The sequence below is a fragment of the Diadema setosum genome, chromosome 12 (assembly GCF_964275005.1).
Source record: "Diadema setosum chromosome 12, eeDiaSeto1, whole genome shotgun sequence".
In the NCBI taxonomy this organism is placed as follows: domain Eukaryota; kingdom Metazoa; phylum Echinodermata; class Echinoidea; order Diadematoida; family Diadematidae; genus Diadema; species Diadema setosum.
This window is the reverse complement of record NC_092696.1, coordinates 18338870-18410958: the sequence shown is the minus strand read 5'-3', so window position 1 is coordinate 18410958 and position 72089 is coordinate 18338870. Positions and strand designations below refer to the sequence as shown.

General features: G+C 37.0%; 4 protein-coding genes across 4 annotated transcripts in view; 3 read left to right on the top strand and 1 right to left on the bottom strand.

Annotated features, from left to right (window-relative positions):
- LOC140235774 (G-protein coupled receptor GRL101-like) overlaps window positions 1–589 on the top strand; it is a 16439-nt gene extending 15850 nt beyond the window's left edge. The window contains exon 4 of the mRNA XM_072315783.1: window positions 401–589. Coding sequence (XP_072171884.1) covers window positions 401–589 — 189 coding nt within the window. The remainder of the gene's footprint in view (window positions 1–400) is intronic.
- A 16014-nt stretch (window positions 590–16603) lies between these two features.
- Window positions 16604–20312, bottom strand: LOC140235990 (uncharacterized). The gene is made up of 2 exons (XM_072315976.1): window positions 19755–20312; window positions 16604–18980 (listed from the first exon to the last, which is right to left on the bottom strand). The coding sequence occupies exons 1-2, from the start codon at window positions 19926–19928 to the stop codon at window positions 17943–17945; spliced, it is 1212 nt and encodes a 403-aa protein (XP_072172077.1). The 5' UTR covers window positions 19929–20312; the 3' UTR covers window positions 16604–17942.
- A 14300-nt stretch (window positions 20313–34612) lies between these two features.
- Window positions 34613–36596, top strand: LOC140236154 (uncharacterized). Its single transcript, XM_072316122.1, has 2 exons — window positions 34613–34783; window positions 35430–36596. The coding sequence occupies exons 1-2, from the start codon at window positions 34613–34615 to the stop codon at window positions 36594–36596; spliced, it is 1338 nt and encodes a 445-aa protein (XP_072172223.1).
- Window positions 36597–45680: 9084 nt separating this feature from the next.
- On the top strand, window positions 45681–63899 carry LOC140236057 (L-threonine dehydratase catabolic TdcB-like). The gene is made up of 7 exons (XM_072316031.1): window positions 45681–45866; window positions 47978–48186; window positions 49258–49454; window positions 58817–58947; window positions 59765–59913; window positions 61043–61135; window positions 63369–63899. The coding sequence occupies exons 2-7, from the start codon at window positions 47985–47987 to the stop codon at window positions 63614–63616; spliced, it is 1020 nt and encodes a 339-aa protein (XP_072172132.1). The 5' UTR covers window positions 45681–45866; window positions 47978–47984; the 3' UTR covers window positions 63617–63899.
- The last annotated feature ends 8190 nt before the right edge of the window (window positions 63900–72089 follow it).

Genomic DNA, 72089 nt, shown 5'->3' with positions numbered 1-72089 from the left:
TCAACACATTCTGTCCATGATTATTGCTAACTTTCAAAGCAGAAGCATTATCCATACAAAAGTTATTAGACTTAGCGTGCAAACGATTTCAAGAAATGAAAAAGGGCCTCTACAATACAATACACCTAATCATTATACTCTCCAAAAAAAAAAGGTTGTAGAAAAACTGCTGAAAACACACTTTCCCATTCATGTTATGATCCCAAGGACTAAAGAATAATGTAGAAGAAGGGTATAGCTTCTTCAGAAATATATGAAAAACTCAACATTGACTCAGTTGACCCATTCCATCTTTTTTGAGTCCTCACGTGAAATCAAGGGTTGCGACTTTTTGTTTGTTTTGTGATGCACGGTCACATATAAATGCATCATAAATCCGCACCTTTTCATTGCTTTTCAGGACGAAAACGGAGATATCCGAAAGGCTCTATACGTTGTCTCAAACCCTGCTGAGGTCAAGAAGCTTTTTGGTATCGGTATTGACGGATTGCAACACAAGCTGGACTCACTCTTGGAACAGGTCAAAGCAGGCGAAAACAGCGCCCTCGCAGAGACGGCTACTAATAGCGTTCCCGACGAGTGCATGTAAATTTTACCAAGTTGGCAAACCACTGCGCTGAACAATAGGAAAGAAATACGCGATGTGCAAATGATGTCCTGTATCCTTCTGTATAGGCCCATTCTCATTGCCTAACTTCTCGTAAAAAATCTGACCGACGTATAATAAGCACATTTACGCCATTATCACACCCGATGATATGCAGCTATACGATTGGTGGTCTTATGTGTGTGTGCGTGTGTATGTCTGTGATGTGTATGTGTGCAGGAAAGACCATGTTCAAAAGGCATATGCCTGCTATTGAAAGCACATAATCATAACCATGTTCTGCAACACACCCCAGATGTTTCGAAGTCTGTGTGAGTGGTCACCTTTGACCTACTGTATTTATTTATTTTTTTTTAAATCAAGCTTATGATATCGATCAGCATATTGTACACTTACGTGAAAACGTTTCACCTGCGCATAATAGTTCTTGTTGTAATCATGAAATAATGTGGTTTCGACTTGATGTTTGTTCTGTCAGTACTTTCCTTTATAGATGGAACCATAATGCATAATTTTATTATGTGTACTATACTCATTATTATATAGAATATTGTCCTGCAAGTCACAAAACACTTATCGCTTGTAAATATTGATTGTTAGATATCACTGCTAATGATAAGAAAATGATTTGTGAAAGTTATTATGAGATACAATTCTATGTCATAATTATATTCAACAAAGTTTAAATTTATTATAATGCTGTTTGCACGTTTTTGCAAATCAAAATTGTCTTTGTGCCATCATTTGTTTTTTTATTGTCAAAAGCATTTTGTTATTTTTGATGTAGGGAAATTTGTCAATCAGTTGCAACATTTTGTTGTTGTTGTTGTTGTTGTTATTTTATTAGCATAGTCAAACAATTCCACTTATAGGTAGGACGTTTTGGTACATCACAGTTGTGTGCTATTGTACAACGTTATTTTTGGAAAGATTTAAGATACAAGAAAAAAATATTGTTCATAAACAGGTTAATGGAGCATTCTGAAAAAAAAAAAACACGAAACCTCGTTGTCGTTTATATATAGAAAAAAAAAACATTTTGCTCTATATGCGGTACCCTCAATTGAAATCAAAATTTGACTAGTTGTCCCCGCCGAACGAGTTCGAGCAGGGGACTATGAAACGGGCTCCGTACGTGTGTGTGTCTGTGTGTCCGTGTGTCCGTCCGTGCGTCCGTCCGTGCGTCCGTCCATGCGTCCGTGTGTGATCAAAATGTTCAAAATGCTACTCCTTCGCCATTTCTAACCCGATTTTGATTCTGTTTGCTTTATATGATAGCACTACATGAGAGCTTTGAAACTTCTATACAGAATTTCAGTTGTGACCTTTGACCTTGACCTTTGACCTATATTGTACATTTTGCTTCAAAATGCTACTCCTTCGCCATTTCTAACCCGATTTTGATTCCGTTTGCTTTATATGATGGCACTAGGTGAGGGCTTCAAAACTTCTACACAGAATTTTGACCTTTGACTTCTTTGACCTTTGACCTTGATTTTTGACCTATATTGTACATTGCCTACAAAATGCTACTCCTTCGCCATTTCTAACCCGATTTCGATTCCGTTTGCTTTATGTGATGGCACTAGGTGAGGGCTTCAAAACTTCTACACAGAATTTTGGCCTTTGACTTCTTTGACCTTTGACCTTGATTTTTGACCTATATTGTACATTTTGCTACAAAATGCTACTCCTTCGCCATTTGTAACCCGATTTCAATTCCGTTTGCTTTAAGTGATGGCACTAAGTGAGGGCTTCAAAACTTCTACACAGAATTTTGACCTTTGACTTCTTTGACCTTTGACCTTGATTTTTGACCTGTATTGTACATATTACTACCAAATGCTACTCCTTCGCCATTTCTAACCCGATTTCGATTCCGTTTGCTTTATGTGATGGCACTAGGTGAGGGCTTCAAAACTTCTACACAGAATTATGACCTTTGACTTCTTTGACCTTGAGTTTTTACCTACATTGTACATTGGCTACAAAATGCTACTCCTTCCCCATTTCTAACCCGATTTCGATTCCGTTTGCCTTATGTGATGGCACTAGGTGAGGGCTTCAAAATTTTGACCTTTGACTTCTTTGACCTTTGACCTTGATCTTTTTACCTATATTGTACATTGTGCTACTAAATGCTACTTCCGGCGGGGACATATATTACGCACCGCGTAATTTCTACTTTTCCTTGTTTTAGTGTGAAATAGAAAAATATTATATTTCATATTATTCATATTATTACGGAAGGATGCGATAAAATAGTTTACAGACTTGTTTTCAGATCTCATACTGTAATGTCATCAAAATGTCTAAAATGTGCCGTTTTTCACTTACCAATTACCAATATTTTGCAGTAGGTTTATTGACTTTGCAAAGAAAAAAAAAGATTGTTGCGTTTACCGTGCTTTTCATTTTTATATTGGACGTAACTGATCTTCTATACCTAGCTTGATTTTTCAGGGGGGTGTTTCATCAACGCTTGTCAGCGCCGACAACTGTCGGCGCTGACAAATTTCAGCGAAATCCTTGGTTTTGATTGGCTGAGATGCTCTGGTCACTGACTGTTACTATGGTGATTCAAGTTGTCAGCGCCGACAAACGTTGATGAAACACCCCCCCCCCCCCCAGGTATGTTCGTGTTTGGTAAAATAGTATGTCGTATATTACTGAAAAAACAAATGTTGTAAATAAATAGTTAACTGTGGATAAAGTTTACTTTTAGATGATCTTTATTTTCGGTGGAAACCATCCAGACCATCATAGGATTTATTCTGCCTAATACCAATGATGTTGTCAAAAGAGAACCAAGAGGTTTCCGGTGTGTCGACAAATTATTGAATTGGGGGCGCTGTGGCATTATGGATGAGACTCCCGACTCCTTTTCGGAGAACCCGGGTTCGATTCCCGCCCAGTCTGTGTCCGTAGACGAGATGATTTTAACTATCATGTCCCTCTCGACCCAGGTGTAAATGGGTACCTGATAGCTATATTAGGGTAATAACAATGACAGGCCAGGGCTCTCTGGTAGAGCAGTGGCAACATAAGCCAGTTCGTAGTTCTACTTTGCGCATGAGCAGAAAAAGGTCAATGGTACCAGAACTTATGATGGTTTTTTTAATTCACGGAGATAAGCATGTTCTGTGATATAATGATTTTTCATGCAATCCTTGTACATGATACTTGCCATTACATCCACGTGACTGCACACCTGATATTTGGCAATACGAATGTAAACATGCTTCAATGCATTCAATACAAAACAAAGAAATGGATGCTACCCCCAAGATTTGTTTGACGGACCATTCTGGTCAGCTGGTCTCGCTATGCAAGATCATTTTTTGTTGAACACGAATTCCATAAATTGTTACACCGGGCAAACTTACCACTACGCATTATGTTGCTTTGAATATGAATGAAGTGCCTAACCAACTACGAACTTCAAGATAGAAAGGTCATTTGTACCAACGTGCACATGAGCTAACTACGAACTGGCTTATTGAAGAGGCTACTCTGGATAAAGAAGACCTTATCATTCTCACCAATATCATCATTAGACAAAACAACACAAGGATTGATGAAAGTTAAAATTAATGAAGCAAAAAGGGTTTCATATTGATAATGGTTCTATTATCGCCGCCTCTTTTCTTACTAGTCTCTTCGGGATATGATAGTGAAAAAGTACAGAATGAAAATGTTCATTGAATTTCAAACTTCAGGTCAAACGTTAACCTTTTGATTGTGTTGAGAGTTCCGATAGGAACAGAGATAGTATTGTACACATTGACCAAAGTCCCTGGCGCAGAAAGGCTATATAAATTGTAATCAACATGTAGTTCTTTTGTACGCAAGCCTGCTCTTACGTATGGGCAGTGACTGGCATATGGTTTGCCCATTTTATGTCCACGTTTTCATCAAATGCATTGGGTCTTTCGATTGAATATAGTCCGATAAATTAGATCAATTAAAAGTGTAGGCAGTTCAATGTGGATGTCGTGACTCGGTGAGAAGTGTGTATATAATGAAAGAAGCAGACCCACTTATCACACTGTATAATACTGCCCCCGATAGTTGGTGGTATATAGTAACACATTGTTAGTGTTTTTTCATGTGGTTCACCGATGTTCAATCAATTCAAGGAGATGCAAGTTAATAACATTTTATATATACGTTTTCCCGGTCAATTTCTTGATTAAAACTGTCATAGCATGCGTTTTCACTTTCAAAATTCATATGCCTGCAGCTGTGGAGGGACTTTAGTCAAACTATATCATATTCAGTGCTTTCAAATTCGTATATGTAGGCACCTTAATCAGTGATGAGGATTTTAAGATTCAGATGTACGCATTCAATTTCGTCTTTGAAGATGAATTTCTAAGCGTGTGCATTCATAATATTATTGCGGTGGTCAGGTTTGACACTTCGGAGTACTTTCAGTTTCTTTCTCACAACTGAGAATTCTATTTCATAATACGCGTATATATATATATATATATATATATATATACATATAAAGCTAGAGTGTTTTAATCTTCCAACGTGACATAGTTTTATATCTGTAATTTCGTCGTCATAATCATTATTTTTTAATCTGTCAAATCTTAATTTTGCTCAGCATGTTATGTGAGCTGTGTATAAATCTTTCTTGATAGGTCGTCATGAGACTATTGTTTTTTCCCCTTTTTAATGGACACCTAACAAATTTAATGTGGCTGCTCCTATTCGAACGTATTTGGTTATTGTATGCAAATATGAATATTTGGAATGAACTGGCGAAAGGTTGAGACGAAGGAAAATAATCATTGCCGAAAATGTATGCGGATTCCATGAATTATCATTCTCTTACAATCATCATGAAATCCAGTCTCCTTGTGTCTACGATGCCGCGTGTTGTAGTTTCATTTGTATTTTCTTGTTTTCTTTTTTTTTTCTTCCTAGGTTGATTTCATGTCAGTTGACATTGAATTCTTTGATTTTTTTTTTCATATATCTTTTTTTTTTAGTTTCCTTAAATCATTATCTATTTTCTTATGTATTTTCTGAGGGTCCCATACCGTACAAGCTTTGCGTTTTAGTGGAATCCTTCCATTTCATGTCAATCCTTATACTGTGCATTAAGTATATACCTTGAAAATGAATGTATGTTGTTAACTCGTGATCACTTGTATTTGTTAATTTACGGTTTTTTTTTTTATTATTACAAACATGTTCTGTTAATGCATTGTATATAAAATTCTTCCTGTTTATTTAATTCAAAGGAAAAAATGAATGTGATTGATTGATTAATTGATTGATTGATTGATTGAATTAGAAAGCGCTAATGCGAAATCTGAAAACCTCTTGTAATATCATATGGTGATCCATGCCTCACCGACATTTTCATGAAGCACTTATTCAATTTTTCAAAAGATCGTATGCACCATTATGGAAGTAAAGGACTTAAAATTGTTAGGAGTAAACATGACCTATGACACACGTAATGGATAACAATTATTCTCAGTTGCTTCAACATGTAATTAATTGCTAACTAGATATTTTGTTTTCTTTGTATGCAATAGAATATCTTATTGATAACTATCTAAGAATAGTACATTTTTGAGCAGTAAAAAAAAAAAAAAAAAAAAAAAAAACTTAAATGTCTTTGTCATGTTCGTGAACATTATACGTGATTCCGACGGGAAATTATGATCAATATATTTGTAAGTACTTGTTGCTTTTGTTAAGAGTTAGATTTCATGATGCGCATATATACATTAATCAAGAGTGATTCAATCTTTCAACGTGACATATACGTTTAACATATGTAATTTCGTCGTCATAATCATCATGTTTTAATCTGAAAATCTTGTTTTTTGCTCAGCAATTTATGTGAGCTGATTACAAATCTTTCTTGGTAATAAAGTAGTCATCATATTATTTTTTCCCTCATTTAATGGGTGCCATACAATGATTTATTTTCGGTTCTTCTATTTGAACGTGTTTGGTCATTTATGCAAATTTGAATATTTGAAATGTGCTGGCAAAAGGTTGAGACGAAGGACAATAATCATTGCCGAAATTGTATACGGATTTCATGAATTATGATATGATGACTCTTACATCATAAAATCAAGTCTACTTGTGTCCACAATGGCGCTTGTTGTAGTTTTTTTTTTTTTTTGCTTTTTTTCTTCTTTCACTTTTTTTTTCTTTCTTTTCCAAGTTGATTTCATGTCAGTTGACATTGAATTCTTTTATTTTGTTTCATATATCTGTTTGTAGTTTCATTAAGTCAATATTCATTTTCTTATGTATTTTCTGAGGGTCCCATGCCGTACAAGCTTTGCTTTTTAGTGGAACCCCCCTCCCCCCTTTCCATTTCAATCTTTGTATGATGCATTATGTATATACCTTTAAAAATGAATTTATTTTGTTACTCGGAATCACATGTATTTGTTAATTTACGTTTTTGAAATTATTACAAATATGTCCTGCATTGTATAAAATTTTCCTTGTTTGTTTAATGCTAAGGAAAAATAAAGTTCATTGATTGATTGATTGACTGAATTAGAAAGCGCAAATGCGAAATTTGAAAACTTCTTGTAATATCATATGGTGATCCATGCCTCACTCACCGACATTTTCATGAAGCACTTACTTAATTTTTCATAAGATCGTATGCACCATTATGGAAGTAAAGGACTTGAAATTATTAGGTGTAAACATGACCCATGACACACGTAATGGATAACAATTATTCTCAGTTGCTTCAACACGTAATTACTTGCTATATAATTAAATCTTTTGTTTTCTTTGTATGCAATAGAATATCTTATTGATAAGTATCTAAGAATAGCACATGTTTGAGCAGTAAAAAAAAAAAAAAAAAATCGTTAGACGTCTTTGTCATGTTAGTAACCATTATATGTGATTCCGACGGAAAGTTATGATCAATATATGTGTAAATACTTGTTGTTTTTGTTAAGAATTCGATTTCATGATACGCATATATACATTAACCAAGAGTGATTCAATCTTTAAACGTGACATATACGTTTATTATATGTTATTTCGTCGTCATATTCATCATGTTTTAATCTGAAAGTCTTGTTTTTTGCTCAGTATTTCATTAATGAGCTGAGTACAAATTCTCTTGGTAATAAAGTATAGGCATCACATTGTTTTTTCCCTATTTTAATGGGCACCATACAAATTTATTCTCGGTTCTTCTATTTGAACGTCTTTGGTCGTTTTATGCAAATTTGAATATTAGGAATGAGCTGGCAACAGGTTGAGACGAACGAAAATAATAATTGCCGAAAATGTTTGCGGATGTCATGAATCATCTTATGATTACTCTCACATCATGAAATCCAGTCTGCTTGTGTCCACGATGGCGCTTGTTGTAGTTTCTTTTTTTTTCGCTTTTTTTTTTTCTTTTTCCTTTTTTTCTTTCCTTCCTACATTGATTTCATGTTAGTTGACATTCAATTAATTTTTGATTTTGTTTCATATATCTTTTTGTTGTTTCATTAAGTCATTATTCGTTCTCTTATGTATTTTCTGAGGGTCCCATGCCGTGCAAGCTTTGCTTTCTAGTGGGACCCTCCATTTCCATTCTAATCCTTGTATTATGCATGTATATACCTTACATGAATTTATGTTGTTACTCGTGATTACATTATAATATTTTGTTAATTTCCGTTGTTGAATTATTACAAACATGTTCTGCTAATGCATTGTATACAATTTTCCCTGTTTATTTAATGGAAATGAAAAATAAAGTTGATTGATTGATTGATTGATTGATTGATTGATTAATTGAATTAATTGTAATATGTAAAAACCAGTTGTAATATCTTGTATGGTGATCTATGGCTCATTTACCGACATGAAGCACTTATCTATTTTTTTTTTTGTGCACCATTATGGAAGTGAAGGACATTTTTGTCAAAAAATCGCCAGTCTGCCTCTCATTGTACTTCTCCGTCAAGCATCTAATGTCCATCATACGTGTGATTTCGACGGGAAGTTATGATCAGTACAAATGTAACTTGTTGTCTTTGTTAGGAGTAAACGTTAATGACACACGTAATGGATAACAATATTATTATCAGTTGCTTCAGCACGTAATTAATTGCTAATTAACTTCTTTTTCCTTTATATGCAACAGAATATCTTATTGATAACTATCTAAGAATAGCACATTTAATCTAAGCAGTAAAAAAAAAAATCGTCAAGAGTCTTAGTGTCCATTATACGGGATTTTGACGAAAAGCAATAATACTTTTTGTTTTTGTTAAGAGTTCAAGTTCATGATACGCATATTTTATTATACTTAAGTATGTGACCCTGCATCATAAAACCAACAAAAAGTCGTCAGACATGGAATTTTAGTTAAGGGCAGATTCTTAAAGAGCAGACTCTAAGCTTTAAAAGTGACGTATACCTCAATTCAAATTGACTCCCCTATAAACTAAACTGAAGACTAAGAAGACAGCACACACTCTGAAAACGTGTGAACTGAAAAAAGAAAAAAAGAAAAAAAGAGGCTCTGAAGTACGGGGTCTATTCAAGCGCTTAATCTTTACCAAGCCGTGCTAGCTGTGCAGTGAAAGGGACAAAACACATGTTGTAAATAACCGGAGCAACAGCAATGAAGGAATTATCAGATTATACGCTGCAATTGAGCATGATCTACACAGCTCTCCCCCCCCCCCCCCCCCGTCACCCGGATGGTGGTGTAGTGGTGTAAACCGCCATGGAAACATTGTATTATAAGGAACGAGGAAAAGAAAAGTGACAACTAAAAAATTATTAAATGTACAATCTAGATTCTTAAGCAGTCCACTGGTCCTGTTTCGTAAATCTTTGTAAGTAAGTGTTGCAAACTTGGATAAGTATAGAAAACATGAATATAGAAGGCCAGGAAGGATTATTATATTCTTGTTGGAAGGAAGAGGTATCATACCGAGAACGTCGTGTTATAATTGAGTATCTGAATATAAGAACGACCCAAGTCCATGGAAGACCATTTCGAGTAAACTTAAAAAAACTTCATATCTTTTTTATTTGTCCAATAATATTCTATTTAACTGTGATGGGAAGGCAACATTGTATATGCAAATTTATTATGACAATTAACATTTACAGTAATTGTGGAGAGGCCATTTTGTGTGATGGACTTGGGTCGTTCTTTGAATCATATTATGGACTTGGGTCGTTCTTTGATTCATATACATGATATTCTGCTATAGAGATGAGAGAAGGACGAGAGAGGGCGCTATAATATGAATGTAAGAATGACCCAAGTCCTTCATTCTTACATTCATATAAGATTTAACTCATTTATTTCAGGCACTTCTGGGGGTAATTAGGATTTATCATTTATACACAATTTCCCATGTCAAACTGAATTTGGCCAAAAATTGGACTTGGGCCGTTCTTATATTCAATTGTAAGAACTGTTAGTTTTTGTTTGTTAATATAATCAAGTTCATAAATAGATGATAAATAGACGTCGATGTATCTGGTATACAATCAGCAACACATTGAATAAGCATAATTATTTACATAAATTATGTGACCGTGGATCACAAAACCAATAGAAAATCGCTCAGCTGCTTGCTTTTGCGTGAGGACTCCACAAAGGTGAAATGGGTCAAACAATATGCTGATTCAATATTGAGTTTGTCACATTTTCTGAAAAAGCTGTCCTTCTTTCATCATAAAATGAATGGGAAAGTGTTTTTCAGCAATTTTTCTACAACTTTTTTGGTAGAGCAGTGTGATCAGATATGTCTTACAGGCCCCTTGTTTATTTCTTGAAAATCCTTTGCACACTCTTCACTTTAAACTCTTATATCTTTTGAAAGGATAATGCTACTGCTTTGGAAGTTGGCGTTAAGCATGGACGGAATGTGTTAATAGAGCATGATTACTTTCAGCTTAATCTGATAATCCCTTCAATGGAGTCGCTACAGTGGTTTACATCCTGTTTTTGTCCCATTCATCGCACTGCAGCTATCACGGCTAGGTAAAGATTAAGTGCGTGAATAGACTCCAGAGCCTCTTTTCTCAGTTCACCCTTTTGTCGAGTGTGTGTTTCTTTCCAAATATTTAGATAGGTTAGAAGAATCCATTTGATTTTAATTATACATCATTCTGCGTTCTTTTGAATCTAAAATATTAGCTTCAATATACAGACAAGCGAATGAAACAAATCAGGCAACGAATTTTAACAAAGACTAATGACTGAAAAATGTGACAGATGAAGAGTTCAAGAGTAATTGGAATTAATCGAGTTTTTACTCGAACTTCTCACATTATGATGCCTTACAAAAACGTTATTTCGTAAAATAAAACTTGTACACAATTCAAAGGTTGTGATGTAAAACATATTTGATGGGACGTGCATGAGGTACAGCTACATCATTCTTGTCATTGTAGGTCAGGCATTGAATATTTGCTCATGAAGATTACGAACAACACATTCAAAGACGTAGTATAGTTACTGGCAAGAACTTACTGCTTCTAAGAAATCACCAGTAAATAGTGACTGCATTGGAAGACTATTCATTATGATGAATATTGGGATGAATATTGGGACATCAACATAACGGATCAAAATTAACACAATACAGTAAATGACGAGAATTATTTTCATCTCTATGACTACCGCGCAATGCATGAATAGCAATTTAATGTACACTACAACTAAATATTTATTGGAGTATGCATAGATAATGCTTGTTTACAATCAGAGTTACGAAATCGAGCGATGATGAAAATGGAAGCAAGCTGCTGGAGTGGCTCTGGCTGGTCAGACATGATAAATCGGTATTACGGAATCGTGAACATTTATAGCGCCATCTATAGCAATAGGCCTTATAGTGTTAATGGTACATGGCGTATGACTATACGTTCTCTGATAAAGTCATCTTGACCTTCAAAACCTCAACCCTATAAAGCCCCTGGCCAGCTATTTTGACACCTTCCAGGCCCAGGGGGAGGGGGGGGGGGGGGGAGGCACATTGCTCTCCCAATAGCTTGTTTACTATTTGATTTATCGCCGTCATATTTGGCACATGGGTAAAATGACCCAACATCTGATATATTTCTCAAGGCCACCTGTTACGGGCGGTTTTTACATGTACCAAAATATTAAAAAAAAAAAAAAAAATACATAGAAAACATGCTAAAATATTTTTTTTAAAATATATTTCTTTATTCCCAATGTATATTTTTTTCATCATTTTTATATTTGTCTCAAAGAAAAAGCAAGTCAACCTTCACTATGATGGTTAAAGACCAACACATTGGGGTGCTATTGTATATATATATATATTATTATGATGAATAGCCTGTAGTATCATGTCTTTATATCATCAGTCTGTAAACTCAAAATTCCAATATCATGGAAGTATAAAATGTGAAACCGCTCTCTCTCTCTCTCTCTCTCTCTCTCTCTATATATATATATATATATATATATATATATATGTATATATATATATATATATGAAGGGTTTGTTTGCAAAAACCGATAAGTCCATTTTTGAAGATTTTGAAGTGAGATCTCTCTCATAAAGTACAAAATAATACCTTTTAAATGATATATTGGTTACTACATATAAAGCTATATTTTTGAAGATATGGTCAAAAGAAGCAAAAATTTTCTTATTATTCTCTTTATTTTTCTTGACCTTTAATCGCAAATATCTCCATTTGGCAAATATGGACTTATCGGTTTTTGCAAACAAACTCTTCATATATATATATATATATATATATATATATATATAAATATAAATATATATGATAAAGATATGATACTACAGGTATAACTTGTGTAAAAATGAAACAAAATGAAAGGCTAGTCTTTGAAAATGCTGTGTTTTCATATCTATTGTTTGATGCCTATGTCATTATTATTACCTATTATACTTGTATATGTATAATATCATACATATTTGCATAACTGTATTGTGCATAAATTTACACTGTATATCAACATCAATAAAATTTATGGTAATCGGTAAAATGTATTGTGCCAATACCCAAAACTGTACACGGCTTCTACCATGTATACAAATTCATTAAAAGCTCAGCAGTATCCTTGCAATACACACACATGCGCGCGCGCACACACAAACACACACAAACACACAAGCGCTTATCCTTTCTATAATTCAGTGTCATGATCGGACGAAAATAATGTATTTTGAGTTGATCAAAGCAGAACATAGTACAGTGTATCTCTAGGGCCTACATGAATCAATACTGTGAACGTCTTGTGAACAATTAGGGAAATATCCTTTCGATACTGCTCTTTTTCTCCGATGAGACTGAGGCGTTGCCAGAAAATCGAGTTGCAATCGATTCCAAATTTGCAATCAATTGCAAGACTTGCGATTGATTACGTGCAAACCAATAGAGATACACACAAATATACCAAAATGAAATACATGAAAACTAGATAAGATCATATACCTGGTTTTACACCAAAATAATTTGATTCACTGTCCTGAATTGCTAATGTAATGGTGTTCTCAGTTTTTATTCTATAGCAATTGATGTTTATAAAATACATAGTACAGTGTAGGCCTAAATCACTGCAAGTGATCACATATGGAAGTACTTCTTTGGAAATTCTTTATCAAGAGAGTGATATATATGCATTATTATTGCGACAACTTCACACAATAATATACACAGCTCGAAAGGAAGGTATTCTCCAGGACTTTAAGTTTGATTTTGTGTTACAAAAATTTTAAAATTTAAGTATAAAGTGTGAAACTCAAAGTGTACCATACAATTACAGCATGGGCAGCGTGTGAATGAAATGTTTCAAACATGAGTTACAGTTATAATAAGATTATTTTTCATAAGATAAAACATTAAATAAAACGTAATTATTCATGAGTCCAACACTTCAATAGAACTGTCGTTCATGCCAACAAGAAATGTAATTTTGATTTGTTACTATAATCTGTCTTATGATGAATAAGACTAATTTGCAGTGTACATGTAGTTTTCATACGTGTACATTGTCATCCAGTGTATACTACAGCATTGCATCGCCATTATAACTAAAGCTATTTATGCCTACAGTGTACATTTTCCTCTCAAATACATTCAACATGCCAATTGAAGAAATGAAAGTTTCTATTATAATAAAATTGCATAAAATTCAGCCAATATGATCATTGCTTTGAGTCAATCAAATGCAAGTAGAATGACTGTACAATGTAAGCACTGTACAATTTAATCAACATTTTGTCAATAAGACAAAGGAGTGATGATACATGTATGTTCCACAATGATTACTGAAGTATGTATGCAGTACAGTGTAATCCAATTTCAAATGACCAGTGGTTTACATTGCGAGGGCCTTGAGATGTATTTGGGCAATTCCATGAGATTGGTGTCATGGGGTGAAAAAATAAATTGTTTCGTTGAAACTTGCCACCTATTTTATTTTGTTCAGTATACGTCTAGGCATGTGGAACAGCCATTTCTTACACTAATATACCTCCAGAATGGTAGATATTACACTTTAAAGTCAAATTACATTTTCATTGAGAATTACATTGAAAATGTACTTGAATGTTTGAGTTGAATCCATAGAATATAAAAGAATGGTATGTAATTGATTTGTTGATTTTTATGATGTATTGGGTATCAGTTACTAGTTGTCAGTGAGGAAAAAATGATCCGTATTCCCATGAATTGGTAGAATGCATACTGCCAAACTGCTAAAACTAATGTAACGTGAGTAACGAAAATACTCAAATAGTTTCATATCTTAATATTCCCTTGGATTTAAAAAGTGCCAATGGAAATTCTCTTCATACTGCCTTTACCTAATATGAAAAATGGTGAAAGAGTTGTGTCCATGCAGTTGTATTATAATGAGAGAGGTTCAAAAATTGTAACGTGAGTAACAATGTAACGTGAGTAACAAGGGTGTAACGTGAGTAACGACCAAAAAATCACGAAATACAAATATATTTCTACACCAATGACAGCAAAAATTTTTTGTGTGAATTGAGTAAGCTGAGGGAGCATAAAGAGAGTATGGTCTTGTGAATAACCTTACATGGCCTTGCTTGAATTGGTTGTTATCTAATAGGCTAAACAATTGCTATTCAAAGAAAATCTTGATTGGCAAACTAGACAAACCAGATGTGGCTAATAATCGTGGAAATTGTATTTTTTGGGTTAAGTTCTAAGCCTTACATTATATCTTTTCAGATATCAGCTATGGATAACTTTAAATCCCTTTTAGAGCCAGCTTGATCTTTTTTTAATGCTTAAGGTTGTAATTTGTACAATTTTGGGAATTGTTTAGTGGAGCAGTCATAAGACAATGGGAATTAATGTTGCATCTCGATGCAATTTACAAATGAATTGTAAGCATAATAGGTTTACATAACAAAAATCTGTATATATCTGATGTAACTTTGAGCAAGAGTTGGCATTGTCTCTTTTTACAATGCCATTTTTATTTATTTATTTTTTTTTTTGAGTTGGGGGGGGGGGGGGTTAACAATAATCATTTTCTGGCAGCTGGTAAATACACATACATGTGTGTTTAAGACATTTACAAGAATATTCGATGTTACAGCTTTTTATACATTATTCTCTGGGATTATCAACCCCATATAATGACAATTGCTTAACTACAGTAACTTACTCAAAGTTGGAATTCACCACTACCAGAAGATACAAGAATATTTTTGGGTTAAGAGGTAGATCAGTTAAGACTGTACATAGCAGGGCTGCCAAACTAGAGTGAAAATTTGGGGTGAAGTGTAAGCAAGCCACTAATCGAAGTGACAGTGGTGGGGAGGGGGTTGGGGATGGTGTGGAAGGGGGTTGTCTCCTCTCCCCCCTTTTCACTGGAGTGAACTTCATCAATTTTGCATTTTAACTGGTGGATTTGGTGCATACTCTAGTAAAGATTTCAACACATGCCATAGAGAAAATTTGCCTGTGGGAAAATCTGAAAAGTTTGGGCTTGGGCATAATTGCATGTTCAGATAATCAGGGATTTTAGGGACATCACTTTTTTTTTTCTTTTTACATGCTGTTTTGGGGGTTAAGTGTGAGAATTCTTTTATCAGAGATAGTTGATACATGTATTTGATGAATTGCGTGAGTTTAATGCTAATTGCGCAAGAGTTGGCAGCCCTGACATAGAGTGGAAAGTCCACACTTGGAACAGTAGTTGGATGTAATTTGTAGACATATGTACTGTACACATTTCTAAAGTAGTTTACAATTTATGAAATCAAATGTTTCACTCATGATTAAAATGACTTACATTTAAGTTCCTGTGAAAGGGAATAGAAGGATAATATTTTAATTCACTGCATAAACTAGTATCTACTACTTTATATTTTCTTGCATTCGGTTTATAGTGGTTACTCGGACTCTGAAAAGTAAAGTATGTGGAATATAGGACCGTATGATAGTGGGAAAAGTATGAAAGAGTGACAATATTGCTTTATTTTAGGGATAAAATATCTGTAGAGGTTAGATACATCAAAAGCATTTAGTTTCCAGCTAATTCTCGTGGTCAGTTATGTGGTAGTGATTATGAGCTAATATGTAACGTGAGTAACGTGTAACGTGAGTAACGACAATTTTGCTATCGCTGTCAAATATTTCCAATGCTCTCAAAATTTTGACCCCCTATATTTGAGTACCCCAACATGAGTTATATAAATCATACAACAGTTGTTTGAAATACTGCCCAGTATGAGGACACTTTTTGAATAAAGGCATGTTGGCTTTTTATGTCGTCCCAAAAAATGTAACGTGAGTAACGAAAGTATTTTGTCTTTATTTCTGGTATGGATGCGGTTAGTAAAATTCTATTAATATTGCATGGTAGACTAAGGACTTGTGCATCTATTGTGCAACAGAGAGTATGTCAAACCTTCCAGTATAAAAAATATGACAATTACAATATGCAGAAACGCCTAAAAAGTGTAACGTGAGTAACGTGGAATTGCCCATTTAGGTTTATTGCACTGTATCAAAACTGTCACACACATATATACAATGTAGCATCTCCTCACCCTCTTTCGAAACACTGTTTTTCTCTTCACTAAATGGCGCTGGACAAGAGCAGTAAAAACGTGCAAAATACAGTACGCTGTAATCAACTGTAATAATTGACAATATTGACAATACATAATAGTCATTTTTTTTTCCATACACATGCATATATAAACAATAATTATATACCAAATAAAGATGAGCTGATGAAGCATCCAGGCTCGGACATGAGGAAAGCATTTACAGAATTACACAGTAAGTCAAGATGCAGCTTGATTCAATTTTGGAGGAAAGTAGCTTAAACTTGCAATCTAGGTGGCTACGGAATTTATCAATTTTTGAGGAATAAATGAATTTCATATTTCTTCTGCAAAACACTGATCAATACAGTGGCGGATCCAGAGGGGGCACATCCCCCCTCTTTGTTATTGAAACAAAAGAAATAAAAAGATGAAACCCTGAAGCAGCACCAGAAATATTGTTTGCACCCCCCCCCCCTTAACGGAATTTCTGGATCCACCCCTATAATACATTAAAGGCTTTTTACATCATTGTAATCTTATGCAGTGCAATACACTTAAAAAGTTTATTATGGTGTACCGTAGTGTATCAACGTTTATTCTTGAAAGGAAATTGAAACATGGAAGTGAACTTCTGAACTTTGAGAATATCTTTCTCATTAAAATTACTAAATCTGGATTTAGGGGATGTCTGGGCATTTCCACTTTTTATTGTAAGTTTGAAAAAAAAAAAAAGAAGACCTGTACAAATGTACAACAGCAGCATGCAGTGTACAGTCTTTATTGTTTATGTACATATGTACTGTATGTCTAGAAAACTCTGAGCTTGTCATCATATTGACGAAAGACATAAAGTCTATACATAATCTCTACATTGTACAAAGTAGAACACACGCACTCTCTGAGCAATACTCATAATGATGAAAATGATTACTATAAAAGTACAAATATGTATTCATATTCAAAGACATGTAAGCATTTTGATATTTTGATTGGCACTTCAGGTGAACATATAATAAATATTGATACTTTTTTTTGGGGGGGGGAAATAATTAATAATTTGCAGTTTTGAGCATCACAGCAGATATTCACTCGAAAAGTGTTTTCATTTATTCAGTTACTTTTTGTGTGTGAATTCAGACTCATTAACCATAAATTAATATAATCCTTTATAAGAGCTTTAATACATATTTGCTACAAATTACAACTTGTACACATTACAGTGTATCTTGGCAGTAACTCTCAACAAGGCATCACCTACTGTACTGTCAAAGAAACCATCTGCGGAAGCTTCGAGTTTGCAGTGCCAGGAAGAACCGAGATGCCACTGTGGGTGTTCGTTCTGATCTAGTCCTGAGACCAGTACACGCAGGGTCTTTGGCAGTTCTGTGCTGACAGACTGTGCAGCCAATAATTGGGTACCTATAGTCAACAGTAGTACATTGTTCACAAAACTTTCCCACATTCACAGTACAGTAGCTATCAGTCCCATAAATTATGTTGCTCCAGCTTACATAGCAATCACTGGTGGCTCCGCCACTGTTCCTCATGTTGGTCTCCTCCACAAATGTGCACTTATCGAAGATTCGTTCGAGATCTTCATCACTGACCACATCATCATCTGTTCTGTCTATGAGTTCACTTTCCTTATGTGTCTTTTCTGTTTCTTCTTCGTCATGCTCATTCCTACATTCATAATTGGTTATTTCTCTGCATTTTTCCAGCTGCTCATTCATGCTCTCTTCAGTTGCCACGGAAATGCCTTTATCCTCTGCTTCTCTCGTCTCCTCCCTCTCAACTTGTGAGACATGTTCTGTCACATTTAATGCCATCTGTTCCTCCTTCGCTTCATCTTCATCCTCCTTGTCCTTGTTTTCTCCTGCATCTTCCTTTTTCTCTTCTTCCTTTTTCTGTTCTTCTTCTTCCCCTTCGTTTTCATCTCTTTCAATATGACATCTCTCAGGATGAAGCCTTGCATATTTTGGATTGGGGTAAAAATAGGGATAACCATCGATGTCCTTCCCCGCGAGTGACCTGGCAACATTCTCTTCAAATTCCTCCGGCTCTATGTCGGGAGTGATGATGGAGCACAGAGGATCCTCGATGTTGGGATTGTACAGAAGGAACAGAAGGCCCAGAATAACATCCTCAAGGGTGCTTTCCGGGGTCCACAGTTCATCTAGGAGGTTCAGACACACGTCGCCATCTGACTGTGCAATTGTGTCGATGTTGGGGTGGTAGATACCCGTTTTGCATGTGATCTTTGGTGCAGTTTCCGGGTAGTCGCCATCGTTCAGAGTGTCAATCTGCATAAAAACACAACAGGAAAGTATTCAAAGGTCTTGCTTAAATGGTACCTGCATGGATTGCAGAACAAGTGCAGTGCTGATAGAACAAACTCCTCCTGCCCTATTCTGCATCATGTCTTTGTAAAAAAATGATCACTGCATTATAGTATTCATGATAAAATATGTGAAATGTTATTCTTTCCTAATTAAATCAATTTCCACTGTAAGTATTCCTGCTTATTGGATTGAAGCTCTTACATAAAGTTTTGTATGCTTTCATTTAAAGTTGTCATGCAATACACATTTTGTGATGCAGGGCAAGTCTTGTTTGCCTATTGACCGAAAGATCGGTCTGTATCTGGTCATCGGGATACATGTGCATCCGTACATTGTATGTTCTACGGAGACTGCGTCTGGCTTCATGGATCCCCTCCTATATGGAGGAGAGCAATAACGTCAAAAAAATAAAAGACTCCTCCGGACAGACGGATCTTTCTGTCTAGTTTGCCTACGGTACACTTTTGTATGCTAGCTTGCCTGTCATGCATCTCAGCAAAACTTCCCTTGTCTGCCTAACATTTCTTAAAGAGACATTTTGAATTTACCGGACTCTGACCAGTGCTGACCATGTTCATACTTATCATACTGTAGTATTTCTACACATTAATACATATTTGCAAGATTCCACCCTTATTGTCATAATAAAAAATATTTTAAAAATGTGCAATGTAGTTTTATGAAATGTTTATGGAGAGAAATGCATCATGAATCAGTGTGAATTGCCCGGCTTACCTCAAATTCAAATTCTGCATCCTTGTAGTAACCGTCATTGGGTTCAATCAGGACACGAAACCAGCTGAGTGATTCTTCGTCCCACTCTGTTACAGTTGCCTGTCCATCAGAAAATTTCTTGATGTGTTTCATCAAGGAATGGAACTCCTTGGCAAGAGAATTTCCCCCCGCCATCTTGGCTTGCGAACAGGTAGCTAATTTGTGAGTGCTTTTCAAGCTACAGCTAAGAAGGTGAAGTCCTCATTCCCGAGCAACAAGACGTGTTTTATTCCACTGTCAGCACCTTGGATGATTGTACATTTAGTTTGTCGCCTGGTTCTCGAATTCTCTCAAGTCAGTCTATGTTATGTACTTGTAGTACTGTACTGTCTGTACAGTGTAGCTCATGTCATCGTGATCATGCGATGTTCCCAGTGATGCCAGTCAGGATCCGCACTGCTGCTTCCGTCATCGTGCTGCTGTTACATCCATGGATAGGCAAAGGATCTGATGGTTGGTGTCCACAAATCGCTCGTTTTTAACTGTTTCTGAAGCTAACAGCCTGGCTTGCACTATGTGTCATCATCCGTTTTCGTTCACTGTAAGTAGACCCTGCATGATGCACGAGACATGTCACTAACTACGTCCACCAACTGCATGCCTCGGCAGGCTGTAAACATATTGCACAATCACATCGCAAGCGTCTACACTGTGCAGCTGCAGCATATTATGCAGAGCCTGTGTGTATAATCGTAGTCTAATTACATACAACAGTTGATAATTATTGAAGGCCGTTCTTCTTGACTTTATCACGTACAAAGTTTCATTAAACTAATGAGGAGTATGGAGATTCTATATGTCCAGAATCATACGAAGCTACTTTGAAATAATAAAATGTTGACATATTTTACAACAAAGTACGTGATTAAAAGAAGTATTTATAGTAAATGATCTTCATAGCACCTTGGTGATAGGCTAAGCCTTGTTCCTTTTCGCGAGATTGCATCACACGTGTTGTTATTCCATGTAGTTGTTGTTGCTTTTCCCTTTCTCTCAAATTTCTCGTTTTCTCTGCAGGAAAGAAAAGAATAGGCAGGGAGGTGGTCCCACCTCCCTGGTGTAGGTGTACTCTAACAATAATCACCAATCCACAAACCAGAGTCTTTACTTTCCATCAAGTCAACAGGTATTATTGTTGTCATTAGGCCCAAGTTTGCTTTACCCCGAGATAGATCTTACGGCAAAATGAGTCGCTGTCGCTAATATTGTAAATTGTTATATTTAAAATGTTGTCGACATTATTCAGCACAGAACATTATTCATTATATGCACATAATCATAGACAAATGCATGTGAAATCATGGGCTGCAGAAAACATTTGTCGTTGACAGAGGACAACGGATGAAATAACGAACTATAAAAGCAATAAAATGTATAATTAGTTCTTTATTTGTTTTATTTTGTGTATCATAGTCCTATGTATGTTTCATAACCATTAATAGGCCTACACACACACACACACACACACACACACACACACACACACACATAGGCCTTAATCGAGGGCGTCAGTGTAGGCCTTTATCATCAGCCGTAGATAACTTTTTAAACATTCAGTGTTTTTTTGTTTTTTTTTTTCCCCTCAATGTTGTTAAGCGAGTGATCATGTATGTGATGGATTATCAATTAGTGACTGTCTGGGACGGTGTGTGTGTGTGTGGGGGGGGGGGGTGGGAGGGATAGGCCCTATATCCACAGGACATCAGGGGGTTTGCAACCGATCACTGTATTCAATAGAAATCGCCTTTAAACCAGTAAAACGAGGAATGTTTGCGTGCATTTAAATTTCGCGAATTTCCAGAGAGATAAGATTCTCGAATATACATGTACGATTGCCCATGAAAGAAGAACTTGAAAGACATGGTAAACAGTTACATAATGGGCTCCCTCTATGATATCATTAGAAGACTCGCGCTGTTTGATAGGCCTAGCCCGCCACTAAACAGTAATACATTTTATTCTCGCAAGAAGTTTTATGGTGGAAATTTTCGTTGGTACGATGTATAGTATAAAGGCAAGTGACGTTTATACCGTGCACTATTTTAGTTTCACGAATCTTGCCATGGCTCTTCTGGAACAAGCAAAAAAAAAATAAAAATAAATACACAAATAAAAACATAAGTAAATAAATAAATAAAACAGAGTCCTAGTGACGGATCCTGAGGGGAGCAACCGGCGCACGCCCTCCCCCTTTATTTTTGTTAAGAACAAACGAAATAAAAAAAAAAAAAAATGAAATGAAACCTGGAACCCGAGTGGCACCAGAAATATTACTTGCGCCCCCCTTTACAGAATTGAAGGGGTCGGTGCATTATGGTGCTAACCCACACAATGTTCATTTTGAGATAATCGCTTTTGAAAGTTTGAAAAAATCCATAAATCAGGTTAATGACTCGAGAAGGCCTATTTTTTCGTATATGAACATTTACATACTCAAGATTGAATAGTGTCTTGGGGAAATTTACTACCCTGTTATTTTGGTGGATTCAAGAGGATTTTTCAAGTCACATTTTGAATTTGTGGCTTAGCACTTTATTGCAGCCAAATCCGTCGTGTATACAAATACTCTTTATTTTTTGAAAACTCACAAAATATCAATATCTGTTCGCTAAAAATGGAAAATTAATGTAATATCTGAGTTTTTCTCCTTTGTGACGTGAAATTAAAATAAGATATACTTGTTTTTAACTGTCTGTATTGTATATAATCTGTGTGAATTATGAAGACAAACTTTGCATATATTTCAGACGCACACACGCGCACAGGATCAATCATTGTACACAGTCATAAAGACATCTTGAAATGTGGATATTAAACAATTTCAACAATTCAACTTTTAAAAGAAAAAGCATTCAGTGTCATACAACATAATAATATGATTTGTTGGGGGGAGGGGGGAGGGGTTATATCTCATTGAGGATTTTACATCTTCCGTGTACCTAAAAGCAGGGAAAGAGTCCCTTCTTCAGCATTATGCATATAACGCATTTTAAATTTACGGTATCTAGATCAGAGAAAATAAAGTAAAATGGTAGATATCAACATTATTCCAGAGATTATCATGTCTTTTGTTAAAGGGAATAAAATACCATAGATTAGACATTAGGGCCTTGTTTAGCTAGATTGGTTTTCTTATTTAGGGTATCGAAATCACCAATAGTACTCTAAAATCCTTCTTTGTATGACAACGAATTTACAAAAAAAAAAATAGTGTTGCATGAGAATTATGACTGTACATGCCTCAAAGAATCCTCCTCCTCCATGTTCGTTAGTAAATGCAGGCTGTGTGAAATTATGCAGGAAAGTTCTTATAAAATGAATGACTAACTCTTAATGGCCAAAAATCCATGAAAAGAACAGTTTTAAAAATTGGGAAAAATCTCTTTCGAAGTCTGAACACTTACAGATTTCGTATATTTGGACAGACCATACATGCTGAAATCCAATGTGCCGAATAAGACCAAAGTAGTCTACGTATTATACCAAGTTGGTGTGTTTATACACATACATTTTACCCCATATGCACGTTTTCAGACTACATTTGGATCTTGAAGATCATTTAGGAACAAGAAAAAAAAATTTTCTTATGTCAAAGCTGTTACGGTGACAAAACATACACGAAAAAGTGAAAACTATATATGCTTTCAATAGTTTTATCAATCGCAAATCTCCAAATTAATTTGAAGGAAACTTTCTTTTTTGTAAATTAATCTTGAAAACAACCCTGTGAAAAAAAAAATAACTCTGAAATTTGTAACAGAATACAGCAAATACATTTTCTTTCCAACATGGAGACTTCTTCATAAAAATGCATGATAAATACCGAGTTTAAAGGGTAAATTCAGTAGTGGAAAAAAGGGAGCTATTGACTCACAATTAAATTAGGTTAAAAAAACCACTATACTATCAGCATTGATGCTTTAAATTCCGCTTTGATTGCTTTCAACGTTTATTGATTTAAATTGAGAAACCGTTTAGAGGTATCAACCACGTGGAACTATGAATTTTATACGACAGCGTTAGATTTGAAAAATATTGTTTGCAGTTCTATCATAGATGTAACATCCTTTCAAAGGATGTTAAACATGTAAGTATCGTGTCTCGGTTATGTAAGAAACTACAGGGAAGCACAGCTGTATTGACAGCGGCAGGATTTTTTTTTTTTTGAAAATTTGAGGTAAATTAATCGATAATAAACATGCATTTTGTTTTCATCCATTTTCTGTCTATAGCTAATCCCCCTAAATATGGCTGTGAAAGCATAACAAAATTGCATTTTATTCAAAAGAAGTTACAAATTAATCATTGACAATTTCAAATGTTGTTTCACTAGTGATCTAACTCTGTAAGAATTACTAACAGATAAGGCACATGTCCAAACATTCAGCTATCCGTACATTTTTTTTTTACCCATATTTTTATGAACGTTTTCAGATCACACTTGCATCGGGAAAAAAATCTTAAATTTAGAGACAATGCACTTATTATACTAAGCCATTTTGATGAAAAAAAAAACACACATAACAAATAAAGATTTATATTTTGAATATATTTCATCAGTTATTTAACTACTGATTAATTTTGAGGAAGCTTTCCTTTTGAAGCAAAATGTCAGCATGAATAAAGTGCTAACCCACTAATGAAACTTTAAGGTGCTGGGACAGACCATGGATGTTAATTAATTTTCTTATAGGTCATAATGCACAGTGCTAAAATACTCCTAAAACCAGTGATTGTGGTATTTTCTTGATAAGTTCAACAAAAATAAAAAACTGGCGAAAAATGTCATGATCAGCAGAATTAGCATGAAAATAGTGCTAACCCCGACAGTACAAAAATTAACAAAAAATACTCATTAAATGCTTAAAATTTCATTAATGTTTATCTCATCTCCATTTTCATTACTGGGAGAAGAGTACAAGTTATGTTATGAATCAGAATCACTCATTTTTGTAGATGAAAAAGTTTCCTCACTGTTCAGATTTAGATATTTTTATTACACCCTTCTGTCTGCTACCATGGAGGTTGCCATCTTGAAAAGTGTGGCTTATAGCATTATATTCCTGCCTATAAGATGTGATTAATTTTCGGGGCAAAAAGATGCCTGCATTAAAAACCCATTTATTGCTTAAATTTCAAGATGAAATTTTTAGAGATTATAGAGCAGTGATTCAGGATGGTGTAAATGCATGTAACTCATTTTTCACCAAAGTGTGGGTTAACACTATAATGCACCGACCCCTTCAATTTCTGGATCTGCCCCTGGTCATGCACGTGAAGTTCTGGTTCAAAACATCGCAAAAGGAGCAAGATGAAGGATCGTTGCACAAGATGTACGGTGGGAATCCCTCATACAGGTACATGTACTTGAATTATAGCAGCTACGGCCTAGGCCCTATACTAGTACATGTAGTCGAGCACTTCTCTCAAGACCTCCATACAATACGCACCTTGGGCCTTTGGGAAAAGGCATGAACTCCCTTAAGAAAAACTTTTTTTTTTTTTTTTTTTTTTTTTTTGCTTTATGGACATTGTGTCGTTTTGAATTAGTGTTTTATCATTATGTCCCTGAACGTGTAGTTTGATTACCAATAGGGTCTATAATAATGTCTATTGATCATGGCTGAGCTTTCCCACGCAATTAAGTTATTATCTTAGAAATACGTATAGGAGGCTGTGGCAAAATGGCCCTACATTACTGCTTCAATTCATGTTATGAAAGAGAAACAGCTCAATGGAATGACACAAGGGCCTATTCAGTTTATGCCCCATAGCTTCTAGGCTCTTTGGTTCATGATTGAAATGAAAAATTTTATACACTTTTATACAAATTCAAATTCAAATTCAAATTTATGTCACATGCTAAAAAGAAAACATCACGTTCACAATAAGACAGAAGAGAAAAATGTACACAAACATCACGTGAGGGATCAGTAGAGGCCGTATAAAGCCTATCGTGGCCGATTCCCTTACAACAATAAATAGGACCCAATTTACATCAAAGGAACAAAAACAACAATGAAACATCACAACAATAAGAAAGGGGAAATGGCAAAATTACTTCAATAATTACTCAATTGCACTTTGGATTAAAAACATTTTGTATTCACGTTTAAAAGATGACAGTGTTGGACTCTCTTTAATAATAATTGGCAACTCATTCCAGCATTTTGCTCCAGTGTATCTAATAAAATGTAGTCTTTGAGAACTTATATCTGTAAAAAGGTAAACATATCTCGTTGGCACGTCTAGTGTTGTAGGCATGGATTGCACTATTTGGGGTAAACGAATTATGGAATGTGACAGGTAAGACACCTTTAAAGTATATATGAAAACATAAATGTAGCCACTTGTAATTGCACAATTTGATACATTTTCAAAATGTTCAATTTCTTAAACAGTACTGCAGTGTGTGTGTACGGATTTACATTTAGAGTATTCTTATTGCACGCTTTTGTAACATCAAAACACGATTCAATAAATATAACGAACTATATGACCCCATATTATTGCACAATACGTTGAATGTGGAGAAATCATTATATGGTACATTGTCAAAAGAATTTTTAAAGGAAATATATGTTTCAGATGATTCATGACACCAACAATTCTGCTTATTTTGATACAAATATCATCAAAATGACCTTTCCATGTTAAACCATCATCAATAACACCAAGAAATTTTACTCTATTGACCTGCTTGATTTTGACATTACCTATATATATTTGTAAAACATCTTCATCTATTACCTTATTCTTTGTCTTAAATACCATATAGCATGTTTTATCAATATTTAAAACCAAACGATTTGCACTAAACCAAGAATTCACTTTCTGCATTTCAGATTTGTTAACTTCATGCACATCCCGGCCTGAGAAGAATAGGTTCGTATCATCTGCAAATGATATAGAATACAAATAAGGGCTTGCAAACTGCAAATCATTAACAAATATCAAAAAGAGAAGAGGACCCAACAGTACAGACCCTTGTGGAACGCCTGTATTCACATGGCACAATTCTGATTTTGTATTATTTACAACTGTATATTGTGTGCGATTTGATAAATAGCTTTTAAACCAGTTCAGAACATTTCCTCTTATTCCATAATATTCCAATTTCATAATAAGTATTCTATGATCTATACAATCAAATGCTTTTGTTAGATCTAAAAATATTCCGACCAAAAATTCATGATTTTCAAATGCATTTGATATTCTTTCCATCAATTTAAGTAAGGCCACATATGTAGAATAACCATGTCTAAACCCAAACTGCTGATGATACAAAATATTATTGCTGTCAATAAAGGATATCAATCGAGCATAAACTAATTTTTCAAACAATTTAGTAAAAACTGACAACAAAGATATTGGCCTATAATTTTGTAGCTGGTGTTTGTCCCCCTTCTTAAAAACTGGAATTACTTTTGCTACTTTAAGCTGTCGTGGGAATATCCCAGTTTCCAGAGATGAATTAAATATTGCACACAGGGGTTCCATTATAAAACATATTGATTTCTTGAAAACATTGACGTGAATATCGTCATCACCAGGACTCTTATTTACTTTCAAATCATTGACAATAGTTAACATTTCAGATATAGTGATAGGCTTAAAAAACATGGATTGGCTATAAGTATACTCATTGCGCAGGTAAGTATAAACAGATGCAGATGAGTTAGACACTTCTGATACAATATTTCTACCTATTGCACAAAAATACTCATTAAAATGTGTTGCTACAGACTCTGCAGAGTCGATAAAATGATCATTGACTTGCAATGATTCAATATGAATATTCTGCCTTTGTTTATTCATTACATCATTAATAAAAGACCATGTTTTCTTTAAATTCCCACGCACAGAACTAAATTTCCTGTGATAAAATTCACGCTTCCTTTTACGTATTTCCTTATTAAATAAGTTCCTATACTGTTTAAATTTCTGTTCATTGGTGGCAGTACGATTCCTGAGATACTTACGATAAAACAAATACTTCTTTTTACACATTTTTCTAAGCGTACTATTAAACCATGGTTTGTCATTCCTTTTTACTCTGTGTACGCACGTTTGTAGTGGAAAACACTTATTATAGAACAGGAGATATCTGGCAAGAAAGGCTTCAAATTGATCATCTACATTATGCATATTGACAACATACTCCCAGTTACAATTATAAAGCATATTACAGAAAAACTGTATAGAGGAGTCATCAAAAACACGTCTAAATCTGTTGCCTTCAATGTTGCTGTTATAGTTACATCTTATAATAGTAAATATCGGTAGATGATCACTAACATCACATGTAAATATCCCGGATATGACAATACTCTCGAGATTATTAACAAAAATATTATCTAGAAGTGTTGATGACTGTGTTGTTATGGGTTTTGAAATTAATGGAGAAAATGAATATGATGAAAACTGGTCGATGAAAGCATCAACAGTCGACATAGATGACAATAAATTTACATTAAAATCTCCGACCACATAACAGCTTTTCTTTTCCCTCATAATCTTGTGAAAAGGCAATTCAATGGCATGCAGAAACTGGGAAATAGATGCAGCAGGTGGCCTGTATACAACTGTTACTATAATGTTTTCACTTTGACAATGTATCTCAATACATACCGTTTCAATATTATCATCAAATAATTCCAAATCTGACCTTCTCTTAAATTTCAAATCTTGACGTATATAAAAACCAACTCCTCCATACCACGTTTATCATGGCGTCTATTTATACAAATGTGTAACTGGGTAAAGCGCACAATGAACTTTCTTGTGTCTTTAGCCAGGTTTCTGTTACAGCAATGAGTGAAAATTGGTGCCTAAAATTTTGTAAAGATGTGTCCATATTATCATACGAATAATTTATATTATATTGTAATATATATAATATATTATATTATATTATTATACGAATAATTTACTTTCTCTACTCAAAGTAGGTCGGGTCAGAGTGCACATAAAAATGACTATAAATAAGCTGGGGGCATTTTTAAAATCCTTCAATAAGAACAATTTACTAGGTTGAATCCAAATCAAGCTAAGAAAAAAATTTCCCCTGCCTCCCCCCCCCCCCCCCCTTTAGGTCTACAATGAAATTAGGCCTTTCGTGGTACACCACAAACCATGTTCTCCAGAACGGTATCATTCATTGGGAGGATTTTCGTCCGTACAGTTTTATTTCAAACATGAAATGATATAAAAGTAGCGTTAAGGATCCAACTGTCAAGCTCGGAAAGAAAGAAAGAAAGAAATAAAGAAAAAAATGTTTATCACAATGACATTTTAAAACCGGATAATGAAGTCACCAAAGTGACCATCCACAGACATGACGTATTTTGCTTGAAATAGAAATGTCAGAAGTTCTCGGACTTTCTGTTTCATAGACTTTAAACTAGACCCATCTTATTGCTTTAAATCAAAATGGCGAGTATTCTTCCACATTCCTCAATATTAACACGTTAATACTGAGAGTTTGTTGAGAGAATGTTACATTTAGATTGTAATTAGTCCCTCTAAACTTGATAAATTCTTGATTTACTGGAATACAAGTCTGTCATTTACCCTAGTTGCTACTTGCAATCCTAACTCCCAGGTCAAATACTCAGTAGCTGCGACTCGGAAACCCTAAACTCCAAACTGTCTAAAAAGAGACTATCTCTAGGCAGCCATAACAAGGAAACCAGTGCAGTGCATTGCAGCAAGCAAGGAAACAATATGCATGCACTATGTACAAATGTACTGTGTATAGGTAGTGTGTGTACGTGTAAACAGCGATACAAGAGTGTACGTGCTTGCACTGCTGGCAAATTACACCCGATTCACGGTCGAGTGCAAATTCACCTCCATACATGTAAATGCCGAGGTATTGCAGTGCTGTCACCCCATGGTCATCGAATGCGATTATTCAGTGAAAACATGAAGAAAGAAGCATGAAACTGCCAAGCGCAAGTCGTAACAAGCAAGCAAGTTCCGTCTTCGTCTGAAGTGAAACTGAAGCCGTGCATGAAAGGTAGGTAGGTGCAGCAGCTAGCTGTCAGCTACACAGGGCCCAGCAGGGAGATGGAGTGTCCTCCTCCCCGCCCCGCTCCCGTGCCCTGCTGTGTTCATACTGCCCATTATAGTGAATGCGTAGGTCTCTAGTAGAAACAATCTACTACTTTCTAGATCTCACTGCTGTAGCGTAGGATATAATCTCTAAGTCGTTAGGTAGAATCTACATCCAACTATTGTTAACTGGAACATCTGCCAGAACCTTCAGTTCATCATGATAATTTACCTAAATCATGACATGAAATAACACTTGTCACTCCTGACATGACCTGAGTCCTCCTAGGCTATTATTACACGTTAACTTATAGTAGAACTACTGTCGAGTAGTCTAACGTAAGACCGACCCTACAGGCAATCTCGCGCAGGGACTTAAAGGTCGCGCATAGCGAAACTGCGTAGGCCGATAGCAAGCAATATTACGCATAGGACTAAGCGCAAAATTTGCCAATACGCCCATGGAATGACTTAGCACACTACTGTAAGTAGGTCTTCCTGACAACCGCTAAACATATGAGAAGGAAGCAGGTAAGAAATTTTGATTTTGAACAAATTTTTCACTAAATTTCCCATTTTTTACCTTGTAATTTACCTACCTTAGCTTAAAATCTGTTTTAAGGATGTTGTACCGTTGTAGCCTAGACGTGTCATCTCGCTTGTCTCGTTCGTAGCCGATAGAATTCGTAATTTGTTTGATTGATCGTTTGTAATATTCTACGAAAGCCAACAACGCACGTTACAGCCGCAGAGGGGCAGACACTTTCACGCATGAAACTACAGGTAGGGCAGCTGCGCGACCTTCACATACCCCGAGAAATTGAACGCATAAAATATAAGTCCGACATACAAATGGCGACAGCGCACTACAACGTCATTGTATCATCAAGAGATTCTGGAAGGTGATTTTTCTGCATTTTCATGATATTTATTGAGAAATTCAGGTACGATTGTGGAATAACTTCTATTATAGATTGTAAGAGCATCACAAATTTTTGTGCGCGATCTAGACCCCTCAACCATACATCTCATTGATCTCCACTCACACTCACACTCATCATGCTCATGTCACAGTAAAATTAATAGCTGAGGATTAATTAGGCTAGGTAGTAAATTACATATGTAGGGAGGCTACTACTACTAGGCCTACTCACTAGTGTACAGCTGTAGTACCGTAATCAATGGGGTGAATAGGGACAATTTTAATGTTCTCATGATTGTTATTTTTTTCATGTAGACCGAACACTCAATCTTATGTGGGGATTTTATGTCCACCTAAAATACCTTTAATTTGGCATTATGAAAAAAAAAAAAATATTTGGGGGAAAATCATGTTTTGCAATAAAATGGCGCTGTCCCTGTTGACCTCGAATTTGGGGTCAAAAGGGACAACACTAGTTTTGATCCAAAAAAAGCTGTTAGATGCAGTTTTTCCAATCCATCCAATACATTGGATTAAGGGAACACCTACACATGTAGAGAGTTTAAAGAGATATACAAACATTTCAGAGTAATTTATTCCATCGTTAAATCAATCTTTAAAGGACAAGTTCACCTTCATTAATATAAGGATTGAGAGAATGTAGCAATATTAGTAGAACACATCATTGAAAGTTTGAGGAAAATCGGACAATCCGTTCAAAAGTTATGAATTTTTGAAGTTTTTGTGCAGTCACCGCTGGATGAGAAGACTACTGCAGTGTATGATGTCACATGCATACAACAATATAAAAGAAAATATAAAGAGAGTTTCACAAAATTTCATCTTTGGAAAAAAGTACACATTCCCTCGACTCGTTACTGACATATATGTTATCCATATGGGTAATATTATTCCCATTGCCTTTAGAAAGAGGCAAGTCAAGTGCTCTTTTATTATGTGAAAAAAGTGAAAATATGTTGAATTTTCTTTACATTTTCTTTATACTGTTGTACTCATATGACATCACGAGCCTTAGTAGTCTCCTCATCCAGCGGTTCCAACACAAAAATTTTAAAATTTCATAACTTTTGCATCGATTGTCCAATTTTCCTCAAACTTTCACTGATGTGTATATTGCTGCATTCTCTCAATCCTTATGTTAAATGAATGTGAACTTGTCCTTTAAAAGAAATTGCAATAGCCCAACAAAATGAACTGACATACAAAAATGTGACCCATCAGGTCAAAGGTTAAGATTGGAAAGTAAGTCAAAACTTTACTAATCCATTGAATTGCACTCAAATATCAACCCACTTCTTCTTCAAGTGGCAAATCATGATGTACAATGTTACACTCTAGCTTCAGTGATACTTAACTCTAATGATGTTGGGGTATTTTGGGTGTTCTTACGGTACCGGTAACTGTAGTCTGGCACCTGAAGTTGCATGGGTCTGACCCAAACAGATGTGTTAATGGCATTAAAACATGTAGAAGACAGAAAAAAGGTCATGAAATACAAGTGAAAAAGTCCTAGCCTGTCTTAGGCAGTGAAAAAATTTCCCAGAGGGTGGATGGGGGTGGGGTTACCAGACCCTTCCTGCCCTAGTAGGGTTAGGACAGCAAAGTTCACTCTCGTCTATGAATATAGAAGTGAAGCCACATACAATGTATCCCAAGATCTTACTGCTCTCTTGTCAAGAGATTTAGGGAAAAAATTCACACTTCTGGAAATAGTTGGACATGACAAACATTTCAGGGTAATTTATGACATCAAAATAATTAATCATACAAAAAGTTTAAAGGGCCACTCAAACAGCACTATGGTGTCCCTATTCACCCCAGTCTAAGTGATTTTTTTTTTTTTTTTTTTGCCCAAGAGAAGAAAAAACATGTCGTCATCAATTCCTGTTGGAATAATTATTTCAAATTCTAAGGTGTGGTGTAGGACCCAGGAACGGCGCAGTGTTTTCAAAAGTGTGGGGGCCCACTTCCGGGTTTCATGAGCTAACAAAGTGATGACACCTTATGTATTCCTTTGTATGGTGCACAAAAAGTGTGGGGGCCCGAGCCCCCACGGCCCACACGGCTGCGCCGGCCCTGGGACCTAACAGGCTAGGTTCATGCACATTTTCAGCAAAATTCATTCAATGGCCACAGGAGCAGAAAAGTTTTGACCACCCTGATTTTTTGTGATATTTTTGAAAATTTTTTATTTGGACCTCCTGGACGCTGTTGGATGGTCCTTCCATCCTATGATAAAAATAAGAAAAAAAGTTCAAGCAAATATGAAACATGCAGATTCAAAAAACTTTCCTCGGTTTTGTCCCTATTCACCTCGCCATCCCTGTCCACCCCGTTTTACGGTAGCACTGTACTAATTATCACATTTAGAAACAATTTAGAATTTTTAGAGTGAATAACACTGTTTCTGGTAGCCTTTTGACAAGGCCTCATGGCTGAAGATTGAGACTAACTCGCCACGCCGAGCACCGTGAGAAACAGGCGAACGCGAGACCGAGTGGCGCAACCATGAGGCCTTTTGAAGCCTGGGTTTTTTTCCTTGTGAATTATTCATATACGGTATTCACGAGTCAGATCTCAGTTGGTATGCTAATGAGGACGTATCAACGCTGCGCTGGCAATGCAGGCAGCTACGGATGAGCGAGCTGCCGACATGCATACTTATGCGTATTCATTAGATGCGACGGCGTGGTGAGCAATGCGGTCGCTGATTGGCTGCTACCCTTTTTGGTAGGAGAATCTGCGAGAAACAAGGCTCAAGTTAAGAAATTCATGTCAAGTTTCAAAAGTCCTCGCGACTGTGCCGCTCGGTCTCGCATTCACCTGTTCTCTCGCAGTTAGTCTCTTTTTCAGCCACGAGGCCTTGCCAAAAGGCTGTGTTTACGGCAGCTAGCGCTAACTTTGTGTTGCTGTTGTACTAAACAGGCTTCTTTGACAGGTTGCCTATTTTAAATTTGCAGCAGGGACCATTTTATTAATTGACGAGTGGACTGCAGCCATTTTAGAGCCACCCTCGTACGAGACTGGCGGCCATGGCCATGTCCACACAATCAAAAAGTCCTTGTGTGGCTGTGGATGGACCCTGTTTTTTAAATTGTAAATATTTTAATATGCTGTGATATATTAACTGCACCATCACGTACTGTCACAGCACATTTCATCCCGGCTTAGTTTGGAAAGAGCTGTTACAGGGATTATCTTGTCAAGGTCCTGTGTTATTAAAGTCTATGAATAGAGTATTATGCTCAATGGTGTACTTTTGTAAATCATGCCTTCAGTCATGTCAGTACAATACATTATGTACCAATTAAGTCCAGAAAACACAAGTCAACTCCATACTTCCCATACATACTTACGATGGCATAGAATCTCTTGGGTTGACTTATAAAAACTCTCAAATAGTCTGAGTGAGTTAAAGAATGAAATTGGCCAAACTGAAGTGTGCAATTATTTGGACTAGACGTCTAGGCCTTGTAGGTGAAGTTACCTGCTGATTGCACAACACATTGCCAAGGTCTTTGGTTTATAGATATGGTATGCAGTTGTTGTTTGTATTATTTTCTGAGCTCTATGACCAGACTCGCACTAATGATGACCTGATTCTTTCTGACATCCACCATGCGTTACTCAAGTGTCCATGCAATAATGTGCTGTAAAGTTATACATGATGTATATATTTACTTATGTTTGACAGGTTGATTCTTTGGGATTCTATGTCCCCAACAAGATCAGACCTGTCAGAGAGGCGTTGTGGAGAACGGAGATTCGATATTCATCATCTTCATCAGATACACTGTAGCATCACCCTCGAGATAGCAGGATGCCTGACCGCAGTCTTGCCAAAGATTTCCATTCTCTGATGAGGAACATCGGCAGTGTTTCAGACGGACAGGCGACCGTCACAAAGTGGGACGATGAGAATCTCGGCAACTTCCAAGTCACTGTCGCTCCCAACGATGGACCCTACAAAGATGGAGAATTTGTTTTTGAGGTACTGAAACAGTAATTTCATTAAGAAAAACAGTTCTCTTCCAATAACTAGCTTTTCTCCTTGTCATATCCTTTGCCATACCATTTTTAGATGATGATCGGACTGGACAGATTGACAAGCGTAGTTGCCATTGCATTACATTCAAGGGATTTAACTCAAGAGCAATGCAGTAGCTGTGCCAATGTTTCAAAAGTTTAATATGGCTCTGTGCTATGTATGCACATGTACACAGGACTGTGCAGAGTGTCAGTGTCACATCTGACATGATTATAAAGTGCAATGTCTTTTGTGGCATCTTGAAGAATGCTGATGTATCAGTCTCTTTGGGCACAAATGGGGGATGATTGATGTGCTTTGTAAACTCAGATATGCGTATCTAATCACAATGGCTCATCAAGTTGCCTGTGGGACACCTTTTGTTGATGGTACAGGCGTTCAAATGGACTGCATTTTCTTTTCTTGCTTTTGTCATTACCTTGTACTTTAATTCTTGATGAATTTCAGTCTGATCAATCTTGTTGGATTTGAAAGTACCTGTATGTTTAAACTTCATTGCAGCAATTAAGTTACTTCTACTGATGTATGTGTTAATGTGATTTAAAAATCTGACTACTAATCGGGTGTGAACTCTTCTCTCACCCCACAGATTGAGGTACAGAAGAGCAGCTACCCTGTCGACCCTCCTCGTGTGAGTTGCAAGACAGCGATCTACCATCCAAACATTGACACCATCGATGACCCTGAGGGAGAAATCTGCTTCAACCTTTTTGAGGATGACATGTGGACGGAGAAGTGTGGTCTGGAGGACATTGTTCAGGGCCTCCTTTTTCTCCTCTACCACCCCAACTGGGACGACGCCCTGGTGTCACTGGTCCCACCCCTTGCATCCAGGGAACAAGTGGATGAGTATGTCCAGAAGTCCCTGCGAGGGGGCCTAGTCTGGAAGTACTGGTTTCCCCCCAACCCTAGATATGCCAGACTTCATCCGGAGGAAAGTGGGGCTAAGGTTGAAAGCAATGAAAATGAACAGAGAGGAGGAGAAGGAGAAGGTTTGGAACAGAAAAGTGAAACAGCTGATGATACCGCAGAGGGGGTGCAACGTAAAGCTGAAGATAGTAGTGATGGTGCCACGGAGAACAAGTTTGAGACTCTTTACTTTGGGATTAAAATGCTGGTGGACTTTGATAGCGATGAGGATGAAGATGACTGCGATGACGACTATGATGAGGATGAGGATGAGGAAGGACTCAATGGCAGCAACCGAGTTCACACCCTGCTCAGCATCCTCCGTCGTCGTCGCAGTAGGATGGTCAGCCCTGCCGACACCAGTGATGAAGATAGCAGCGATGATGATGACGATGATGACGGCGGCAGTGGTGATGATGGTATGGATTCAGTCCACCAAGGAGATGTTTCACCGGTTCTCTGTTCAGATGTGTTTGCTCCATGTAACATTGACAGCGATGTGGTCAACGATGAGGAATTGGAAGAACTCCTTGAACTCATGGACTCTGCTGATGACGATGAAAACGACAATGCTGATCCAACCGTGGACAGCAGCCGAAAGAACGGTGATGGATTTGAGAGCGTCATTAGCTGGAGCAGGGTGGTGTATGGTGACGGAAGCAGTACAAGTACGCGCCGGATGGGCCTGGAGTCAGAATTTTGCCTTACGCCAGTTATTCACACTACTTCACCAGGGCAGCTGAAAAATGTTGAATACAGTAGCCCTAGAACAGTGCACAGACCAACTGTAATGTCACGTTTCTTCCTTGCACTACGGACTAGGACGTTCAGAAGATGGCTAGTTTGATGATAGTGGATGATGGCTTTGTATCATGCCATACATTATTATCAGTCTCCTTTATCATCCAAATGGTGAGGGGGAGTTGACAACATATGCCTAGTGTTTTGATACTAAAATTATCATGATAATGTATTATTTCTAAAAGTACCCAGGGCTTTCTTGTATTATGTCTGTGTGTGATGCATTGTTCGTAAAAATGCATGAAATAATAAGTGATATAAAGCATTCCCAAACTCAGTAAATGATTAAAAAAAATGAAAGGGGAAGCAGGCGCCCCGCTTTGATATCTGGCACCAGGGTTTTGCGCTGAAGCCTTTTTTTTTTTTTTTTTTTTTTTTTTTTGCTAGTCGGCCAATGAAACCCGGAAATTGTTGCACCAGAAATATTTTTTTGCACCCCCCCCCCCTTTACAGAATTCCAGGATTCACCCCTTCATCAGAATATTTTCTGTATTTTTTTACCACTACCATTGATTGCATAAAGAGGATCAAATATACAGAGTTTTGTTTGGGGTTTGTATACATGCAGAGTTTAACTCAATGTGCTTTTGAGCAGTCGTCATCCTGAGCATATTTTAAAATGTAAAAAAAAAAAATCAAATGCATACTCTTGACTTTCTTCAGCATGCGCTAGCATAGCACTGCAGTTTTACTGTACATGCCGCTGTTACTGAGTCAGATATGAGAAATACTATGAGTAAATATGACATTCATTTTATCACTTGAGTATAAACCAATGACTGTAGAAAACAACAAGCAAGCAAAAATTTCTTAAACAAACAAGATAATAGAAATAAAAGAAATTAAAAGAAATGAAGTAAAACAAATGACTATTAATGGTATTAGAAAACTAACCCCAAAATCAAAATGTTGAGGGGCAAGCCAAGAGTGTTCTACCAGACAGTGTGTAGTTATCCATTGCTTCCAGTGTCTAGTATTACAGGATGTGGCTTCAGCCACAATTTGTGTCATTTCGCCAGCAGTTCTGTCTGTGATGTATCTATTTTTCATTGTCATGATAGAACTTACTAGAGTCACCGTTGTGTGAATTCTCAGAATCACCAGTATGCAGGAAAAAACAAACAAACAAACAAACATATATGTTACCCTGCACCACAAAACCAACAAAAAGTCACCAGACATGGATTTTTATTTAAGGGCAGATTCTGAAATAGCAGACTCTTAAGCTTTAAAATGATGTACACTTGTATAACTCAATTCAAATGGACTCTCCTAAAACCTATCTAAATACTGGAAAGAAAGCACACACTCTGGAAAAGTATGAACTGAGAAATGAGGCTCTTAAGTACAGGGTCTATCTATTAAAGGACTTAACCTTTACCAAGCTGTGCTAGATCTGTTGAAATCACACTTTCCCATTCACTTTATGATCCCAAACTTAGAAATAATGTTGAAGAACAATAGCTCTTTCACAAAATGCAAAAAACTTAAAATTGACTTGGTTGACCCATTTCACCTTTTTTTGAGTCCTCGCGTAAAATCAAGGGGTGCGACTTTTTGTTGGCTTTGTGATGCACGGTCATAAATATATGTTTGGCTCTGTTGTTCAGAGCCCTGTCACAGATGCACTATGGGATAGCGATGGTGGCATTGTCAATTTAGGTCGTCTCATGCTCACTTGCATACATGTACACATTACATGGAATGCAATCAATATTATGTGCATTCTGTTTATGGCTTATCTTTCTCTCAGATTGTTTCAACCTATTAACTCTTTATGTGCCATCATGGAAACCCCCTGTGTGCCACGTTATTCTGAGACACCAGGAGTCACGCTTTGAGAAAACATTATGTTTTTCAACTTCTGTAGATTTCTGTTAAACTAGATATATTTAACAAAGTTGTAGAGAAAATGCCAAGCTTTGCTCTGATTGAAATTGTATGACAAATCGATGACTGTTTTTTTGTTGAAATTACTATAGTTACATAGCTGTAAAGGCATGACTTTTACACACAAAACAGTGACAAAATCTTAGAATTTACACGCAAATCTAGTAGAGAACACCGCTTGATAGTTAATCACAACATAAAAAGCGAGCTTGATAAGAGACGAACAGAAGCACAAGAAAAGCTTTCATTGTACTGTGACATTGGTGATTTATTGATTGGTTTGGGCAGATTTGTGGGTTTGAGCAGAATATGTAAAGTTGGCACGCCGTTGACTGAGTCGGATGTGCGAACGTGGCACGGTACATAAAGAGTTAGGTACAGGCTGATTTTGCTACAACACGCATTTCCCATAGACACCTGGCCGAGTATACTCAGGACTGGTCTTCAACAAGTTTTAACATAAATAGACAGTTTCGTAATTGAAAAAAACAGTTTCGTAATTTTACTGATTTGAAACCACTAGAAGCATGAGCCAGTCACTGCAAAGCTGCAATGGCTCATCCCATGATGAAAGCAAAGGAATACAAAGCAAACAAACGAGCAAGAACAAAATGGATCCTATAGAAGACAAGTAAACTAGAACTCGTGGACAAGAGAGGCTCCCTCTTACTTTTTACACCAAGTTCTCTATCTGCTATTCCAGCTTGTTCTAGATTGTGATATAAGATTGATGTTATATGGTTCCTGCCGGCATAAAGTGATGCTGCATACCGCGTACCGGTAAAAGGAAATGGCAGTGTACAATTTAGTTCAGCAGTTCTCAGACCCTAAAAGTGTAGTTATGACCACGATGGAATTGGCCCGTTCCTGGGACTAGCATGCTCTATGCTCTATGTTAAGGAGTGTTGGTTGTCAAAGAGTTGATACATGTAGCTTCATGGTATGGGGAGGAAGTGCATGTTACAATTGTACATAATAGATGAATGGATTAGAAAAAAAAAAAAACCATTAATAACTGTCCCCTGTATAGATGTTGCCCATATCTTTTTCATGCGTCAAACCCACTCAACTGCCAAAGTTGCCATGTTATGCACACATACATGTATTTGTCTACAGACGCACCTAGACCTGTGCCTCATTGGTATACCAATAATGTCTGGTATGACATGCACATTGCACAGCTGTGCTTCTGAACTGAAGTACAGTCAGTGTATTAAACCTTATGTGATATCTGCAGTATTTCTGAGCTGAAGTGTGAAACCATACATACGTATCCAATTAATTATCTCCTCTGTTCTGTTTCCCTGCGATTTCTTAACACTTCTTTTACATGAAGTACAAAGTATGTCATGAGGAAAATTAAAGATTAGCATAATTATCATCCTTTTGTAGATATATAGCTCAGTATTCATCACAATAACCGGTACGTACAGCCTGTATGATAACCAGTGTGTAGCCTGTGTACACTTCTTCAGTATTGTATTGTAACATTTTATTTTCATTTTGCCAGGACGAACCTCTCGGACTATGTTACAGCCTGTCAAATGTTGATAATCTAAATCAAGCACTTAATGCAGTTGTAGGTACCGGTACATACAAAATTGTCTAAAAATAGTGCCAGAAATGCAATTTGAACTTGCTGCCTCCATTGCTCTGGGTTTGTTGCTTTATTGTGGGTTTTGCTGCCATTTCTATATTTTAGGTTAATTATTGAATGCCATTCATGTTCATGTAGAGTGAACATTGTACAGTAGTTACAGTGTAAAAAAAAAGAAATAATAATAATAATCAATGCAAAGCCAATGAAATCACAGTCCCCTGGCCAGATGGCATGCTCATGGATGTCGCACGAGTCTAAAGGTTTTATATGTGAATAAAAGAATGCCCACATTGTACTTATACAGCTCATTGAATATTGCATTAGAATGATATTGTGCAATTTAGATTCCCCAAATTCTTGTGTGCAGCCTGGGTTTTTCCATGAAGTGCAAGTGAGTTGTAGTCACAGAAAAAGTGAATATAAAGGCCGTGTCACACCTTTCCGGGCAAGCCTTGCGTGCGACTTGCAAAGAACAATTTTTACTACCCGGAGGTCCCCGTAGATGAGCTGCACATGGCAGTATCTAGCACGTATCTTACCCGTAGTCGCCCGGAGGTTCGCAAGCCCGCGTAGCTTGCCGGGAAAGGTGTGACACGGCCTTTAAAGTCATACAAATGTACAGCTGCACAAGTATGTTACTACATTCTAATGTAAGAATGAAAATTAGTGTTCTTTATTTTCAAAAGTATTCTAGTTCACAATTGTGATACAGTCATTATTTCTACATTTGGCATACGTGTAGAGTTTACAGTACAGTATTCCACCTTTCTTGGAGGATTTCAGCTTTCATACCAAATGTTGGGAGTTGGTAGAGATATGCCAGAGGCTTCTACTGTACTTGACTTTAATATCGACAACTACACTACTATGAATGATGAGCTTTTTGGAAATACTGTACCATGTGAAAAAAAAAGAGAAGAAAACAGCAGGTATTTTGGATTTTGTGTTACGTATTTAACATAAACACTCTTTGACTCTTCATGGTTTTTGGTACTTGCTTGTGGGCATAAAAATGTCAATTCTTGTTGAGCTTGTCGTATACGTTGAATTGTCATACAGATGTACTGGGTGTACTTTATACATTGAATGCATTACTGTAAAACCCTATCAGCCCTGGGTGTATCCGGGATTTTTTCTGGGGGGGTCATAATCACAATTTTTTGACCTTTACCTTTGCGAGGGAGCGGAGTGACCGAGCGGGGGAGGGTGTGGGAGGGGGGCGTCCCCCCCCCCCCCTCCCACGGTGGGGAGTTTTTGAATTTTATATCTAATAAAATGGGGTCATTTGATGCATACAAAAGTGACTTTTTCGGCATACTTAAAAAACCCCATTCATGTTAAAACTAGTGATAAAACCCGAGTTGGTCACTTACAAGTTCGTGAATTGGTAAGTTGAAAACTGCATTTTTTTTTTTTTTTAAGTTGCTGACGAGCTACACCTTCCTATTTATAAATCCTAGAGTACATACCTGGTAGTAAAAAGTTTTGCGGACCATTAATTAATACAAGTATTCCAGAGTTGACGATACATCCAGAGCTATAGTCAATCCTGCCTAACTTTGCCTCCGAATGTATAAGAAAGTAGAATAGATCTATGCACTTCAATCTCAACCCAAAAGGACAGGAGTTGAAAACATGAGTATGAATTATACCAGGGCTCCACACAAACTTTTATTTTTGGTGGCCCAAAGGCAATTATCCGACCTTTTTTGGTGGCCCGATCAGGCCACCAAATGCTTCATTTCTGAAATTTTGGTGGCCCGACGTGCGTTTTTGGTGGCCCCGGGCCACCGGGCCACCATTAGTGTCGAGCCCTGATAATACCATTCCTCCTTACAGGACAATACAGATCTAGGTTAGGCCATAATTCAAACGGCCGCGCCGGTTGTCATAGGGTAAGGCGCAAGTAATAGTTATAGGCCATCTGTAAGTGTGTAGTCTAGTCAATCAGTTCGATGAGTTGCTCATCAGATGGGAGACAGGAAAATCAATAAACACCTAATGGCAGTGCGGCTTAAGCCTAAGAAGTAAGGTATGGCAAATTAAAACTAAGTTACGAAATTTACGAGGTTTTTGACAAGTTGCGGGATCACCACCTGGTCACTTTTTCCCCCTGTTATAGGGTAAAAAGCCCTCGAAAAACAAAATTGTCTGTTCCAAAAAGTGGACCTTTTGAAAATTTGGGGGGGGGGGGTCGTATGACCCTCCCGACCCCCCCTAGCTTGCATACACCCATGCCTATGACACAGGAAAAAAAATGTAATTGTTCATATCGCATATAAAATAAAATGTATACAAAACATTTCATCACCAGCAGTCGCTGTCCATACACTTAGTGGAAACCACGTTTAAAGAGATCCTTGGGACCATTGAAATTTGTTCTTTATATCAGATATTTTGTTATAAAATACATGTACAACAATAACTAGGGTGGTCCACAACTTGAAATTTGAACATGTTGCAAGCTCGGAATCTGAGAATATTGCAGAAATTGTATGTGCGCGGAGCACACATCACGTGCACGTAGTATTTATCTCTCTTTGTGCTGCTTACATTCAATATTCTCTCTCATGTTTTGCACACAAAATATCTACGTTCCAGTTAGTTGATGTTTCTTATGTTTTGCAAATATTTTCAGCATGTTTGAATACATTTATTTTGAGCTTGTTGGAGATTCTTAGAAGAGGATGTTGGGCAACATGTTGCTGGCTTTTGAGGATGTGGCACAAGAATTTGAGCATGTTGTAGCGACATGCTGAAAACCCTTGTGGACTACCCTGCAACATGCAGGGGTCAAGCGGGGTCATACTTTTTTGGTGTTGGCTTCTGCACTTCTAGTAATGCAGAGTTTACTGTAGGCCTACAGCAGGCACAGGCAGGGCATGTAATTGCATCTCCTTTTTTGCTTTTTGTCATGACTGCAACGTTACTTCACAATAAAAATTGCATTTTGAGGGCTTGGAGCTTTATGTTTCTGTTAGTTGTGATGGAGTCATGATTCTCTTGACCTTTCCAGATCGTACACCACGCCTAACCTCTCCTGTGATGGAAAAAAAAATAGCACTCAAGATGTACTTTGTTCGTTTGTTTTGTTTTGTTTTGTTTTTGTTTTGTTTTTTTGTCCAAAATATTATGCCATAGCTATTGGATAGTTGCTCAGTGGCATATTAGACCTGTCGATGAATTTCCATCAGAAAGCTATGTCATTAATTGCTGTAGGAGGGTTGATGGTCCTCTAGTGACATTCAGCTGGCTGATTGTAGATAGTTTGGAGGACACAAAGATTGCATCTGAGCTCTTTTTCTGGGGCCACCTGTCATTCTACAGTGACTATGTACATGAATGCTGCCACTCTGCCTCATGCGGTGCAACACTACATGTATCTATAGTCTGCATTGCCAATGTTCTGCTATACTTGTATTAAACTCTACATGACTGTCATACATCATGGGACTATAACATGCAGAAAGAACATCCCAAAATACGGAATTTTAATGATGTCATGTGTACAGACTACACTATAGTTAGAGATCATATCAAACTTACTTTTACATGTACTTTCACAGAATCTTGTTGTACCTTGGTATGGGACTGCAGCATTATGTACAGCTGTAGAACAGACTGTGCAAACAGACTCATTTTGTTTTCACCTATCTACAGCACTTACAACTTAGTTTTCAATCTCGTGATCGAGTTTGATACCCCCAAACATAAGACATTTGATACATGCCTATATATGGCAGTAATAGTGAATGAAAGGAGAACTTCCACCAGTGTTAACAAAGAATTTAGTTTATTTTGGAATACAGTAATTTCTTGCCTGATGTTTTATTCATACCCTGGTACAGGATTATCTATTTATTTATTTTTTTTTGTGTGTGTAATAGAAAGCACCGAGTGAATTATTTTCTTTTGGTACATTGTGCGATGATTTTGGCTAATTTGTAGGAAATACATGCCAGTGTTTGTTAGAGAAGAGTGTATTAATCCTAGGAATGAAGTCTGCCTTGAGGTAAACATTGTTTATCCCAAAGCCTGCATATAACATAAACATATCATTATGTTACTGTACTACATGTGTATATCATTTTTTTTTTTGTATGGTGGTTGTGTAACCATTAAAAATATGGAATGCACTAAATCTATTACTGTATTGCCTCTTTATGACTGATGTTGTATTGCCCCGTGTGCGGTGCTGTGACTTGGATATGCCTTATGTGATTTAAATTGGCATACTGTAAACAAATGCCCGTGTGCATTTTAATTTTGCAAACTTCGCGAGAGCTTAGATTTGCGAAATTAAAATGCATATGTGAAAGCAGTTCTTGTCTGTACACTATACGCATTTAAATGTTAGAGGTAACTCGCAAAAATTTCATGCCGCGAAAAAGGCAGTCAACTCCAATTCGTGAAAATTTCATGACGCGAAAATATTGTTTCACAGTATTACAGCAAATACCGCAAAAATATTGTGTTTTACAGTATTACAGCAAATACATTTTCCTTTCCATCGAGTGTGTCTGATCTTCCCATTTCATTGCTTGCAACTCTGAATATGAAGGATGATTTCAATAACTGCAAGGCTTCAATTTCGGCCATTAACAACTTCTGAAAAAGAGTGTACGATAGAGTGTTGATAAAGCACAGTTATGTTGGATGCTGTAACATACATAGCAGTGTCTGAAAAGAGACTTTGCTATATTTGACAAGTGAAGAAAAGAAGAAAAAGTAGAATGTATGGGAGACGAAAGAAGAAGAAGAAAGAAGTGAAGGGAGGAAGGAAGTGTGAAAAAGAAATATAGATTTACATGTACTGTATAGAGAGAAAAGAGTGCAGGGGGGGGGGGGAACAGACAGGATGTTTTAGGGTATTTTTTTTTTCTCCTGGAGGCGCACACAGTCAGTTATTATTTTTTATTAATTGTATCATTGTATCATACTGGTATGTATTTTTTTTTTCTTTTTCCTTTTGTCACTGTTAATATGCTGGTTTTGTTAATGTTATTGTGTTTTCTAGTTTTCTAGTCTTCTTCTTCTTCTTCTTCTGATTACGGATCTGCCTCCTTCAATATACTGAAGATTCTTGCAGACTGGTGCTATTTTACATTATAATACAATTTTATTTACAGATATTTACAAGCACATAGAAAATTTGACGAAAAGACTAGCCACTGTGATCAACCGTTAGACGGTTTCGAATTAATGATCCCACAGATGGCGCTGAAACAATTTCTGATGACAGGGAATTCCAGTTCCTTACGGTTCTTGGGAAGAACGAATGGCGATGCGATTCGAGTTCTCGAATATGGTACCTGATAGGAGTGTGGTTGCGAGGCTCTCGTTAACTGAGTAGTCTTCTAGTCTTTTTGTACGTATGAATAGCACAAGTGCGCATCGTAAAAAACGCCAGTATGAAGCGCCATATAAATGCAATTATTATTATTATTATTATTATTATTATTATTACAGTACATGCAGTCAACAAATGGCCTTGCACACAGTGTCATTGTCTCCGCACTCTGTTGTGACAAGGGGGTTCCCCCATTCTGCGATAATCATGTGACCCAAGTCACCTGACAAGCACGATGACTGGGGCGTATCATTGAGATCGTGTTGTGATGTGGCATGGCACTGGGACATGCGACGCGACCAGGATCAAGGAGCTCGGGAGTGATGGCGATTATACCACTAGATCTATGGCGATGACACATCGACATTGAGCGCATGGTTAACTGATAGTGATACTATCAACATACGTTTGTAAAGGAAAAGGAGAAGAAGAGAGGAAAGTCTGTTTCGCAACTTTTGATTTGAGGCGAATTGAGCGTAGGTACCCTCTAAAAAAGTCTAAGCTTTTTGTGTTCTGCAATTTGTGTTAAAAATGAACTTCTATGATTTTTTTTTTGTTTGAAATTCTCATTGGCGTAGCGTACTACTAGTCTACTACTTACTACTCAAATACTAGTAGTGTAGTTAGTATAGCTAGGGCCCTACGCATTTAGGTACTTGATTCCAGCATCATGCAGTGTGACGCAAATATCAAAAGTTGGTTTCCAAGTTTTGATCAGTCTATAGTAAAGTATACGGTCTAGACCCTATGATTTTATGTTGAATATTTGGACGTTGTTTGATTGGTACACTGTCAAAATCCTTAATGACATGATCGGCTTTCATATGGATAATTATGTACTGCACTACCGGTACCGGTATAGACCTATATCTTGTATTTGTCAATTAATGCCACAACTAGTAACAGTTTGATGATTGGTAACTATACACAGCCCAGTCGCTGTACGTGTTACGTAGCATGACACAGCGTATTAACAGCGTCTGGTCGGGCTAGATGATTGGTAGCCAATTAACCCTAGGCCTATCCTGGCTATAGAACGAAAAGACCAAAGGGGGGGGGGGCACATTGTGCCCCCCTACACTACCAAGTACCATGCATAGTATAATATTTGCCAGTCCTACACCCTTTTGTGTAGGCTGCCTTTAGACATCTAGACTGTATCTATCCGATTTCAACCAAATTTGGTGACTTTTATCTTTTCCTGAAATCTTATTGCAAACATTTTGATATATAATTTTAGCTATGTCCGATATTGTTGGTTGCCATGGCAACCGTAAAATGATTACCATGTCAGTCAGATTTTGCATGTTTTTCTGTTTCAATTTCAGTTAGAACCTCACAACATAATAATGGATGAAATGGGGGTTTTCTTCGCTGTAATTTGCTGAAGAACCAAAGTGTGAAGTACCAGTAATAATGGTCATGAATTACCCTGAAATGGTATTCTTATTATTTCCTTTATTCTTTAAATGACATACATTGTAGGCATCAAACAATAGATATAGAACCCTCTAATAGAAATAATAAAAGATACAGCATTTTCCAAAGATTACCCAGTCACCCTTTTATTTTGTGTCATTTTCTGCACACAGGCTTTGCCTATAATATCATTTGTTTAAATATCATACATTCAATTATCGATCTGCAAACTCAAAATTTCAATATCATGGAAATATGAAATGTGACACCAATACACATCGTATGTACCTATCCCAAGCAATACATCATAGGTCTCATGCATTCTTTCTATAAATTGTGATGAATAGCACTCCCACGTGTTGACCATGAGAAATTTCAACCATAACTTATATTGGAGGTTGACTTGCATCTCCTTTGTGTCAAATATGAAAATGATTGATATAAAATAAAATCATATATGCTGGGGATAAAGAAATATAAAGAAAAAAAACATGATTTTAGCATATTCCCTATGTATTTCTTTATATTTTGGTGAATAGCACCCTCAATGGGTGACCCTGATAAATTTCAAATGTTTGGTCATGTACCACAATGTACGGTAGGCCTAGAGTACGAGTTGCTCTACCCATCTTACAAGTATGACGGTAATATGTATGTCATATAATAAAGAATGGGGGGGGGGGGCACAATGTGCCCCCCCCCCCCCCCCTTTCGGCCTTGAAGGGGTCAAAATACCCTGGGCTTTATAGGGTTAAAGTGTTTCACATGTTTTCACCCGATGAACTTTTATTCATTCCTCATTTATGATTGATCACACCTACCAAGTCTTGCACATTCGATGCGAGCATGCTGCCTCAGCTAGGGGTCTTTCTCATGTTCATGACTGACAAAAGAGAAAAGCATGGATTTTTAACTACAGTACCAAAATATTGGACAACCCTTTCTTCTCGTATTTTCATCAGAAGAAGTTAACACTTTATAATTAGTATGGACCAGTACACAATTGTACCAGTTCTCACAATTGCAGCTTCTTAGATATTTAAAGTTCCTTCCATTGGGAGGGTGGAAATACTCCCCTCCCACACCCTCTGGCCTCCCCTGATTATGTTCTTCTCTAGCAATATTCTCTGACCTTATTATCTCTGATTTATGTGTTTGTACGCAACAGCACCTGGATGAGGCAAGTTGGGGGCTTCACCATGTACAACCCCAATGCACCCCTGGCCAACCTGGATGATCTCAGGGAGGCCTACAAGGTCATCCAAGAGTGCTCCTTCTGCGTCCGGACTCCCATGGTGCACCGCGCTCAGGATTGGTTGCGGCTTACGAGGCTGTCATGTGACTTGTCTCTCAAGCTGGAGAACACACAGCCAACAGGTACACGCTTTCACCCAGGGGATTGTTTTTCCCCTGATCTCTTCAGAATCTAGGGTTTTGATATCAGCAGTATGCTTATTCTGTTTTTCAATTGAGACAATTTTGGTCCCAATTTAGTCCAATTCAGCAATGCTCACCTTAAAACCCATACTCTGTAACATTTCATCTTGTCTAGGCCTATCTCTGAGCATGTAATGACTTTAAAACCAGTAGCTATGTTCATAAACACTGTACACAATGTTCAAGTGAGAGTTTGAACTAAATTACTAGATAGGAGAATTCATGTTATGCCAGTTTCTCCCTCACAATGGAAGCGATTTAAGCTGCAGCCTGTAAGGTTACATTAATGTGGACGTTTCAAATCACTTCAATGAGATATGTTGTTGTTGATGTCATATTTTGAAAAAGCAGATTCCTATCTTCATAATGACATTGTGTAACTCATGACGAATGGATGTTTGGAAAAAAAGCAAACAGAGAAACAAAGAACACATACGAGTGAGAATGATGCTTTTGAGAAAAGAACCTTTGAAGTAAAGATCTATTCAAGTGCATTTAGTCACCCTTTATTCAGTAATTGGGGGGGGGGGGAAGAACTCGAAGCTTGTGGCAACTGCTGTGAAAAGATTATACAAAAAAGTCTTTGACTTGATAGACCGATTAGCAAGATTTTAATAAGATATATATGTCAAAATAAAATTGCTCCAGCTTACTCTAATAAAATGTTTTTATGTACACTTTCAAATAGCTCATGAACAGGAAACAGAAAACCAACATGAGATGAAAATGAAAGTTGGTCTATGAAGACACTGCTTCTATGTACACATTGCACATGGATCTATGCTTTCCAAACTCTGAGGTCTGATATGAAATAAACAGATACATTCATATTATATGAAAAAACCCAAACCAAGTTTTTGACGTTGATGTCACTAATATATGTCATGTTGAAGCTACATTTGATCTGAGAAACCAGGAGAAAACGACAATCTGCAGGAAAGAAAAAGCAGGAAGCATGATTTGAAAACCAAACTCATCAATATAATTGTTCTTGAATTATTCTGTCAACAGGATCGTTCAAGGTGCGTGGTCTGGCCAACCAACTCAAACACATTCCCCAAGATGTCGCCAATAATGAGAAGGAAGTGATCACCATGTCTGCAGGGAATTATGGGAAGGCTTTCTCATTTGCCATGCAGAAAATGGGTCTGAGGGCCCGAGTGCTGATGCCAGAGACGGCCCCCGAAGACAGGGAGAGAATCATGAAAGTGAGACTAGAACTGGCCGTGTGAAAATTGCTAACATTTCTCAAATCACCCAGTCCCATCTCAATTCACATGATCCTGACAGGCATTTAGCCCCCACCCCCCCAAAAAAAAGAAAAAGAAAAAAAGAAATAATAAATATAAAATGAAACGAGATATGAAACTCGTCACACTGAAGACGAGTTAGGTGATACGCTTGGGGTCATCAGATGTCGGTCATTCGTGATCGACAAAGGAAAGAATGTAATATAGCACCTTAAAGTTATAATGAGATACTTAGTTGAAATTTTATGGGCCTACATTATTCAGATCACATTTGTTTTTCTGTCACACAAACTAAGTGGAAATTCTGTGGGTGTGCGACTAAATCGATGTACGGACTTTTTGAGTACGTACAGCGCATAAACTTAGACCCCGTTTACGGTGTGGGGCTGGGCCGAGCCGCGGCCGAGCGGCGGCCAAGGCCAACCTCAATTGCGAGGCCGAGCCCCGCAATTTAGTCCGTTTACACTGCCGGGCTCGGCCGCGCTTTTGATTCAAACCTTTCAATATTTTGTCGTAGTGGCGCTCTAGTTGTAAACAAACGCAATTTGGTATTGTCTGGTTTTCAGATCCTTTGCCTGAATTCCGTGGCGACGAAGTCGCCGTTCGGCCAAAGGCCTTTGCCGAAGGAGAAAATTCTTTGCAGGACAAAACCACCTTAAACTATACTAGTTTTCGACGTTGAAGTGGTTAATATCCTGAATAGCGAAATAGTACAGGCGAGGGTTTGGAAGCCAGACTAAAATTGGCCGCGCATTTAGCCCAGTTTGCATTTACACTGAGAAAGAGGCCGGGCGCGACCGCGGCTCGGCCGCGGCCGAGACCACCTCCAGAGCGTGGCCTAATGCGAGGCCAATTTTGGCCCCGCATTTGGCCTTTTGCGCGTTTACACCGAAATGAAGGTGGGCTCGGCGCGGCCGAGCCGCGGCCGAGCCTCGCACTATTAACGGGGTCCAAGTGATCCTCGGCACGTACAAATAAAACATGACAATTAAGTGTTTATAACCATCCTGGCTTTAACAGTGGCCTTTTAAAACATGACCTTTGACCATTATTTACATAACCAATATGACTCCCTCTAATCTTGCTATCATAATAATCAGTTCAGAGAGCTCTTACAGCTATATACAAGCCTGTAAGATTTACCAGCAGTAAAACCAATGAAGCCTCCGATACAAAACAAGGGATATAGAGCAAGTGAGTTTGTTTACATGAGAATGTGATTTATCCTGGACGATAGTGATACCTCAATTAAAGAGAAAACGGCAAAAGAAATACGGGCCAAACGTACGGCTCCAGCGAAAGAGACATCACCTTTAACCATGTAACTATAGGTCTCCTCCAACTAAGAGTACACTTTGAACGTAAGCTTATACGTGAATGATCATTTATGACGATCTCACGTGATCGACACACATTCAAAGGGGACAGTTAGAAGTGTCATTAATTCCTAATCAATGACACCCCTACTATAGGCATATCATAATTTCTCATCTAAAATCAATGGCCTATAGGACTCATGCACCATTACTTGTATCGTGCATAAACTTTGTTTTTTTAAGCTTTGAGTTAAACGTGTCATCATAATTCTGTAATTCCATCAGCAGTGATTGACATAATAAAGAAGAAAGATATATCACCGTACTGAACGCTCAGAACCTAAGGGGGGGTATTATAGCATGATACTCGGTTCTTTACTGCCCAGATGCCAACAACACCCATCACCCACGGCTACGCATAGAGAAACAGCCACGGCAAAAATAAAACTTTGCTTTCTCAAAGGCAGAATGATACAGAACCCCGTCAAAGACACTTTTATTGGCAGGGATGGACATGAAAAAGTTCATTACTAATACTAAACAGCGTATGCATTCCATTCATGTGGCGCGAGATACCTCTATAGCAACATAAAGCTTGTCTTCAACTCCGTTGGTCGAACAATGACAACCTGAAATTTCAAAGAGATGAGCGAAACGCTATATTCACCTGGCCTAGAGTTAATTTATTCAGTTCTCATTCCTACTTCAAGTTGGGTTATGTTATTGTAACCATTCCCATCTGCAGTATAACAAAACCAAAGTGAGGGAAAAGGGGAGAGAAAAACGAGAGGTGGCAAAAGGAATACTGCATGCACAACTGCAATCCATATCATTGCGTGTGACAAGTGAAGCAAATGTATTAGTTGTTATAGCAGTGTTTTATGAGCATAAACAGGCAAATAGACAGACAATGTCAAACATAAAAACCATCAATTTAATGTCAGAGAAGATGGTATAAAACAAGATGCATTGAAACTGTAACTAAATCGCTGCTCTTCTACTCGGTCACGGATCTATGGTTCCCTTACCATCACCAGTACCACACCATAATGACATCTCTAAAATCAATGGTAGCACATTTATCATTGCGTCGTGCATTAACTCCCTTTTCCTAAACTACCAGTGGAACGTGTCAGATTATATTGTGTATTTCGATCAGTAGTGATTGACTTTAAAGAAGAAAGATAATGCAAAAAAAATTGAACGCTTACCACATTGCTTATAGGACTATTCCAGTTTGGTACTGATCTGTTCTATTCTCCCAGATGCCAACAACAGATATCACCTATGGCTAAACTAGTGAAACAGCCATGACGAAAATAAACGACAGAGAACCCCGTCATAATCACTACACTTGGAAAGGTGTTGCCCGAAATTCCTCATTATGAAGCAATATCAAGTCACTTCCTTCCCTGCCTGTCTTTAACTCCGTTATTTGGTCAAACAATACCAACCTGGAATTCCAAAGAGATAAGCGAGACGCCATGCACCTGGACTAGAGTTAATTAATTCAGTTCCCATTCCTGTTCGTTATGTAAACGTACACGTTTCTTAATATCCTGCTACACTATACCAAGAACAAATGAAGAGAAAAGGAAAGAGAAAACCAATGGTGGCAAGCGGGTACTATTTCAAGGGGCAATTTACAACATTACGTGTGACAAAATTAATGAAGCAAAACCAACCTCCAAACTTCAATACAAAACAAGGGAAATAGAGTAGCTGTGTTCATGACATCAGAGTGAAGCTGAACTGCAGAAAAAAAAAAGAAATAAAAGGAAAAAGTCCTGCAGGACTCGATTAACTTCTCTCCTTCCAGTCGGGCATTATAAACACGCAGCGTGCTAAGCGATTCTACCACACGGAAGATCCGAAGATCTTGTGCGAAACTTAAATCTATCTATGTATGCTGTACACAACACAAATTTACATTGATATTCAGTTTTTTGGCTATATACGTCAAGTGACTGATAGCGCTAGTCAACTTCCCACGAGTGGCTGCGTGGATTCGATCAATATACAGTTACAAAGATAAATCGGGAATCGTTTCGACCAGATTCCATTCTCATTTTCAGTGATCGACAACGAAAATAATGTTAAGTAGCGACTTGAAGTAATATTGAGAAATATTCGTGAATTTGAATATTCGTGAAGTCCAATTCTTTATACAGTCCTGCATAATTCAGGTGAACTTGTTTTTGTCATGCAACTAATTGAAAATTTCGTGTGGTGTCGGCGTGTCCAAGTAAGTTGATTGGAAAGGATATTTGAATGAATATTTACCAATAGGTCTTTATATTGTAAAAAAAAAAAAAAATCAAACATGGCCATGCGGTCTTTTAAGAGACATCTTCACTTTAACATTTGTAATTTCAAGTCCAAGTTGCCAGTCAAAGCAATGTGGTCTCCAACACAAAACATGGGGTTCGAACCCGTACGTGTGCAACCTCACGTCTCTTGTGACGTCGCCTTTCTCCTCTCGGCCATGTACGTCTTGACGAGAAAATATGAGGAACGTAAGCTTATATGTGAAAGATGATTCAGGAATCGTTTGGTCCACATTCCATTCTCATTTACAGTTTTTAGCTGCAAAATAATCAACCTGATGAGGAGATTTGAAAAAATAATATGCATGATTACTGCAGCATATTGTCTGAGCTACCACATACTTAAGTTTCAGAGGAAATGGAGCAAAATCAGCTGAGATAAAGGTGCTTAAACGTTGTCAAGTCAATGCATGGTTTAAAAAAAAAAATCACCTCCCATAGACATAACACGTCAACTTGTCTGATTTTGAGTCTTTACCTTTAATCACAATTTGAAGTATGATGGTAAGTCTTCTCGAACTAAGAGTGTGGAACGTAAGCTTTTACGTGAAAGATGAATCATGACGATCATCCGTGACCGACACATCTTCAAAGGGATCAGTTATTAAAAGTGGAAGCCCTCGTGCCAAGATATTGTCTCAGCAATTCCAAAGCAATGATACCCTTACATTTAGGTATACCATAATTTCCCTCTGAAATCAATGGTATTATTCATGTACAATTGCTTGCCTTGTCCATAAACTTTGCTTTACAAACTTTCAGCGAAAGGTGTCATAACATAATTCTGTAACTCCATTAGCAGTGATTGACTACATAAATAAAGATAATAAATATCAATTGAACGCTTAGCGCGTATAACTAAGGGGGATTTTAGCCTGATGTTGTGTTATTCACTGCTCAGATACCAACAACACTCATCACCTACGGCTACGTATAGAGAAACAGCCATGATGAAAATCAGGTTTTCATTTTCTTTGGCAAATAGACACACAATCCCTTTAAACACACTATAATTGACATGGAGGGACATGAAAAAGTTCATTACTACTACTAAACAGTGATGCCTTCTACTCATGTGGCACAAGATACCTCTATAGCAACATAAAACCTGTCTACAATTCCGTTATTGGGTCAAACAATAACAATCTGGAATTTCAAAGAGATGAGCGAGACGCCATACACCTGGTCTAGAGTCAATCTATTCAGTTGCCATTCCTGCTCCAGTTAAGTTATGTAAATTATTTTCCGACCTGTCTTGTGCAGTGTAACAGGAACAAACGTAAAGAAAAGGAAAGAGAAAACGAAAGGTGGCAAGCGGGGCACTGTATACCAAGGGCAATTTACAACATTACGTATGATAAATGAAGCAAATCCAACCTCCCGCCTCCAACAAAAAAAAGGGGGGGGGGAACTTGAGTGACTGTGTGTCGTGGGGTAATGACATCGGAATGAAGCTGAACTGCCAAAAGGAAAACAAAGAAAGAGAGAGAAAAAAAAATAATAGCGTCCTGCGGGTCTCGAACATTTCGTCCTAAGGTAGTGCATAATGACCATGCAGCGCGCCAAGCAACTATAAAGCCACACGGCTGTCCCGAAGATTGGATTTGAAATTCATATCTTTATATCATTTACAACATGAAAAAGTTCATTACTACTACTAAACAGTGATGCCTTCCATTCATGTGGCAGAAGATACCTCTATAGCAACATAAAACCTGTCTTCAACTCCCGTTATTGGGTCAAACAATAACAACCTGGAATTTCAAAGAGATGAGCGAGACGCCATACACCTGGACTAGAGTTAATCAATTCAGCTCCCATTCCTGCAAGTTATTTAAACGTACATGTTCCTACCTATCCTGTTACAATATTACAAGAACCAATGAAGAGAAAAGGAAAGAGCAAACGAAAGGTGGCAAGCGGGACACTGTAACTAGGGGCAATTTACAACATTAAGTGTGACAAAATTAATGAAGCAAACCCAATCTCCAAACTCCAATACAAAACAAGGGAAATAGAGCAGCTGTGTTCACGGGTTAGGTACACTTGATAAAATAATATGATAAATGACATCGGAGTAAAAAGCTGAACTGCCGAAAAAAAAAAGGAGAGAAAAAGAAAGAACGGAAAAAAGTCCTGCGGGAGTCGAACTTATCACCTTCCGGTAAGGCGTTAAATGAACACCCAGCGTGCTAAGCGATTATGCCACACGGCTGTCCTGAAGATTGAGTGCGAAACTGAAATCTAAATACTATTGTGAATGTGTTGACTTGTGATGGCGCTATTCAACTTCTCACAAGTGGCAGCGTGGATTCGATCAATATACAGTTGCAAAGAAAAATTGGGAATCGTTCTGTACAGATTGCATTCTCATTTTCAGTTTTAAAGGTAGGGGATACCTTTTACAGACCTCCCAAAATGCAGCAAAACATTAGATATGAACCTCAGGGGACTTGTTTAGGCCACTGCTGAGAAATTTGGAAGTCAACAGTTATCTACAATTTGAATAATGCACAAAACTCAACTACTCAGTAGTTCTGTGTGTCAGCCACACTAATTAAGCCTTTTTGTTGCAGTCTTCTGTATTTTTTTTAATATATAAACACAAATCTAAAAGTATAAAAGCTGATGTAATAGCATAATAGAGTGTGTGGCAAGAATGTATATAGAAATGTTTGTAAGTTTTGATGAACTTCCTTCACAAAAAATACATGATGGGCACACATGCAGTGCATCAAATGGGTCTGCAAAGGTAGCCTAGCAATGTACTGGAATTTACGGTGAGCCCCGAAAAAAATTCAATTCAAAATCTAACGGTCAATAAAAATGTACTAAATGTTACCTTCCACTTTCAATACTTTATGGGAGTTTCTAAAATGATACTCTCTTCAACATACCACTGTTTTTATACAACTCTTCATTTAAGGCATGCAAATGGGATTCCCTACCTTTAAACTACAAAATTATCAACCTGATGAGGAGATTTGAAAGCATAAAATGCATGATTACTAAAGCTTATTGTCTCAGCTACAACATACGTAACTATGTTTCAGAGGAAATGGAGCAAAATCAGATGAGGTAAAGGTGCTTAAACGTTGTCAAGTCAATGCATGGTTTAAGAAAAAATCACCTCCCATAGACATAACACGTAAACTTGTCTGATTTTGAGTCTTTACCTCTAATCACAATTTCTAGTATGATGACGTCATCATATTTCAAAACCATCACATGGACTTGAGAGGCAAATGTTCAAAGTACAACATATCTGAATTTGGGATAATATTGAGCTTAAACAACAGAGATATGAGCAAATGAATGTCAGAAACAGTACCTCAAAAAAATCAATTCCACTTTTTTTATTCAAAATGACGATATGATGACGTCATCGCGTTTTCCTGGCAATATTGATACTTGGAATGTTATTTACAATTCATATACTTTTGTAATATGCAATAGAAATATAGGGTCAACGGACGATTTAAAGAGCTATGGCGACATAAACAAAGACATGTTTTTTCACTATATTTGCAGAAAGACGCGCACGCAAAATTTCAACTTTGACGCCAGTGCATTCCTTTGTTATAGGTCGAAATTGATCGGAAATCAATGGATATTGTTACTCAAAGTATCAGGAATCCAAATAAGTCAAAAAAATTGCATTTTCATGTTGCTTACGGGCTCTGCGCGCGAAATTGCGCGGACGGACGCGCACGCGAGAAAATGTTTGAAACGCTTAACATTGTCTGAAACTTCGAGATTTCCCATTGGGAAGTCATTTTGAGCCTTTTAAAATTTTGACGCGCGCTTACGCGCGCGTAATGATGACCTGTATAACTAGCGTTATGAAGTAAGATAGAGCGTGACCTGAACTTCATGTCCACCGAAAATGATACAGAAATGACATCTAGTTATGAAGTTATGATCGCTCATATGACAAGGTCCGAAAATCACAAAATGGCGCATAGATGACGTCATAGATATGTTACTGTCATGAAAACCTTATTGTGGCTAGATTTTGTCATGAGACATGTTGACTGAAAATGTCATGTTATTTCGTTATGTCATTCTTGAGATATTGACGACACAAAATTGTCCAGAAAGAAAGAAGAATAAAAAAAAATAAAGAGAGATTTTGACAATCACAATAGGTGATACGCTGATAGCGTATCACCTAATAAAAAATAAACATACAATCAACTTTGCATATCATGAAGCAGAATCTACAAAAACCTAAAACTTGAATATAGTTCTAATTATATGCAGAATTAATTTTGAAGCAGAATCTTTGGGGATCACCAGAACAAAAAAAAAAGAAGAAGTGATGATTATATGCAGAATTCATAAGTGCCCCCTCCCTCCACCCCCCCCCCCCCAAAAAAAAAAAACAAAACAAAAAAACAACAACAACAACAACTTTGAAGCAGAATTTTGGGGGATGACTAGAACAAAAAAAGGAAACAGTTTTAATTATATGCAGATTTCATTAGCCCTCCCCCTCCCCCCCCCCCAAAAAAAAAATACAATCAACTGTGCATATATGTATTGAGGCAGAATCTTTGGGGATCACCAAAACAAAAACAAAAAAGAAGTACTAATTATATACAGTTTTCATTAGGCCCCCCCCCCCTCCACCACCACCCCCCCCCCCAAAAAAATGCAATTAACTCTGCATTTATGTATTAGAGCAGAATTTTTAGGGAACACTAGAACAAAAAAAAGGGAAAAGTTCTAACTATAGGCAGATTTCATTAGCGCCCCCCCCCAAAAAAAAAAAAATAAAATAAAAAAATAAAAATATAAAAATATTAAAAAAATACAATAAACTTTGCATAATTATATGTATTTAAGCAGAATCTTTTGCAATCACCAAAATACAAAAACAAAAACAAAACAAAACAAAAAAAGAAATAATTCTAATTATATTCAGAATTCAAGTTAGGAAATACAAACAGTCCAGTTTTTGCATAGTTTAGTAAAAAAAAAAAAAGAAAAAATTTTCTATGTAGGAAATAAAGTTTGATGTAGGGTTGTACAATTTTGACTTTTGCCGAATAAATTGCACATCTTTACCAGTTGAAGGGTCTTTGCATTCAACAAGCAGTGTCCATTCATCTTACTTGCCAGGCAGTGAAGGCAGTATATCAACATGCCAGAGTGATAGGACAATGAGCAAAGTTGATGGAGGCGAGAGTTTAAATGGATAGAGGGGCACTGGACATTTAACATTTCACTAAAATTGCAAAAGATAATCTTTCTGTTTTTGTGTGTGATCATCTATATATGAGTGTATAAATGACTTGCATGTCAGTAGCTCTTAATAGGAGCAGACACTGGGCAATGTGTATTTAGTTTAAATACCGTCCCGATTTTTGAATTCTTTAAAAAGTTTCAACTTTATTTCCTTTGTACATTTTGCACTCAAATGAGAAGAACTTGAAAGATATTTAGATATACCATGTATACTTCCCTCTCAAGTGTTTTATTTGTTGAATTCCCAGAGAAGCGACATCAGAGGCAAATTTCACAGCTAAAAGTAGTAAAACACATCAGAAAGAAAGAATAAATCAGGACCTACATTTTATCTTTTTACCTAGTTTAATACTTTATAGTGATTATTTGTTATTCTGTTTATTGTCTTCTTAGTATTGAAGATGTTTGTTTGCTTGGGTCCTTATAGGGATATGGATCTAATGTTGAGAGGATGCCTTCCCGCGAACTCCAACCTTCGGTAGACAGATATGTGTCTACACAAGGAATGCATTATCTTCATCCATTTGATGACTACAACCTTATATGTGGGTATGGCAGGTAAGTATTATTGAGCTCTGAGCCATTAACCCTTTGTACATGCTAGGAGGTACTGCTCACCGAGTACCTCCTTGGAACATGTATGCTTTGAGTGTAGATTGGCACAGAAAACGTCATAGTATTTTACATACTGTCTGAAGTCCCTGAAACAAATTCAGACTGGTGAGAGATTTTGATTGATTGATTGATTTATTATCATTCTTTTTTTTGGGGGGGGGGGGAGTTTGGGGTGTAGGGAGCTGTTTCCCATTTCACTTCTTTATAGCTTCCTCAGAGTGTGGCCAATCACATGTGCTTTCTTTGATGTCATGCTGAAAATGTTATCATGAAATGCTATTGGAAGTATAAGACTGAACAGATTTCTGTTATTTCTGCAGGTGCTTTGAATAACCTCCTTTCAATGTAAATTTTAACAATTTCTGAAGTAGAGTCACACGCCTTTCAAATTCTGTCCTATGAGCAGTAAATGAGCAGTTAATGAATTTTCGAGTTTGTTTTGTGATGATTGAAGTATGACATTTCCTTTTGTGTGTGTTTGTTTTGTTATTTTTTTAAGTATACACAAAGTGAATTTGGATTCTTGTAAGTGCTACTCCAGGTAAAACTGAAACAATATGTTGTAAAATTTCAGGTTGTTGAGGTTTCAGTATGGCTCATATTGTACATTGTATGTTTTTGCGGTCAGCAGAGGTTACAGTACGTACAATAAGCCCGTACAAAGAACCCCATAGCATTGTACACTCTGTCCAATATCCTTTACACAGGAAGGGTTTTAACTATTGATCCATCTCCATTTCCTCCTTCACCAAATGCCCAGTGCAGGGTTTGAGATTCTGGAGGAGGTGTCGGATCCCGATGTGATTGTGGTGTGCTGCGGTGGGGGCGGGCTCTTGGCTGGCCTTGCTGCTGCTGTGAAGCTCTCTGGGAAGACTAACACCAGGATATATGGGGTGGAGCCTGAGCAAGGTAGAACAGCTGTGATGCTAGTTTAATATTTTGTATTGACAAATCTATTTAGTCGTTATTAACTCTTTCCGTGCTGAATTCCGATATGCCTGTACAGAATGGGTTAGTCTACTTCTTCATTTTATTTATTTATTTATTTATTTATTTGTTTTTTTGTTTTTGTTTTTTGTTTTTTTGTTTTTAAAGTGTGATGTGTGTGCAGTATCATATCAATACTTTGGAATGGGAATGTGCATTTCTTTCGATATTTGCTAATGATGAATTCATTTATCAGGCAAAATAAAGTAATTTAAAGTCAATTGTATAATTTTATTTACGGAACAGATGAAATAGATCTGTATGTACAGGTGAATTGATTTGTATGTCTAACTCATATGAAGTGGGGCACTTCTTGGGGGGGGGGGGGGGGGAGCATTATTGGTTGCCAAAGGTAGCAAAATTGATGAAAGCATAATACATCATACATACTATCGTGAGTGCATATTGCATGCCCTTTCTTTTGCTCAGGTTCAGTAGGTGTGCAAGATTGGTTTAATAGGTATGGTACATGTACATGCATTTTGGACTTGACCGATTATATCAATCTTACCTAGATCAAGATCTTATCTTATACTTTCCTGGCAGTCCATGATTTACTGTTTAAACAGATATTTTTGTGCACTTTGCTAAACGCGGAACTATGCCATGGTAAAAGCACACAAATATTTGTGCTTGCAATATGAAATACTGTTTTATATTTTGATTCTGTGGAATTAAAAACAGTAGAAAATTCATCTTACCCAGCATTTTTTAATTTCCAATGTTGCAGTACTATTAACTTCCTAGGCCTATCTATGAGTAAGGTTACATCATGGTTATCTAGCAAGCAAAACTTAATCTTTGATGGATCTGTAATGTGCAGACTGTAGGGGGCAAAACCAGACAGGAACAAGAGATGAAGCGAGAAAAAGATAATTTTAACCATATTCAGCATACTTACCGATTGAATTAAATTCATATGTACATTCGGAACATGGCAGATGAATAAACATGGGGCCACGCAATAGCGCCCTCTCTTCATCATGAGTCGGTTTACCTTTATACACTTGTACAACTACTGTTTTGTTTTGCTTCTTAATCTGCCACCCAGCATGCTGTATGTACCAGAGTAAGCAAGCTGGTCATCCAGTGGAGGACCCCACAGTACATTCAGTTGCCTCAGGTCTTGCCCCGCCCTTTGCTGGTAAGTGAAAGTTGTCTGCTGTATCTTTTTTTTTTTTTAATCATTGCATACAGTGTAGTATACATATCATGTGAAGACGGCAAGAAGCTTGCAGCTCCAGTTCTTCAGGGGAAATGAAAATGTGTATAATTGTGACCCGCTACAACAAAAGGATCCTAAAGTCGCTGACGGCCGAGCTAAGAAAATCGAGTTTGAAGTCACAACATCAAAATTGGTCAAAACAATCAGATTTCTGTTTTTGGTATAATTTTGTAGTCTAATGTTTTGTCCATCATCTGCCGAAATTTCGAAGCTAAATGATCAAAGGAAAGGCAAGAAATTAGCGTCTTTCTAGGCCATGATTTTCCGACTTTCAAGGTTAGAGAAACTCGTCCGAAGATTTGGATTTAGCGCCGCAACTAGACTCCGCCCCTAGCAACGAGGGAGTGATCTAATTGGTCAGTGCATGGAATCCTAATTACCGATTGGTCGTGCGTAGACCGCTGGCGCTAAGCTTGACTGAACATGGGGGAGGTCGCAAGGAGCGTGCCTTCTGTTGTCAAGCAGTGAAAACTGTCTCGCCTCCCCATGACCATGAAAGCGTAGGAAGGACAACTCATCGATAAAATCATTGATATCTCCGCAACCGAGTACTTTTATGAGTTGTGCTATACATGAAATTAAAGTAGAAGAGTACAGGAATAATATCATGCCATTTTCAGAAAATTGTCCTCCCCCGACTTTCGGATCCTTTTGTTGTAGCGGGTCACAATTAGCTTCTTTATGATATTATCGGCCGCAGGTAGATCCTTTTATGAGGATTGTAATTTATACTTCATTTTCTTTCCATTTTTTATTTAAAGAATATTATCAGCAAACCAAAAGGCTAATACTAACTTACAATTCTTCATTTTTGACTTGTATACCATGCATTGGTAGCTCTCTCCCCCCCCCCACAAGAAGACAACAACAACAACAACAAACAAACAAACAAACAACAAAACACCCACAAAACAATGAGAATTTATGACAGAATTTAGGACTTGCAGAAGTTTGATGAACACTGATTCCTTCATAGAGAAGATTTGCCCTGTGCAGGTGATCCTCCAGTTTGAACAAGTGACATCATCTTTACCTATTGCATGCCATGAGAAGAAGCTTTATAGCATTCCATCATACATAGAACTGGTCACATTGGAAATACACGTATGCATTAAATGTTGGTTTGTTCAGTCTGACAAGATGCAGCCAAGTAGAGATTGTTTTCAGGGTTCCCAGCCCATCAGGGAAGTCAGGGAAATCAGAGAAAAGTATTTTACTTTTTTTCCAGTCAGGGAAAAGTCAGGGAATTTGATAAGTATTGCCTCAAATCAGGGAAAAGTCAGGGAATTTTGACTGGCCCCATAATGGAAAGTTGTCAGTCAGACTCTGTTATATTTTGTTGCATATCAAAATAACATCCCTTGGATGACCAGTGTTTTATACTGCACGTACTTCACTGCAACAACATAGAAAACATGTGAAACTGGAAATGAGTTGAAATAATTATCATGGAATTTTGAGACTTCATCAGGGGAAAATCAGGGAATTTGTTTTCTGGAAATGCTGGGAACCCTGGTTTTAAACATTGATGGTGTATCAACTCCACCAGTTGAAATACATCTGTGCATCATTATTTTCACCTTCTAGTTTCATAAAGATATGGACATGGTGAAAGTAAAGTGTGTCAAATAGTGCCAAACCTAGCAGTCCAAGCAAAAAGTTGACCCCTCCCCCCCCCCCAAAAAAAAAAAAAAATATATATATATATATATGTATGTATATATATATTGATGCTTGCTAATGTTCATATATCTACCAGAAAATATGAAATAAAATATGAAATATATGCCATTTGACTGATACATGGATCAATACTTATCAACTGATGACTTGAATGTAGACAGTTACCTAGCTCAAAAATCTCAATGTCAGTCAGCCAATCATTTGGCAGAAAATATGGAGACAGTTTTTTGAAACAGAATGATACCTTCGTCCTTCATTTGCTTGTAACATACATTTTATCTATTTATTTATTTATTTGTTTATTTATTTATTTATTTATTTATTTACCGGGTATTTATTTATTTATCTATCTTTCCATCTGTTTATCTATTTATTTATTTTTAATGTATTCATTTATTCATTTATTCATTCACTCATTTATTCATTTATTTATTCATCCATTTATGTATTTATTTATTTTGCTGTTCAGGTTCAAACACATTCCGTCATGTTCAAGCCTTTGTGGAGGACATTTTATTGCTGACAGAGGAGGAGATAATTTCTGCTGTCTCCCAGCTCTTCTATGCTGGCATAGTGGTGGAGCCTGCTGGGGCAGCAGCTTTTGCTGCCCTCGTCTCGGGCAAGGTGCCGGATGTCGCGGGGAAGAAGGTGGTAGCGGTCATCACAGGTGGCAACGTTACCCCCAGAGAGCTCTGCCAGCTGGTCAAGCCCCTTTGACCAGCCATTGGGAGGATCTAGATTGTTTGTTCCAGAGGTTAATCCATCCACGGGGTCAGAGCTCAAGGATCAATATGTAAAGGCAGATAGTCCAGTTATTGGGCCTATGCATGTCGTCAGGGAAGCAGAATGAATCTACTTTCATGATCCCATTACCCGATGGACATTTGACCAGTTAGCGTACTCTGACACCCATCTGTATGTCTGACCCCAAAATACAGAATGTAGGTGTAAAACTGTGCAGTGAGCTTGAGAATAAGAAGAGGAAGAAGAAGAAGAAGAGGAAGAGGAGGAGGAGGAGGAGGAGGAAGAAGAAGAAGAAGAAGAAGAAGAAGAAAAAAAAAAGAAGAAGAAACTGGTGAACATGGGGGGGGAGGGGAGGATGGGAGTGGGACAAGAGTAAGAGCAGTTAGGCTCTTTTTAGGATTAAGATGTTTCTTATGAGTTTTGGTTTCATTATTTTGCACACTTCAATGTTTGGCAAATTATGAGACCAATTTTCTCTCAAGTTAACCTTTGTAACAGCACAGGTGGAACAGAAAAAACAGCTATGGCCATTACACTGTAATAGTGATCAGATGTTTTTATGGTGCAACTACGTAGACAAACAGTAATTGATACGGTAATGACAATGAAAGCAGTGATCGCAATCAGACGTGATTGCAATAGCAAAACAAACCCCTGTATGGTAATGTTTATTAGGCACTACCACTATGTACCATATGTCCCACAAAAAAAATTACAATGGGACCCTCTGTACCAATAAATTTAAAAATAGTGAATCAGTCCAAATATACTTTCAGGGTGTGGAACTATAACTTAATACCCACATTTTACAGAAAACCCAATTCGATATGCTTCAATGGTCAAAGAGAAATGAAGACTTTTGTACAGCCTGTCGGGAATTCCTTCCCTCCAAGTACTGTCCATTGTGTTCACACATTAATATGCAGTTCCAAGAGCATCCATGCACTAAACTTGGAAGAATCAGACCCATGACATGTTTTACAATGATCCACATTTCTCTGTGACCACTCAATGAAATTGAATGGGGTTTTCTGCTAAAATAGAGCTAAGATGTTATATTTTAAGACCCTGATGTAGCATTTAGACAGCTTAATCATATTGGGTGTTAGCAATGTGAAAATCCGATTGTAATTATTTTGGGGGGACATACTGTATAAGGTATCACATTTAGTACAGTGGACTCCCCGTTATAACAAAGTCCTCTGGACCGGACGTTTTCTTTCGTTATATCGAAATTTTATTATCGAAACCAAACAAACAAACAAAAACAAAACATAGAGCAGATAATGTTGCAGCCTGACTTTTTACTTTGTTTTAACCAGAATTCCGTTTTAACTGTGTTCGTTATAACAGGAGTGCACTGTATTAAAGGACAAGTTCACCTTCATTAACATAAGGATTGAGTGAATGTAGCAATATTAGTAGAACACATCATTGAAAGTTTGAGGAAAATCGGACAATCTGTTCAAAAGTTATGAATTTTTGAAGTTTTTGTGCAGTCACCGCTGGATGAGAAGACTACTGCAGTGTATGATGTCACATGCGTACAACAATATAAGGAAAATATAAAGAGAATTTCACAAAATCTCATCTTTTGAAAAAAGTACATATTCCCTTGACTTGTTACTGACATATGTTATGGGTAATATTATTCCCATTGCCTTTAGAAAGAGGCAAGTCAAGTGCACTTTTATTATGCGAAAAAGGTGAAAATATGTTGAATTTTCTTTACATTTTCTTTATACTGTTGTACTCATATGACATCACAAGCCTTAGTAGTCTCCTCATCCAGTGGTTCCAACACAAAAATTTAAAAAAATCATAACTTTTGCATCGATTGTCCAATTTTCCTCAAACTTGATGACTGTGTTCTTCTAATATTGCTGCAGTCTCTCAATCCTTATGTTAATGAAGGTGAAAATGTCCTTTAATAATGATATTGGTGACTCCTGTTGTAAAACAAAGTCATCAGGGCTGGCAGTTCCCTTTCATTATAACAAAATTGTGTGATACCAAACAGAATTTTGCATCAAAATACTTTTGTTTCAATAATTATAGGACCTCAACTTTTTTACTTTATTGTAATGAAATCTTGTTATAATCACTTTTGATGTAATTGGAGCCCCCTGTAGTACTGATGAGTTTTATAGTTCGATTTTATCCTATGTGGACACCAAAGAAGAGCAATTACAATGTAGATGTGTGCAATCAACTTACCATTGAGCAGAGTGTTTCAATGCTAATTTTGAAAGGACCAAGAAATGATTATAACAGATTATGTTCCCTTTAATTAATATAGATAACTAGTATAGTAGCTCCTAAGTTTCCCAGGTTTGCACAATTTAACCCGTTGAGGACGAGTCCCGAGTATACTCGGGCAAGCATCTATGGGAAATGCATGTTGTAGCAAAATCAAACCGTCCTCAATGGCTTAATGACATCAGCCAGAACCACATACTGTGCATGCCACATATTTAGGGAGTCAAGTGTCTTTGCAAATCCGCACTTCCAGTTGCGCAGAGTTACATTTCACGTTTGCTTTTATAGTGTACAGTATAGAAATGAATATGTGCACATAACAATCATGTCGGGATTAGAGTCAATATTTTTGTGTATTTTTTGAGCTTGCAGAAAATACCAGACATGTCAAATTTGCGAAAATAAAAACCTCTCGAAATATTTGGTGCGTACACTACTCATTCAAAGTGGTAGAGGTGATGATGTCATAACCTCACAAGACTTGAACTAGATTCTTTTCTTTTTATGCCTCCACCACGAAGTGGTGCCGGAGGCATTATGTTTTCGGGTTGTCCATCCGTCCGTCCTTTCGTCCTTCCGTCCTTCCGTCTGTCCGTCCTTCCGTCCGTCCGTAAATGAATTTTGTGGACAGCGTAACTCAAAAACCTTTTGAGGTATCCTTATGAAACTTAGCATGTATGTGTATTGGGGGTGAAGTTGTACCTATCAACTTTTGGGTGCACATGCTCACGGTCAAAGGTCAAAAGGTCAAGGTCAAATATGTAAAATTTCACTATTTCCACCATATCTATACAATGCCTGAAGATATTTTCTTGAAACTTTGTGTATACATGTATTATGCAATTAAGATTCTCTGGTCAAAGTTTGGGGTCATGAGGTCAAAGGTCAAAAGGTCAAGTAAAAATATTAAAACTTCACTTTTTTCTCCGTACCTTTGAAATTGTTCAAGTTTTCTTCATGGAACATAGTACAGTTAAACTCGCCTAAGTCGACGGACGTGGCATATGTCGAATAATCGCGTAAGTCGAAGATTTTAAAAAGTCCCGATTTTTCCCCATTGACATACGTGTATTAATTCACTCACAAGTCGAACTTTTTAAGTCGAATACTCGCCTAAGTCGATGAAATTCCAAGAACACTTTCACGGAAAAACCATTGAATTCACCTTGCCTAAGTCGAATAAGATTTTATTGTGTAATAAATCATTGTCAAAATCTTGAGACGCCAGTTTTTGTTTACATACAGTATATACCAAAAGAAACTTTGCGTTAAAAACATTAACGTTTCATTTACGCAAGCGATTTCACCTGAATCGTTATTAACGCAAACTATACGATCGGGAAAATTAACGTTTGTAGTAACGATGAGTAACGATCCCAAGGGCAAATTAACGATGTTTCGTTGACATTAACGATAGTAACGCAAGAACTCACGCGAGATTTTGGTTTCCGTTACCCAGACCTGGTGAAAGGACGACGTATCGCCTCTGCCGAGTGTAGCCGCTGCGATGTATATGCCTTATATACTTAGCGGAGTCTTTTCGCGAATCGTATCACGATTTCGCGATCGGTTAATATGCGACCGGGGTCACCAAAAACGCACGCCGTGCCAATAACAACAACAAAAAAGCCCGATGTTTGCCTTCAGTTTTGGAAATGAACAGCGGTAACAATCGGCTCCATAAGATGCTAGAATAAATGTCAGATGTTTGCTCTTAATTTTGGAAATGAATAACGGTAATATTCAATGTGGATAAAGCGTCTTGCTGAAGGGCAAATATCGGGCACACCGCTCCAGCTCTCAGCTCCAAAGTAGACAACATACATGTACATTATACACGTGTATGCGTGGTGTAACTGTAAGTCGATTTTTTTTCGACTTACGCACAAGTCGAAACTCGCCTAAGTCGATGTGTTTTGCTCAGTCCCGAGAAGATCGACTTATGCGAGTTTAACTGTAATATACATGCACTGACTGGCAGTGATTATCTAGAGAATTTAGGGTGCATGGGGTCAAAGGTCAGGGGTCAAATGTGAAGGGCGACACTTCAAAATTTTACTTTTTCCCCAATATTTATGCAATGCCAGCAGGATTGTTTTTTTTTTTTTGTTGTTTTTTTTTTTTTGTTGTTTTTTTTTTTTTTGTTTGTTTTTTTTTTTTTTACACTTGGTGTATGCATGTATAACCTAATAGAGGTTCTCCGGAAACTTTTTTTTTCTTTTTTTGTTTGTCTCAAAGGTCAAAAGGTCAAGATCAAGGGAAAGTGCTGAACTAACTTTTCCTCCATATCACGGAAGTGGCTCAAGTTATCTTAAAACTTACTACGTATTTATGCATGTTCTGCCTGACAGTGATTATCTTATGCATTTTAGGGTCAAAGGCCACATGAAAATGGTAACAATGTACTTTTCAATACAGAAATTGCACTTTTTCTCCATACCTTGAAAATTACTCAATGCATAAATTTATGAATGGGTCAAAGTCACGTTAAAGTCCTTAGATCCCCAAATACATGCTCTCCCATAGATTCATCCAATTAAGCCTAGGTCAAGGAAGGTGAACATTCAACACATTTGTGACAAACTTGTCATTTTAATATTTTGCCAATTTTGTGAAAATGTAATCACACATTGTCCACATATACAATAGACCTATTAGGAGAATCATGCATTATGGCGGAGGCATACCAGTCGCCTTAGCAACATTTCTAGTTTACTTTTCAATTAAAATCATTTATTTTTCATTCTCATTTTTCTTTCACAAAAACAAAACAAAACAAACAAATCAGGAATTATATCATAAGCATAATTATGTACATCGGAATTAACAAAAAGAGGTGTACATACCAGCAACTTTAATTCTTTGATTTGATTCTTTAGTATTTAATTCAGTACTGATAGGATATGCGTCCTGTTAGATCACTGTAGTCTTGTAATACTAGTATCCAGGTAGTAAGGACTTTTAGTAGAAGAGAAGTTACAGGCACTCTATCCATTGATCTATCCAGTTTCCTGATTGGCTAAAGCTAAGCCATCGTAAGCTTTATGGACCAATCAGAAATAACACACAACCAACTCAGCAGAATACTGTTTGTGAGGATATGTGAAGCTTTGTTAATCTTGGTCATTGTGAAATGTATGAAATTGCACTGTACCACTTTCATCGAGATTCTGCTCATTTTCACTGACTTCTACAATAATGGAGCATGCAAACATTACAAATCTTCCTAGGAAAAAAATGAAAAGGAAAAAATGAAAATGAAAAGGAATGACAGAGAAGCTATGCAAAGGACAAATATTAAACTTTTCTGCCAAAAGGTCCAAATTAAAAAAAAAAAGAGTGACTGAAATGAGCAGTAATATAAAATTCAAGACCTTGAGAAAAATCTTTTTTTTTTCATTGTTAATGTTGCTACCTACGTATGGTGATGACTCTTCTTGAACTTCTTGAGTGTAAGCATAGAATTGTGTGAGATTTGTAAAAACAGTATAGTAAATAGATTTCGCCCCTATTTTGCTAAAAAAAAAAAGAATGAACAAATTTCAATTTGTGGTACTCGTTCTCTCTATCTATTCATATGTATGTCTGTCTATTGCCATCTATCTGCCTACTTATTAATTTTTCTCTGTCTAACTGTCTAACTCATTCTCCATCCGTGTGTTTGTGCGAGTCTGGGTTCATGCGTGCTTTTGTCATTTCAGCAGTTTGCATGACTGTTTATCACTTGCTTGATGAAAAACTGCAAGGCCATACATGCAGTTGACTGAGCAAAGCGGATGCCTTGACCCGGTTCTGTGTTGATTGGCATCTTTCTGTTGCCAAGCAACGACTTCGCGCCTGAACTATTATGTCCAGGGGCCTTTGATATTCTAAATTGATAAGCTGAGGCCTATGCAGCAAGCACTGCAATAACTTTCTTGTTTTTTTCCAGTTGAATTTGTTATTTATTCTAACAATGCCAAAATGATCATCCTGTTACTGCCTGTGTAGGTATGTTTAATATGTATAATGTCTCCTTCCCTATATCTGTGCGAATAGTTATGATAATATCTATTATGTTATTTCATATGTGACCCTGCATCTCAAAACGTTCAAAAAGTCGCCAAGCATGGATTTTTATTTAAAGGGAAAAAATTCTGAAAAAAAAACCAGACTCTAAACTAAACCCTGAAAATGATGTATAACTCAATTAAAATAAACTCTCCTAACCTATTTAGATAATGGGGAGAAAGCACACATTCTAGAAAGTGTGCATTGAGAAAGAGGCTCTGAAGTACAGAGTCTATTCGTCAAGCACTTATCTTTACCAAGCCGTGCTAACTGTGCGATGAATGGGGAAAAAAAAAACAACAACATAGGATGTAAACCACCGTAGCTACAACAATGAAGGGATTGTCAGATTAAGCTTAAATCAAGCATGTTCTATTCACACATTCTTTCCATGGTAAATGCCAACTTTCAAAGCAGTAGCATTATCCTTTCAAGAATTTAAATAATAGAGTTGGAAATGAAGAGTATGCAAATGATTTTCAAGAAATGAAAAGGGGCCTGTAAAGGCATACCTTATCACTTTAGCCTACGGAAAAAAAATAAAAAACTACTGAAACATATTTTCCCATTTATTTTGTGATTCCAAACTTAAGAATAACATAGATGAAGAATTGCTCTTTCAGAAAATATGAAAAGTTCATGATTGACTTTGTTGAATCGTTTCACTTTTTTTTTTTTTTGGAGGCCTCACGCAAAATCAAAGGGTGCAAACTTTGTTTTAGACAGTGAACCCGTTGCTATAATAATCATAGGAAAGTGAACTTACAAAAGTATGTGATGTATAGGCCCTAGTTTTCACAACACTTTTAGGATGCACTTGGTGATTGTTGAAGTAGAAATACATCCCAGAGAAAAGTGTATTTTGAAATTGTATTTCCAAAATTGATGCAATGAATAAATATATGAATGAAAAGGTCACAGCCTGTCAGCCAACATTGCCTTTGAGATGGAAAAGTGATTGCCGCAATATATTCATTTTTTTTTCCTGTGATATGCATTCCCTGCCAATATCATAAATTGTCTTCCATTTGCATAGTATGAACATTTCAGATTCATTATGTTTGAAACTGTGCATGGAGTGACAGACGATTTCATGTTTGGAGCTTTCAAATTCGTCTTTGTCATTTGTTTGTTTGTTTTGAGGAATGTAGGCTTTCAATGTCGTATTTGCACATGAATTTCGTAATGTTTGCACTTAAATTATCAAATGCGATGAGCTAGGTTAACACTTTGCATCACTCTCAGTTTTGCTTTTAAGCGATCAATTTTCACAACTGTGCATTCAATATCGCTCTACACATGCAGTATGGGCCAGGATGATTTCTGTCTGACTTTTTCTCTCTTGTTTTTTCATGATGATCATTAATTTGAATTGAACAACTGGCTTTCTTTCTTTTCCATCTTTATTTTCCTCATCATGATCATCAATGTTTTGCGCTCTTCATCTCCTTTACTTTCACAATGATTACCAAATTGTATGTGTGATCTTCGTTTTGTATTTTCATTTTCCGCATCATGTGTGATCAACATAGTTCTGAAGTTTTTATTCACCTATCTATGGGTTGGATATAACAACATTGCGATGTCATCACCATAGAGAAATATGACCAGGGGCATTGTCATAGTTATACACGTCAGGCCGGTGTATTATCACTTCTTGGTCTAATATCAGGTGGTTTGATTCCCACTATCAGGTGGTTTGATTCCCACTTTATTATCTAATATCAAAACGGTTAAACTCAATAGGTGTACTATCAACTTTGTCTTATGTCTGTTTGGTCTAGTACTTATTGGTCTATATAATGCTCAGTTTTGCTAATTGCCATTTTGTCTAATGACTGGATGGTCTACTTTTCCATTTCGTCTACTTTTTTGGTCTAATATCTTTTGATCTATCGCCAGTTTATTTAAACTCCATTTAATCTGTTTTCATTTGGTCTATTGATATTTTGCTGCGTGGTGTAATGTCCGATTGGTCCATATTTCACTATAATAGGTCTAACAGGCAGTTGGTGTATCTCCATTTTGTCCAATTTCGATTGGTCTAACTTCCACTGGATCCACATGCCATCTATGGCATTTCGTCTAAACACTGTTCTGGCTTCTTCTTTTTTCGGCCTTTAATAGTCTAATTTTC

Excerpts from the sequence above, each read along its gene's own strand:
- LOC140235990 (XM_072315976.1), bottom strand. The coding sequence starts at position 19,928 with ATGGCGGGGGGAAATTCTCTTGCCAAGGAGTTCCATTCCTTGATGAAA. Across the intron at positions 18,981-19,754 it reads ATGCAGAATTTGAATTTGAG|ATTGACACTCTGAACGATGG; the intron begins GTAAGCCGGGCA and ends GTTTTTATGCAG.
- LOC140236057 (XM_072316031.1), top strand. The coding sequence starts at position 47,985 with ATGAGGCAAGTTGGGGGCTTCACCATGTACAACCCCAATGCACCCCTG. Across the intron at positions 59,914-61,042 it reads TGGGGTGGAGCCTGAGCAAG|CATGCTGTATGTACCAGAGT; the intron begins GTAGAACAGCTG and ends TCTGCCACCCAG. Across the intron at positions 61,136-63,368 it reads TCTTGCCCCGCCCTTTGCTG|GTTCAAACACATTCCGTCAT; the intron begins GTAAGTGAAAGT and ends TTTGCTGTTCAG.
- LOC140236154 (XM_072316122.1), top strand. The coding sequence starts at position 34,613 with ATGCCTGACCGCAGTCTTGCCAAAGATTTCCATTCTCTGATGAGGAAC. Across the intron at positions 34,784-35,429 it reads ATGGAGAATTTGTTTTTGAG|ATTGAGGTACAGAAGAGCAG; the intron begins GTACTGAAACAG and ends CTCACCCCACAG.